The sequence below is a fragment of the Protopterus annectens genome, chromosome 3.part1 (genome assembly GCF_019279795.1).
Source record: "Protopterus annectens isolate FY-2018-M chromosome 3.part1, PAN1.0, whole genome shotgun sequence".
Classification (NCBI taxonomy): Eukaryota; Metazoa; Chordata; order Ceratodontiformes; family Protopteridae; genus Protopterus; species Protopterus annectens.
The window spans coordinates 429,667,804-429,739,892 of NC_056732.1; positions in this window are offsets into that span (position 1 = coordinate 429,667,804).

Consider the following 72,089-nt stretch of genomic DNA (forward strand, 5'->3'; position numbering starts at 1 on the left):
AAAGGTTAGATTACTATTTATGTGTAACCTTAAGTCCCTGACTACTGGGTCAGCTCTAAGGAGTGTGTTTTCAATATGATAGTTACCGGGGTTGATAACTTCCCAAAGCATACTATTATACATTTCTTGGCATTTAGTTTTAGTCCATGACTCTGACACCAGTCATTTGTCTGTGTCAGCCCCTCCTGGAGAACATTTGTGTCAGTGTGGGATTCAATGAAAACTCCCAATTTGCAATCATCTGCAAATTTAGTCAGTCAGAGACCACTGACATTAGCCCTGACTTCAGAGAAGTAAATGCCAAAAAAGAGCGGTCCAAGGACTGATCCCTGAGGGACTCCACTTGGGACCAGCATCTTTGTAAATGTGGGTTCCCCACTTCTAACTTCTTGGGCCCTATCTGTGAGCCAGTTGGCTATCCACCAGGTGACATATGAATTTGTACCTAACCTCTTGAGTTTGTCAATAATGCTCAAGTGGGGTATTGTGGCAAATGTTATGTCATGTACTTCATGTGACATTACTGAAAAGATTGAAAATTACTACACTACATTCACTACCAGAAATGTATATTCAGAACCTTCATTTTTAATTCCATTTTATATCACTTAACGTGTATCCTATTCATCTTATGATCCCTTACCAAAAAAGTGCTGAAAATGTTCAAATCCTGCTCAAAAGATAATTGTACAGGTGATTTTTTTAAAATAAATTTTCAGGACAAATTTGTGAACACTAGTCCCCCAGGTCAAGTTGCAGAAAACTATAAATAACATGTTAAAATATGAAGACAAAGGGCTAAAAAATATCAGTCACTATGGCCAGTCATTACCTCTCTTACAGACTGCAGTAATATATATCATCATCAAAATGGTTTTATTAGTGTTTCTGACATCACTTAACTACTTTCCATGTGAGATCAAATTACAGCATGGTCTGGGAATTTGTCCCTGTCTGTCTGTTCTGTGATCTCAGAGATGGTTTATATAAACAGCAGGAGGTGCAGGGGGGAGCTTGTCCCCATGGAAAACAATTCTAATCTTATAAATTTGTTCTAAAAAGGCTGCTCTTTTTAATTCACTCCTTGAAACATTGGATATTTGATGAAACAAAGTTTGTAAAACTGGATTTTCTACTTTTATGCTTGACCTGACTATACTGCATATAACTAACAAGAAGTCATACACCTTGACTCAGATTAAATTAAATTCTGATACTGCAAGCAGAGGAGTAAGACTTTACATTATTTTTAGTGTGTGTAGTATAAAAAATCATCCTCATAAGATCTTATATGATAAGTTCAAGAATAAGACAACCAACAGCAGCAGTTTTTAATTATTTGTTTATCGGGTTCTTTGTTTAAGCATCTAGTATTATTAGCCCTGCAGTATATTTGCAGAGGAGAAATGAGGCTGCAATTAAAAAGACTAGGGAAAATTTGGTCTTGACACATGGAAACTTTCATTTGATCATCGCGTGCATGTTTTTGAGCTGTCACTGAAGGATAATAGATGAGCTATATTTATCTCAGATTTTGTGATTACAATTAAAAAGAGAGCTTCGCAATGATGGAGAACTTGTAAGAAACACAATCAGACTGAGGCTTGCCTAATTAGATATTATGGTTGTTCCAAGCAGAGATATCAGATACCTTATGGTTTACTAGACAGGACTGAAAAAGAAAAAGCTGTGTCTGTCTCAAACAGCCACAACAGAGATGAAAAGATCTTTGAGGCACTGTTTGCCAGAGTCTGATAGTGTATACCTAGACTCACCTAAACCGGAGTTGCAGACATAATGAAGACAGAAGCAGACTTGAAAAACCCTTCAACAAGAGAGTCATTTGCTGGTACTGCTGCTTAAAGAAAAGGAAGCAGTTTGATTCTCGTAGAAGTATGCTAAGTTTTCATTACCTAAAAAATAAAGGTCACTATAACATAGCTACTAAAACCAAGTAATCACAACTTCATCCTTAATAAGTGCACAGGTGTGATCCACGATACATTTTGGTAATAAAAGTACCAATGATTTAGGTTTCAGAAAAGGCAAACACTTGATGACTTATGTGCACTGATTTCAGGAACAAAAACACTGACATGTTTGGAAAAATATATGCAATGTAACATTTAATAGATGGAGTTGTCTGTAAATCTTAATTAGGAGTAATATGGGTTCATCAGAAGCCATTGAAAATGTTATAATTCAAACTCTGACTTTACGGCTAATATCAATAAATAAAAATGACAAACAAGGATTGTGGTAAGTTGATGTGTACTATAATTGACCATAATTTTATTAAATGGTATCTAGCATATACACAATAAAACTACAAGGCCTCTCCAAATGTGTGTGTGTGGGAAACACTTGAATGCAAAGAATTAAAATGAAGATTTTGGGGACTATAGTAATAGGCAGTACTGTAGCTATGACAAACGGCAAATTCCTAGCTAGGCTGTACATTAAGAGTAAAGCTTAAGATATCTGGAAGAAATTAAATAGAGGAGGTAGACCCATTACTACTAATTAAAAATAATTAACACAACAAAAAAAAAAGAGAAACGGTAGGATGCAAGAAGCTCACAACAGCAAAGAAAAGAAAAGATAACATTAAAATCTAAGGCATTCTAATAAAAATGACTATCTGCCCTCAGGTATCTAATGTAACATATCCATACACCTGTTTTTGTTATGTTTGCCACTAATGTCTTCATACCTGATTAATACAGATGCCTAAATGACATCATGTATCATGAACATCTACATGCCATTCTTCCAAACACACTTTGTTACAGTTATGTTACTTTAGATCCCTATACAACATTAAAATAATATAACAAGTACCATCATTTAGATCCTTTGAAATTTTAATGTAATTTTATTTTCTGGTAAACACAAGGAAGAGTACACCAGCAGCAAAGATTAACAGGACCCACAGTAAAAAAAGTCAACAAAATAAAATATAAACTGTGTTGGGTCCGAAACATGGCCAGTTTAAAATTCCTTTATTAAAAATAACTGGTAAGCGCTTTCACTATTATACTCGCTTCATCAGACCATACTATACACTAAAAAATTCCGACAACATTTAAAACCTGCTCATCCAATCAAAATGTAGATTTCCTTAATACAGCAGCTTTTCTTTAAAGAAACATGCACAATCATAATACATAAAAACTCCATACAAGAAATATCTATGCAATCATCTTACACTCTAAGAATATATCATAAATGCATAGAATTTTTTTAAACTAATGTAATTGTGTAACACAAAAAATAAATAAAACAATATGTTTAAGAGTGATCCCTTTTTAAAAAAATAAAAACGTATATAAAAAACTGTTTACTGGCAAAATGTTTGGACATATAATTTGAACAAATACATATGAACAGTAGATGGCACATTTACATTTTTAATCTTGAAAAAAGTGATGAACACATATAACCTCACCAGAAAAAAGTGTACCTTCACTTAAAAAAAATGTCTAGCTTTTAATGTGGGCTTTAGTGGCACTTGTCCGTTCAAGTCCATCTCACCATCTGCCCTTAACCTTGCAATCTACTTAACGCCATTAACTTCAGTGTGATTACATAAATCTCCCTTTCTCTCATCTATTCTTATTTGTTCAATGGCCATAAAATTAAATTTATGCTCATTACTATTCCTAATGACATGTTTCGTCAAAGCATTGTTGTTATTCTGAATGTTAATACTGTGTATGTGTTCCCTAAAGTGATCCCTAAATCATCTGTCAGTCTTACCGACATAAAATACTTGGCATATGGTGCATTGAGCCAAATATACCACATTAATTCTATTACAGTCAGTATTAACATGACACTTTTATTCTCTAGATGTCACAGGATGAATAAATATGCTGCTGCTATTGATATATTGGCAAAAACTATATGTGGAGCTTGGTCTTGTATGTCCAAATTGTTTTAATGGATATTTGTCCCCATGGCAAATGTCTTTATAGCCACATAACAGTTTCTTAATAGACTTTTTATTTTTATATCTAAACCTGGGTTTGTCCCCGACTACATTTCTTATTTTAATATGTGTGGTCAATATACTCCAATGCTTATTAATTATGTCTCTAATATCTCGATTGTTGTTGCTATAAAACAACAAATACCTCATACTTTCTGATTCCTGTGTTCTCACTACATGTTGGTGTTCACTGCCTTTAGAAAAATAGGGGCATATAGACGTAGTTCTTTTTTGACATATGTTCTCAAAGGTGGGTGTAATGTGAGAAGGGCAATAGCTTCTCCTGACAAAGTTGGTGTTAAGATGTTTTAACTAATTCTGAAAATCACTATCAGATGCATTAGGTCTGGATGCTCTTATGGCTTGTCCTTTAACAATATTAGAAAATACATAAGGGGGCGCATGCTATTCCTATGAAGTAACTTATTATGGTAGCAAGGCTTTCTATATATCCTCATGGTAATATTCCCAATTCCTTCGTTCTTGACCCTTACATCTAAAAAATCAATAGTTTGTGCATCCTTTTTGATTTCAAACTTTAAAAAGTTATCAATATTCAGTAAATACTCACAGAAACGATCAAACTCTGTGTCTCCTTCAGTCCAGACAAAAAACACATTGTCTACAAAACGACATTAAAAAGGGATGTATCCCTGAAAAACTTCATTGCCTAGGATGTGTTTCCCCTCCCAAACAGCCATAAAAATATTGGTGTAGCTATTACCGCAGGCAGTGCCCATAGCTGCGCCATCAAGGTGCAGATAGCATTTACCATAAAATACAAAAACATTATTGGTCAAAACCAAAGTCATAAAGGTACACAATAAATCAACATCAATGCTTTTAAATTCACTAATCTGCATCAAATACTCTCCCAAGGCTTGAACTCCATTTTTATTAGGTATCTTAGTGAAAAGGGAACATATATCCATGGTTACAAAGTGAACATTCACAGTTTCATCCCAACCAGAAAAGAATGGATACAAATCCTGTAGGAAATCTTAATATTGTTGTGACTCACAACTGGACGTAGTTGCTTCTCTATGAAAATGGAAAGTGGTTCCGTCAACCATCCTTCCCCTGATACTATGGGTCGTAAAGGTGGAGTGTGTGGATGCTTGTGAATTTTAAGGATGTCTTGAATACAGGGTAACTTTGGATGTTCAGCAAGACAGCATCTATAAAGATCATCTGTAATATGCCTCTGATTTAAAAGTTCTAATAGCACAGTATCTACATGACTTTTCATCTTGTGTATTTCTAAATTGTCTATTAATCTATAAACATTCCTATTACTCAACAATTCAACCATACTATTCACATAAAAAGATGTGTTCATGACAACTGTCGGTCCACCCTTGTCAGTGGGTTTTATTGTAATATTATGCTCTCCCTGTAATTCTCTAAGAGCCTTTTGTTCATAACTATTCAAGTTATAAAACTTCCTTTTATTCTGGGATTGATTGAATAATAGATAAAAATCATATATGCATAGTTTACCAAATGCTTCTAGCAATGGATGGTTTATAGTTCTAAAACTACTAAGCCTTTTATATGTACATGCATTAACAGTACCGGGATCAGATGCTGAATATTGCATGTTTAACTTCACATTGCGGACAAACATCTTCAAATCTAATACTGTTTCAGTTAAATCTGCTGGTTGCAAAGGAATACAAGTTAGCACTTTTTCAAGGACAGATTCTTCATGAACAGTTAACACCTTCTTGGAAATATTGCACATTAATGATGAGTCACATTTTTCCACATCTTCTTGATCATTTGGAACCTTCTCCATCTTTTATGTATTTCCTTTTCTGTCTCCCTCTGCTTCTGGACCCTCTTTGACTTTTTCATTGTCAGGGTGAAAATGTGAATGTTCAGTTTGAAATCATGGATGTATGCTCCCTTTTCACTAAGATACCTAACGAAAATAGAGTTCAAGCCTTGAGAGTGCATTTGATGTAGAATAGTGAATTTAAAAGCATTGATGTTGACTTATTGTGTACCTTTATGACTTTGGTTTTGACCAATAATGTTTTTGTATTTTATGGTAAATACTGTCTGCAACTCAATGGTGTAGCTATGAGCGCTGCCTGCGCCAATAGCCATGACAATATTTTTATGGCTGTTTGGGAGGGGAAACATCCTAGGCAATGAAGATTTTCAGGGATACATCCCTTTTTATCGTCGTTTTGTAGACAATGTGTTTTTTGTCTGGACAGGAGGAGACACAGAGTTCGATCTTTTTTTTTTTTTTTTTTTTATTCTTCAACTTTTTGGGGATTTCTACAGGACAGTAAATGAGCAAGTTATAGTTTAGATAAATGAAATACTATTAAAAGGATTGGTAGGTATAGATCTACTTTAGCTCTTACAATATGACCACATTTGTTTTTTATATATACATAAAGATACGGAGAAAGATAGACCTGCATAATAGGAGTAATGCTGTATAAAATATAGCCTGTACATTAAAGAATGGAAGGAAAGAATTAAATATGCTCCTGTACTGGAAAATGTGATACATAGTCTTAAAAAATATGTAGTGAAATTAGATAAAAGATGTGTGTAGCTTCAGGAAAAAAAGTTATACCAATGGATTGCATGATCTTTGTGAGTAAGAGATAGATGCAGAGACTCTCCAGAAGAAACCCAGTAGGCAATGCCAAAAAGACAGAAGACTATCCCCAGGATTTAATAAAATCTGTGTAGGCTTCATGTAGAGCCTACATGAAATGTATCCATGTACACAGCCACAATTCCCCCTGCATGCATATTAATGATGGCGTGCTGCCAAGGGAGAGCATAGGAACAGGGTTATTGAATCCATGTAGGGAGAAGTGTAGAGGCTACCTGTGGTTGTGGATGGCCTGTACTGCTCCCAGCTACTGTTGAAACACTGTGAATTGGGTCAAATGTGTAATATTTTATTTTAAAGGTTTTTTTCCCCATTTATTCCATGTTTGTGTGTCGCGGCAGAGAGTACAGCAATGCCACCTAAAAAAAGAAAACAGATATCATTAATTATAATAATTACGTATTTTTGTACATTCATAGCCGACAATTGCTAGACATCTAAAAATAGAAACTGGATGTAATTAATTATTTTTGTGTGGGTCTATTTAAGCACATTTGTGTGGTGCACCATGGTGCTTAGCAATGCTAACAGGTCGCCCAGTAGTATATGTGAAGGTATACTACAGTTCATAATATCCAAGTAGCTAAATGGGTAGAGATGCAGCCTAATGTTTAGTAGGTTCTGAGTTTAAGTCTGTAGCAATGATAAGATGTCTATAATATAATTTATTATATATGTTTAATTTTAAAAACAAATTTGTGAAATATGGCACTGCTGCACTGGGCTGAGCACTGCTTAAACATACTAATGGCTACTTTTGTTCGAATGGTCCTAAGCTGAGAAAAAACCCTAGTTGTATGAGTTTTCGCAATGTTTAGCTGCACTTGGTTGGTTTGCATGCTGCTAAGCAACATGGCACTTTATTGAATGTTGCTCAATGATGTGTAAGGGCAGGAAAACAGCCTATATTAAGTGCAATAGGCAGGAATTCTGCATTATTCCTGGGAGTCTAATTGACTGTGGATATGGCAAGTGGTGCTGGTGAAGGTGCATGCTTTTGGGCACAGAGATGGGGTGTTCAGGAGTCCAGGGTCTTTGTTGGGCTCCTAGTAAAAAAAACATGAACCCAAGCTGCTGCAGGGTGGTTTCCAAGGTTTGGAGTGTAAGGCAGAGGCCTGGAACTTGTTGGCCAGGGAACTCACCAGTGTTACTGGCATCCCCCACAAAGATGAGAATTATGATGACCTGAAGAGGAGAAAGACGGGAACCTTGGACACCTGGATCCAAGAAGCTAGAGCTGGGAGTGCCCCACAAATATGTAAGTAAGTTTCCTCTGTTTTACCAATATGTAAGCTGAATGTCTGCAAACCTGGTATGCATAATGGTGTGCTTCTCTACCAACAGATGCAGCTGAGGGGTCTTGCAATAATGAGTCCCATGCCACGCACCTGGCCAGGTTGCACTGTGAGTGTGGTATGTATGGATTTATTATGTTAACTATAGTGCAATAAGCAAGAAAGAGTAAAGCATTTACTACAATAAAGTATACACCATAAAAAGTATAATGCAATAAATGGGCAAATAGAGCTGTAGTGCAATAAATGAACAATAACAACTGTATTGCAATAAACAATAAACAATACCAATAACAGTAAGCAAAAGGGTGTACAGCAAGATTGTGTTGTCATAACCATTGCAGTAAAGCTGTATGCATTATTTGTCTATGTTAAGGTTGATGCTGTCAAGTGTAACACTGTAATAACTGTAGAATGCAAAAGTAATGGTCTGCAAACTGTACTGTTTAATTCATAGTATGGTCCAAGGCTGTTTACAGGCCAACATTGGTGACATAATGCTCTCTGTTCCTCCTACTTCAGGTAATAAAGGTATATAGGTTCATAGGTTTATAGGTAGATACTAGGCTATCTACCCGAAGGCATTTTTAAGCCTAGCCAGAATGTGTTGGCATTGGCCGCCTCCTTAGATTAGTTCCCTGTGCCTCTGTCCAGCAGAGCCACAGAAGTGATCCCCGGGGTAAACTTTTGGTTTCCCATCCACTCATCAAGGTTTCTTTTGAAGAGTGTTAGCGAGAAGCTCTGCCTAATGTAGATTGGAATCTTGTTCCAAATCTTGGGACGTCTCTGGGACAGAAATCTATCCCTCCAGCATGTCCCATTTATTGTTGTGGTGAGGTTTAGATCCCTAGAGCATGTGGCTCAATGGGATAAGGTTTTCTTTTGGTGGAGCATGTCCATCAATTCTGATTTGGACATGGCCTTGCATGTCAGGCAGAGATCACCTCTGAGTAGGCAGTATGCAACCGAGTACAGCTGGAGTTTCTTCAGTCGAGCTGCATAGGGCATCTGTTTGAGACCATTGATCCTCTTGGTGAGGTACTTCTGTGGTCTTTCCAGCTGTTGCAGGTGTCTTGTAAGGTACATCCCAAATGGGGCGTTGTACTCTATGATGGGTCTGATGAGTGATGAGTAGAGGGGCACAATGACCTCTTCTGATCTGGATGCAAACCCTTTTGCGATTAGGTGGGCCACATAGAAGGATTTTCTAACCACTTTGCAATGTGATTATCAAAGGTGAGATTACTATCAACTTGGGTACCCAGATCCCTTATTACGTCTTCCATATTTAGGGGACTACCACCTATGTGGTAGTTTGTGGCTACTTTGTTTTTTCCAAAGGGGATGACTATGCACTTTTTGTTATTTAGCTTGAGGCCATGATTTTGACACCAGGTATCCGTCTCAGTGAGACCCTTTTGGAGGATGTCTGTGTCAGCCAGAGAGTCAATTATAGCCCCTAGTTTGTAGTCGTCTGCGAACTTGGTCAGACAAAGTCCTCCTGTGCTTGCTTGTACCTCTGAGAAGTATATGCCGAACAGGAGGGGTCCTAGGACTGAGCCCTGGGGAACGCCACTTATAACTGGTTTAAAGTCGGACCTAGCTCCCGCAACTCTCACCATGTGGGTTCTGTCCATGAGCCAGTTGGCAACCCATCTTGTGATGTAGGGGTTTAAGTTCAGGCTGGTGAGCTTGTGTATAATACCAGAATGGGGAATGGTGTCAAAGGCCTTAGTGAGGTCTAGGTAGACTGTGTGTGCCACCTTTCCCTCATCTATAGCCTTGGTAACTGTCTTAAAGAAGTCTAAAAGAAGTCTTCCAGGTTTAGGAGGCATGATCTGCCCTTAACAAAGCTGAACTGGGTAGGGTCCAATGTTTGGAGGTTCCCAATGTCTCAGTTAATGAGTTCCATGATGATGCACTCCATAGCCTTACAGACCAAGCTAGTCAGGCTTATAGGGTGATAGTTCTTAGGGTCTGTTGTGGCTCCATCTTTGGTGACCAGAATAACCGTTGCTGTATGCCACTCTATGGGTAGGTAGCCTGTGGAGAGGCTGAGTTTGAACAGTGTGTTTAGGTGAGGGGTTAGTTCTTCTTTGAGCTCATGTAGGATGCAGCCTGGCACACGGTCCGGTCCTACTGATGCTATGTTTTTGGCTTTGGAGAGAGCTTCTTAACCTGAGTGTCTGTGATTTCAGGGACTCTACATTCTTCTGGTATGGTTATGGGCCCTTTTCGGGGTGAGAGGGGGGTGAAGTTTGCACTGAACCTGTCTGCCAGGATGTTGGTGATATTGGTCAGTCCAGTGTATTTTGTGCCATTCTGCACTAACTCTGAGCAGATCTGAGCATTGCCACTTAGATTCTTGACATAGCTAAAGAATGCCTTGTGGTTATCTTTGGAGTCCTTGGCAATTTTTCTTTCAAAGCTCACCTTAGATGATTTTATAGGTTCATAGGTTCATAGGTTCATACTAGGCTATCTGCCCAAGGGCATTTATAAGCCTAGCCCATAGTTATGTGGCTTTCGCCACCCCTTTAGTTTGAATAAAAACTATGCCTATCATTTTTCTGTGCCTCTGTCAAGCAGTGACACTGAAGTAATCCCTGGGGTATGGGGATCGTAGTTTCTTGCTGATACTGATTATGGATGTCTTCCCTTCTTGGGATTTTACTCTTTTCTGTACTATTTTTCTCCTTCTATTGTATAGCTTGTTTATGGCAGGGGTCCACCAGACTGGTTTCCTTTTCTTGGAGGAGTGAATCTTGGTTTTGCTTGCGATAGCACGATCCATGCATTTTCGCAAGTGACCATAGAATGCATTAGTAAAGGATTTTGCAGCTTGGACAGCATTATCCTTCAGCATGGGGGCTTTGAAACTTTCCACCTCGGTCTTAAGTAACGTGAAGTTTGCTTTTGAAAAGTTTTTCATGGTGGTTTCCTTGTCCGGGGGTGGGGGCGGAATGTGGATATCCAAATTGATTTGTTTATGGTCAGATCTAACCAGCGAGGGGTTGACCTCCAGTGTGGAACACTGGTCACCCATGTTGGTGATGACCAGGTCCAATATGTTGTCACCTCTGGTGGGAGTGTTGACCAGTTGAACCAGTGCATTTGAGTTTATAAATTCTAGGAAATGTTGGGCAAGGGAGTTAGTACTTGAGTGGTTCTCCCAGTTAATGTTTGGGTAATTGAAATCACCCAATATTAGCGTGTTTGGTAGGACCTTTATTTTTCCCAGTGTTTCCAGAAATGCGGAATGGGGGTCCTGGGACATGATGGGTGATCTGTAGCAAGCTACAATTTGAATTGCAGTTTTGCCCATTGTTAGTTGCACATGGATGATCTCTGAAGCATCGTGCTGTGCCACTAACCTGGAGGTGTGGGTATCCTTGACGAATATGGATACACCTCCGCCTTTTGTATTTCGGTTTGGGTTCTGTGGCCAAAATGTATTGTATGAGTTGTAGCCTGGTAGTGCTGGGGTGCTCTCTGGATCCTTAAACCAGGTTTCTGTTACTGCACATATATTGACTTTCTCCACACTGAGGAGTGTCTCGAGTGCGTGCATTTTGAGGTTTAGACTTCTTGCATTGAGTAGCATTCCCCTCAGTTTTTTGTTACTTGTGCTATTTACGGCAGTGGGTTTGTCTTTTGAGCCTTGCCTACAAAAGGCACTATGGGGGTGGCAAGAGCCTTGGCCAGTATTCGAAAGCCTAAGGGTGACATGTGTAAGCCGACTATAGAGAAGCAGCATGGTTTGTTGAGCATGTCATCCCAGGTGGACAGACACTGGACCCCCTTTGAATGCCACCAGAAACTTAGCCAATTGTTGAAATCAAGAATTTTTTCTTTATACCGTGGAATCATTCTTGGTAAGGGTAGGATGTTACTTAGGGTCAGGGTCATACCGGCCTGGGCTACGTGATCAGAGAGCTCTTCCATGTCTCTTTTCATGTAGTCCAGGGAAGTATGGCTCAGGTCATTCACACAAACATGGACAAAGACAGAGTCATATTTGTACTTGTTCTGGTGTGACCTGAGTGCTTGTGTTATGTGGCAGATACTGGCACCTGACAGGCAGCTAACAGTAACCTTCTCCTTACTCAGCCTAGTGAGTGGGGCGTCAGTTTGCCTGACTATCGCATCACCTATTACTAGTATGTTGGGTATGTTATTTTGCCTTAAGGGCTGTGATTGCATGGCACACTGGTTTTGTGAAGTATGTGTTTCACGGTTTGTGTTGGAGGTGGAGGTTGCTTGGATGTTTGCTTTGGAGGTCTCTGTTGGTTTTGCAGATTTTTATTTAGAGTCTCCGAGTATGTTTTCATGTATTTATGTGTGTTTTTTGCCGGTGCTGGTTTAATTGGTCTACGTGAGACTCGTGGTGTGATGCAAGTATTTCCCTTCTCCTCTTGACTGTCTGATCCAGTCTTGGGTTGAGAGAGCTTAGCCTCCAGTTTGGCTGTATAATTGCATCGCTCGCATGTATTAGTGTTTGGTGGTAGGAGGAGAGGGTTGTCTGTGTACATGAGGCAGTTGTAACATTGCCTCAAAATGCCCAGATTCACCAGTTGGATTGGAGAGTACACTTGAAACTGCCCTTTGGACATGCCTGAATAGGTACAGTGAACTGTTTTACTGGATGGCTGGTAAGGTCGAATAGAGAGCCTTGTCCTTCTGTACAGTACAGGAGGGTCTATTGCTAGGGTTTATAAGTGCTTGCTATAAGTTTTGAGCAAGTGCCGGGCTGAGAAATGAATGGCTTGAATGTTTAAGTTGAAAGTTTGTCCAGTTCCAAAGGAAAAATTGAAGAGGAGACTTTGTGCAGCCGGGAATAGTTTTACCCTAGCTAACCGGCACTGCCCGGTGCACAAAACCGGGCAAATGTGGTATTTATAGCAGGGAAATGAAAGAGATAGAAATTAGCCCAAAATGGCCAATAAACTACTAATTTCTGGGCTGAAACCACTCCTCCAGGGACAGATAGGCTGCTTAAAGCTCCCCTCTCTCACAAGTGAACAGATAAACTTCCTTCTATCCAAGTAAGATATGGGCAAACACAGAGATTTGTAACACAGCTCTGAATTAAAGCACTAACCTGAAAATTGGACTATGCTAGCTTAGAAAGGTGAGGAAACAAGTATTTTTTTCAGAAAATAAAGCAGATACAATCAAAAAAATACTTAAAATGCACAGAAAAGGATACTTATTGTTATATATCGCAGGTCAGAGTTGTAGTCAATGCCCCTAGTATTAAAGCAGGTAGGAACACAAATACAGTAAAGGCAGATGAATAAAGTGCAATTTATATATATATACATAAAACAATAGAAAACGAACAAACTGATTTAAACAAGTTACCCAGTTAACCAGAAAAAAAGCTCAAAACTGAGCCCTGTTCCAGCAGTCTTCAATTAGACAAGTTCTTACTGCACACTCCTGCTACTAGGGTGCAGGGGAAACTTCTCCAAAAAAAGATGGCCTGGAACAGTGCTCCGGTTATGCGAACAAAGCTGGATTCAACAGGCCTGAATCTGGTCTATGCTACAGCAACAATTTCAGAAAGAAACAGTTCAAATAAGCAGGCACAATAAGCCTGTGACCAGAAATTCCCAGCTCAGAAGGTCAGAATACAGCCTCTCCTCCCACAAGAGGGCAGACCACAACCCACTTAATGTAGAATAACTGGCCTGAAGCCCAAGTGCTTAAGCCAGAACTAATGCACTTTTAGAATAGCAGACAGTGGGCCTTCAATCTGCAATTCCCAGCTTAGAAGGATGTAAGCTACCTGTCCTGTCACAACAGTGCAGACCACAAACCTTCTTAATGTAAAACAGCCTGTATGAAGCCCAAGTGCTTAAACCAAAAGACTTAGAATAACAGTTACAATTTAATCAGGCTGCTACAAAGCAGTAATAAATGCAGCAGAATAAATAAAAATGAGTATTTTTAAGAAAAGCAAAATAAAGTAGGAGGAAACACAAATACAGTAAAAGCAGATGAATGAAGTGCAATTTTTTTTAAGCACAAGGAGAGGAAGGAAGAACCTAAGTGGGTTGGCCTTCTCAAATCTTCTTTCTGTATTAAGTAGAGTGAACACTACACTCAGAATATGATCTCACTGTACTTGGCTAAGTGAGCAAATGAGATTGACCCAGGAGGAGTGTTCTAATACAGACTTACAGGAGGGGCGGGCAATTCCAGAGCCACCAACACTAATACCAACACAAGAACAGGGAGGGCGAGTGGGGAACTAACTGCAGAGAGACACACAGCACACTGTTCAATGAAGCACACAATTAGGAAACAGAAAAAAATGAAATACAGTACTTTTAAAACAGCAAGTTTGTACTTAACAGAAGACTAAAATAAACTACTGCAAGTTTCACTTAACTTCAGCTTCTAATGCAAATGTTTGTAGCCAAGCAAGTCTCTCAGAAGTTGAGCATAAAATGATTTCTCAAACTTTGTGGCTAGCCCTTAAAGTACAGAGGAATCCCTCTAGGCTATTAAATATCAGATAACAAAGAAGTGATAAGACCACCACCCCCTCCTATAGCAAAGACACACACAACACATTATTCAATTAAAACACAATTACGAAACAGAAAAAATGAAAATAAAGTACTTTTAAAACTGCAAGTTTGTACTTAACAGAAGACTAAAATACACTACTACAAGTTTCACTTAACTTCAGCTTCAAACCCAGATGTTTGCAGCCAAGCAAGTCTCTCAGAAGTTGAGCATAAAATGGCTGAGGTAGCTCAGTCTATGGGCAGATATTGTGTGGACTTCATAGACATTTAGCAGCAATGCCAATAAAGTGTTAAGCAGCATTGTTAATCCCTACAGACATCTGTTTTAATAAATGCATTATGGCCGTATTCCATGCATGTTTGTTCTACTGTCACTGCAGTCAAGTATACCACTGTAATAGTTCTGGAACACAAAACAAAATCAATCACATAATGCTGTCATTTTCTCCCACTCCAGGAGCAAAAGGTATATGGGTGAGGGAGCCCATGTTATGAACAGATATGATTGTGGCTACATTTCACAGACACTTATTAGCAATACCAATAAAGTGTGAAGCAGCGTAGTTGATGCTGAAATAAATTTGCTTCAGTAAATGCAATATGGCTGTATGCCATGTGCGTGTTATACTGTCACTGCAGTCAAGTATAGCACTGTAATAGGACTAGAATGCAAAATGAATTCAGTCACATTAGGAAAAAGTGGAATATGGTATATGGTTGAGTTAGCCCATGTTATGAGCAGATATGATTGTGCTAACATTTCACAGTCAGTTATCAGCAATGCCAATAAAGTTAAATTTATTGCAGATGTCCCCTGCAGTCACAGGTATTGGGTTCTAGTCCCATGAATGCCAACTAAGGCATGATGGGTGTCTAGATTATGTACTGTACACAAACATGCCTCTCAAGTGTCACAATTTCACATAATGTACTTAAAATTGCCTAATCCATCTGTCAATGGATACCAGAAAAATTATTACCTGGAATGCAATGTTTTACCAAATCTGCTTAAAGAACACCTTGGTAGTTATATGCCCACATTATTTGAAATTGTTCTGTGGAGTACTGTACCTGCATTTGTTATTGATTGGCCCATACTGACCCATGCTAACAGCTTAAGAGCTAAAACTGTAGTCACTGTTCTCAAAACTGATACTACAAGCCTGTAGAGTGTTTAGTATCAGTGTTTTCAGGGATATAGTCTGCATTGTCAGTAACAGATTGCTTCTCTCTTTCTCTCCTCCCACCTCTTATCTTAATTTATTTATTATTATTTATTATTATGATTTAATATTAACATATGTTGTTAAATTAACTATATATTTACCACATATGATGTAATATTGTTATGTGTTTGTTATATGTTATCCCTGTCTGCTGTCTGTCTTGTCTGTCTGCAAATGCATCCTCACCTACCCAACTTATCTCCCCCACATGTACCTATGTCCCTTTCCCAACATTCCACTTAAACCTTAACAAAAAAAAAAAAAAGGCGCCTGTCCCAAAAAGATATCATCCCATACATAGCTCTCCATTTTGCATACGTTTCCACTGGACATACATCATTTGGTCCAATTGCCTTGACAATGCAGTTGTGTTGTCCTCAACTCTCTTTATGGGGTTGAGAGTGCAAAGTCATGTACAAATTCTGTCAAAGTGCACAGATGCAGCTGTATAAGAGATGGATAGCTATCATTCTTTCCTACACCCTTCCTGCACATCCCTACCTACCTTTCACTATGTTTTCCCCATGCTTGCACCACTTTCCTATCTCCCCATTTTTCTTTTCTTTATATTTTTTAGTGAGTCACTCATCTCAGCTAAATAGAGCTATATTGACTATATGTCTTTTTAAACTTGTAATATACAATTATAAAATAAACACCTGTCCCATATATTGAACCCAGGACCATCACATCTGCAGACCACTGCATTAACCTGCAACAACACACATCTCTTACTTCAAGCAGGTGGTTTAAAGAAAACATAGTAATTGCCAGTTACAGTCATTAAGCATGTTTTAGTGGAGCTCTGTGCCACACCGTACTGTGCAAACTTGATTAAAATGTAATGGAAAAAATGGAAGTGTACCTTGGACTCTGAGCAGTAGTACAACACTTGAAAGCCAAAGACATAATCATGGATGAAAGTGAGGTAAATGTGCCCTTAAGCAGCAACATGTAGAAAGACACCTGCTAAGGCATTAATAGAAAAATACATGTTCAACTGGGACCCTGGTGCGCGCATACATCCATATAAAACCATGCACATACTGATGGATGTAGAAAATGTATGTCACAGCATGTATGTGTGCACATATATCTTGCAAATACACCTGCTGCAGAAGTGACTCTGTAGCTCAGTCTGTTAATTGCCTTGCAACCAGTACATTTTCCCCACACAGTCCTGGGTTTAAATCCACTGGTGTGTAGAAGTGAATTTACAATATTTGTGAAGGCAGCAATTAATGATTGAGTCATGCACTCTTTATCCACACAATGCATTTCAAATGACATGTCTGCTTTTCACTGATGGAAGTCACAGGCCTGCAGGTAGGAACACACTTCACATATCCCTATAGCAAAACTATATGTGCATGTCATGCATTAATATGCATTCACACAGAATATCAATCCAGGTACTGCAAATGATAGCCACTAATATCAGAGTGCACCACACAATCCTTCCAAAGTCACTGTGCAAATTAATACAGCTGCACAGCTAACATACACAGTGGAAGTCCCTGCTTGTAACAAAGCCTGCCCTTATACATGCTGCACATTACTACCAGACTGCAACATATGGCCTTGCAGTTACCTAAATGGTGAGAATATTCTTATATTTATATCCAATCTTAGCAAAGAACTCACCAAGCATGTTGCCTAGTACTCTGTTAGTGATACCATTGCCTAACATACTTCCCTTAAACACATGCCTCATTTGGAGTGGAGAGGGTTGCCTCATTCTGGTACTGCCTCTACAACAAGGCTGACACAGCTCCCACAGTTACTCCTACAGGTTGTTGTCCTCCAAAGAGTTCACCCTCTCTGCCTATGTCTATTACCAGCAGCAGCAGCTGCAGCCTGTAGCACACTCACATCTCTTTGGTAAGGTTTCAGACCTACCCTCTGGGGTAATCTGAGAAAAGATTTTCTATGCTTATTACTGGAGATGGTTCTTGAGTTCAACGTATTCACATTCGATGACCATTATTACCTTCAGACGTCTGGCGTGGACATGGGCACCTCGTGTGCCAATAGCTATGGCAATTTAGTCATGGTAGCTTGGGAAGAGGACATTATGTATACATTTGATTTACATCAGCAAAATGTATTATTTTATCGTTGATTTGTCGATGACCTCTTCACTTTTTTGAAGAGTTTCCCTACTAAATTAAAACAGTATGTTTCTATGTTGAACTCAAGCACCACATTCCTTAAATGTTCTCATGTATTCTCTAATACATCCATTACATTTTTAGACATCACACTGCATATGAATGCAGATGGTACTTTTTACACTCAGTTATACAGGAAAGAATGTTATAGGTCCACCTATGTACATTGAAAGAGTATGCATCCACGACATATTTTTAAAAACACATTCAAAGGCAAAGGCCTGTGTACTAGCCAATTGCACAATAAGAATGAGGACTTTGAGAGAGGGCTCTTGAAAATGAAGACTGATTTTATCTCTAGGAGCTATGATGTCAGAGAGATTGATAGAATATATGATGCTGTTAGGGCTGATAGGGTAAATACTGGGAGACCATACTTTTCGACACCACTTGGATGTGGTGACATCACATCCAGATATAATAGGAGGAAAGACCAAGGAAGTACGATCTTCTTTGGGTTAGCATACTCTAGTGATGACAAGAAAATTACAGACATTATTTACAAACCCTGGACACTATTACACACAGATCAGGACATACATAGGATTGTTGGTGATAAACCATCCTTTGGACATAAGAACAAGAAATCATTAAAACATAAGTTATGTTATCCCAAATCAACCAACCAACTAAACAGGACTACATCTGGTTATGGGGTGAGGAGATGTAACAACTGCTCCTATTGTATGTATATTGACGTGTCTGGGTCCTTCATACATCCCAGCAATAATAGGGAGTTTTCACATCTGCCCTCAGCTGACTGTAATTCCAAGGATCTAGTCTATCTTGCATTATCTAATGGTTGTTGTATGTTTTATGTAGGCAAAACGAATAGGAGCCTACAAGTGCGCATTTGTGACCACTTATACTGTGCAAGTAGGGGTATGAGCTATAGTGCATTGGCAAAACACATGATAAACACAGGCATGGAATATTCTTTTAGGTTTGTAGCGCTAGAATTAATTTATGATAACATCAACAAGGGAGACCTTGTGAACAGAACATATCAGGCAGAACTTAAGTGGATTTTTTTATTACAAGCACACTACTACCTTGGGTTAAATGACAGCATATCTATACAACCTACTTTAAGAGCAAGACCTTTGAAAAAGAAGAAAGCTGTATGTACATTTCCCTGCTACGTTAGTTTTATCAGATATATTTTATTTAGTATCTATGCATTTTTTTTTACATATATATGTTCTTTGAGATATTTATACACATCTCTATCTTGATTTTGCACACCATATATGGTTTTATGTGATATAGAGTGTTTGTAGCTTTAAACATATATTTGTGCAGTTACTTTGGCAGCTAATAATACTGGATGCACTTTGTTCTGATTTGTTGATTGTGACTGCTTTTGCACTTTTAAGATTGTATTTTTGAAATGCATTTTAGATCTGATGAAGCTTACTGTGAAAGTGCTTATCTGTATTTTATTCTGTCATTAAAATTTGTGTTTTACATCTGCTGTGGACTACTTGGAGAAGAATTTGTTTGTTTATTTTCACTTGTTGCACTCCAGTGGTTTACTTTCTTCAAGCATTGCCCTCCTGTTTTGCTGTTTTATTTTGCTGTTTTGCTGCCTGAGAAGGACATGGCTGATGGTGATATTAAAATAGAACTGGGCTTTACTCGACATGAATAACGGAGAGATATGCTGACACGTCTGTCTACTTTCCTGAGGGATGATGTTAATCCATTACTTATAGATGAAACCATCGGAAGGAATATGGGCAATGAAGAGAAAGTAAGTGAAACCAAACTGTTACGTGAACATTTGAGAACTGTAGAAAATGACCTGTATAGATTAAAATGGCTACAATGTCAATGGTTTCACTTAGAAGCCTGTTGTAAATATAAAATCATTCCTCGTGGGATAAGAGTTTTGTTGATGCCCAGATATGGAGAGCAATACCCCCAACTGGTTGCTCAGTGGCAAAAAGTTAATATTGACATGAGTTTTGCATACATGCGCCTTCTTATTGATTATTTCCTACCTCTTGAAAAGGAATTACTGACTAATATTCAGCATCAACAGGAAGAAGCTTATAACAAATACCCTGTTGATTCTGTTGATGTATTACCAAGTGAAATAATAGACCATGTATGCATTTATGAATGGAAGCTTCTTGCACAGGAGAAAAAGAAGGTTTCCAGAGATTTAAATGGCTTTGCCAACAATTTTGTGTTTACATGGCCAAAAACACTACAGAGAAGAAGTTCCACCAACAATTTAAATACTGTTCAAGTTAATATAGTCAGCAATAGTGAAGCAAGGCAACCAGTATCACGCCCCTTGCCGATGATGATGCAGACGTCCTCAACAGTGGACATGCCTGTTTTGGCAGCTGCTACCATTGCTGTGGAGCAGCACTCAGTGTGCAACACACCACAGGAGGGAATAAACATTGAACCTGAAGCTGTAGTGAGACCCAAAGTTCCACAGCAGCAAACAGCATCTGCAAATATTTCTTTCCAACCAGCAGTACAGGCGTTTTCCAATTTTCCGCTCCCTTTTCGACAGAACAGGAAGTGATACATTGAGAGAATGAATTACAGGCAAAGGGACAAATGGAGGGCACCAACCCAAGAAGGAAGCACAAATACTATAACCAGTATGTGGAAACAGATAACTTAAAGTCCAATTTAGGCTGGAACATTTCAGCAACAGCACTTTCTCCTATAAAAGAGGAAGTGCTGAATAAAGGTTTATCTTTTATTCCTGCACAGCCTGCTAATATAACAGACACATTAATTGAATTAAGAGCATTTACAAGAAATTAATCTTTAAAGTTGTTGCATGGTAACTCTGAAGTTAGAGGTAGTAGTTTTAAGTTTAGAAAACCAAGTAGATTTACACCTCCTCAGCATCCAGTTTTGGATATATTTGTTAAACAATGTGAGGATGACATTTATACACTGTTAAACAATTCTAATAGACAGAAACGTTATGTAAATGTATCTAAATGAGAACAACAAGTGCTTTATGATCTAGAACACAAGGATAGTATTGTTATTAGGCCAGCCGACAAGGGTGGCTTAATTGTGATAATGGATAGAGTCTATTATTTTAGAAGTATGCTAGCCATGTTGTCTAATGTTAATGTATATAAACAAATTGAATACACTGAGGTAGTAAGGATTCAAGATGAGATTATAAGGGATTGTTTTTTGAGGAATACACTTGACAAGGACTTGCTTAGTTATTTCATATTTGAATATCCCAGGGTAACAGCCCTCAATGGACTGCCTCAGGTTCACAAGGATCCCTTGAACCCCCCTTTTTGACCCACAGTGGCTGGAGCAGGGTGGGCAACTGAGCCTCTCTCTATTTATCTTGATAAATAATTGAAACCAGTTCTTGCCATGTGCACTTCAGTGATAATAGACAGTAAACACGGGTCTATATTAAAAAGTCGAACGTTTACTTACCTGAACACCTAAACACCAACACGTCTTCATAGAACCACAAAAACATTGATCGTCCTGAAGCGTGAAATCTGCAACGTTGATTCATCATGGTTGGCCCTTCTGCGGTATAGTGCCATAAGGTAAGTGTGCGATAGTTACGGACCTTAGGGTTAGGGTGCAGGTTAAGGTAAGTGCATAGATAGTAATGTATGTTAGCTTTAGTGTAGGGTTTTATTAAGTGTTTGTGTGTGGATTATGTAGTTTGTTTGGGTATAGCTTTTTAAGGTAAGTGTGCGACAGTTACGGACCTTAGGGTTAGGGTGCGGGTTAAGTTAAGTGCATACTTGGTGGTATATGAAAGATGTAGTGTAGGGTTAGAAGTAGGCTTTAGTTTAGGGTTAGAAGTAGGGTTTTGGTTAGTGTATGTATGTGGTTTATTTAGTTTGTGTAGGTAGTATGTAGTGGGCGGTGGGATGGGACAACTATGACATTTCGAGTTTTTGAATTTCGCGGTTTAGGGCGTTTGGTGTATTTGTGGTTCATGGAATATGTGTCAGCTTTTAGGTGTTCAGGTAAGTAAACATTCGAGATTTTGATATAGACCCAGTAAACACTTCTTATAAGAATTTTATAACTTTGTTGAAGAAAAAATGGATCATATACCAGGTTATTTGGTCACCTTAGATGTGAATTCTCTTTTCACATGCATACCAAATATGGAGGGAATACAGATGGTCAAGTGAGTACTTTTGAAGAGTGGTATATATGATGAAATACACATAGATTTTCTATGCTTATTATTGGAGATGGTTCTTGAGTTCAATGTATACACATTTGATGACCATTATTACCTTCAGACTTCTGGTGTGGCCATAGGTTCATAGGTTCATAGGTTGGTACTAGGCTATTGGCCCTAGGGCCTATACAAGGCTAGCCATAACAATTCCCTGGATATTTCTTCCCACAATATTTACTTCCCTGGACCCCTGTCTAGCAGGGTGACTGACTTGATCCCCGGGGTGAATTTCCTATCTCCCATTCAATCATCAAGGTTCCTTTTGAAGAGGGCCAAGGAGGTGCTCTGCTTGACATGTATGGGCAGTCTATTCCAGAGTATGGGGAGTCTCTGGGTCAGGAACCTGTCCCTCCAGCATGTTTTGTTCATTGTGATGAGAAGGTTTAGATCCCTGGAGCGTGTGGCTCTGAGGGATTGGTATTTCTTAAAGTGGAAGATGTCCAATAGCTCAGAGTTTGACATGGCCTTGTATGTTAAGCAGAGATCACCTCTGAGTAGACGATATGCCACAGAGTATAGCTGAAGTTTTTTTAGATGGTCAGCAAAGGGCATCTGCTTTAGGCCTGTGATTCTTTTAGTGAAGTATTTATGCGGCCTTTCCAGTTGTTGCAGATGTCTTTTGAGGTACATACCAAATGGAGCATTGTACTCTATAATGGGTCTAATGAGGGATAAGTACAGTGGGACAATGACCTCCTTTTTTCTGGATGAAAAGCCATTAGTGATAAGGTGTGCCACATAGAAGGATTTCCTGACTGTTGTGGCAATGTGGTTATCAAAGGTGAGACCACTGTCCACCTGTGTCCCTAAGTCTCTCATCACACTTTCAGTGTTTCGTGTACTGCCACCTATGTGGTAATTCATGGGTACATGTTTTTTTCCCAAAGGGGATAACTATACATTTCTTGGCATTAAGCTTGATCCCATGGCTCTGGCACCAAACATCTGTTTCTGTACCTCCTGTGCCAATGGCTACGCCAATTTAGTCATGGTAGCTTGGGAAGAGGACATTATGTATAAATTTGATTTACATCAGCAAAATGTATTATTTTATTGTCATTTTGATGATGAGCTCTTCCTTTTTTGGAAGGGTTCCCCTACTGAATTACAACAATATGTTTCTATGCTGAACTCAAGCACCACATTCCTTAAATTTTCTCATGTATTTTCTAATACATCCATTAATTTTTTAGACATTACACTGCATATGAATGCAGATCGTACTTTTTACACTCAGTTATACAGGAAAGATGGGCCCACCTATGTACATCAAAAGAGTATGTATCCACGACATATTTTAAAAAACACATTGAAAGGCCAAGGCCGGCATACTAGCCAATTGCACAATAAGAATGAGGACTTTGAGAGAGGACTGTTGAAAATGAAGACTGATTTTATCTCTAGGGGCTATGATGCCAAAGAGATTGATAGAATATATAATGCTGTTAGGGCTGATAGGGTAAATACTGGGAGACCATACTTTTCGACACCACTTGGATGTGATGACATCACATTCAAATATTATAGGAAAGACCAAGAAAGTACAATCTTCTTTGGGTTAACCTACTCTAGTGATGACAAGAAAATTAGAGACATTATTTACAAACATTGGACAGTATTACACACAGATCAGGACATACATAGGATTGTTGGTGATAAACCATCCTTTGGATATAACAACAAGAAATCATTAAAACATAAGTTATGTTATCCCAAATCAACCAACCAACTAAACAGGACTACATCTGGTTATGGGATGAGGAGATGTAACAACTGCTCCTTTTGTATGTATATTGACGTGTCTAAATCCTTCATACATCCCAACAATAACAGGGAGTTTTCACATCTGCCCTCAGCTGACTGTAATTCCAAGGATCTAGTCTATCTTGCATTATGCAATGGTTGTTGTTTGTTCTATGTAGGCAAAATGAATAGGTGCCTAGGAGACCGCATTCGTGACCACTTATACTGTGCAAGTAGGGATATGAGCTATAGTGCATTGGCAAAACACATGATAAACACAGGCATGGAGCATTCTCGTAGCACTAGAATTCATTTATGATATCATCAACAAGGGAGACCTTGTGAACAGAACTTATCAGGCAGAACTTGTGGATTTTTTTATTACAAGCACACTATTACCCTGGGTTGAATGACAGCATATCTATACAACCTACTTTAAGAGCAAGACCTTTAAAAAGGAAGTAAGCTGCATGTACATTTCCCTGTTACGTTAGTTTTATCAGATATATTTTATTTAGTATCTATGCAGTTTTTTACATAAATATGTTCTTTGAGATGTTTATACACATATTTATCTTGATTTTGCACACCATATATGGTTTTATGTGATATAGAGTGTTTGTAGCTTTAAACATATATTTGTGTAGTTTGGTAGCTAATAATACTGGATGCACTTTTTTCTGATATGTTGATTGTGACTGCGTTTGCACTTTTAAGATTGTAGTTTTGAAATGCATTTTAGATCTGATGAAGTTTACTGAGAAAGTACTTATCTGTATTTTATTCTGTAATTAAAATTTGTTTTACATCTGCTGTGGACTACTTGGAGAAGAATTTGTTTGTTTTCACTTGTTGCACTCCAGTGGTTTACATTCTACAGGCATCGCCCTCCTGTTTTGCTGTTTTATTTTGATTGTATACATGTGCACACACACCACTGTTAAATGCAATTCACCTACAGACACACATGGCACCTTTCCATGGTCCATCTTACCTGCTATACGTCCTGACTCGCACACATGTTGTCAACCTATTGCGCCAGCCTAGGCCTCCTGCACCCCCACACAACACCCTGTGCAAGTGATGATGCCTGTTCCACATCCCTGTCATCCTTGCCATCGATGTAAGGAAATGAAGCTATGTGTCTGAGGCACAAGGTGACTATATTACGTAACATGTGTTTGTGTAGTGCATCATTATTTTGCCATACCATTTGTAGTGGTTGCTGCCAGATACTGCATGCTGGCATCTATCATGAGTATGGCACATACTTTTGTGCACCTGATGCTGTAATGGCTATATAGTTACATGATGACGGGTGTGTTACTGACTTGTTTAGGTTTCTGTTTCAGGAGTCTGTTGAGGTAACCTATGGATACACAGTGGCAATAAAGCAGCACAGGATGGCAAATCAGCACAGCAGAAATATGTTTTCAGCAAGGTACAGCAGTATAAGTGCATGGCTCCATAGGTTCATATGTGTATAACAGGCTAACAAGGACAATGGCAGCATTCAGGGTATTCATACATCCCTAATCTGTGAACAGGTCTGCCACTCTTGGAAAGTGACACCAGGAATTTGGGAACTCCACATCTACAAGCTGTGATGATGGAGATGACACATCTACAAATACCATGTGTCTGGTACAGACAGTTGCCTGACACCCATTATGACTGTCATGTTCTGCATCCCATTTTTGTAACCTGCACATGCAGAGTCACTGCAGATGTGTGCTTCACATGCATGGGGTCCTGTTTCATGTACAACATACATACTGTCTGTGTTACATATCTGTCTCTCCAGCATGTACTATGTATAGCACAGTGATGTTGTAGGCATGTGGAACAGGTGAGACATGTGTCCTCTAAAGCTAGGTATGAAAACAGAATTGCAGCAGATAGTAAATACAACCACAAGGCCTTCTATAGTTATGTAAGGAATCTCCACGGCAATACCTAGATTTGCTCTGAGCTACTGCACAATGGTACCTCCTATACCGAGCCAACAGATATTGTCAGTATACTGGCTGACAGATTCAGTGCCAACTTTACTCCCCTCTCGCCCAAGGACCAATCACAATACCAGTAGATTGCCAGGCACCAAGTATTACTGCTGCATAGGTTAAAACAGCACTGTCCAAGGCCAAGAATACAGCTTCTATGGGACCTGACAATATCCCTGGTTGTGTTCAGCATGAACTACAGAGTGAACTGGCACCTAACCTGTGTGCCCTGTTCAATCACAGCCTCACCTCAGGCCTTGTCCCTGCCAAATGGTGCACTTGTACAGTCATACCTCTACAGAAAGGAGGAGCGACTGCAGACCCTGAGAACTATTGCCCCATTAGCCTGACGAATCTGATATGCAAAGCTATGGAACACATTATCATGGACCTAATAAACAAGGATATAGGGAATCTCCAAACTCTGGATCCCACACAGTTTGGTTTTCTGAAGGGTAGATCATGGCTACTCAACTTTGTTGACTTCTTTGAGTCAGTCATCAGAGCTGTGGATGAAGGAAAGGTGGTTCATACAGCCTATGTTGATCTAGCCAAGGGTTTTGATACCATTCCCCACTCAGGAATCATAGAAAAACTCACTAGGCTTGGCTTCAACCCCTATATCACTAGGTGGGTTACAAACTGGCTCACAGATAGAAACCACAGTGTGAAAGTAGCTGAATCCAAGTCAGACTGCTGATAAGTCATGAGTGGAGTCCCACAGGGTTCGATCCTGGGTCCTCTCCTGTTTGGTATCTACTTCTCTGAAGTCCAGGCCAACATGAAGGGACTCTGGCTGACAAAGTTCTCAGACAATTGCAAGTTGGGAGCTATTATTATCTCCCCAAGTTGACATCCTACAGAATGGCCTCACTGTGACCAATGACTGGCATCAGAACCATGGTCTTAAGCTCAAATCCAAAAATGTGTCGTCATCCCCCTTGGGAAAAACCCAGTTCCCATGAATTACCATGTTGATGGTAATCCACTGAACACAGGAGACGTTATAAGAGATCTGGGAAACACAGGTTGACAGCAACCTCTCTTTTGATCACCACATTGCCACTGCGGTCAGAAAGTCCTTCTATGTGGCAGATCTCATTACTAAGGGTTTTGCATCCAGAAAGAAAGAGGTCATTGTCTCCCTCTACTTTTCCCTCATTAGGCCAATCATCGAGTACAATGCCCCATTTGGCATGTACCTCACTAGACATCTGCAACAACTGGAGAGGCCACAAAAGTACCTCACAAAGAGGATCCCAGGCCTTAAACACTTGTCCTATATGAACAGACTCAAAAAACTCCAGCTATTCTCTGTCTCATATCGCCTACTTAGAGGCGATCTCTGCTTAACTTACAAAGCCATGTCTGACCCAGTTCTGTTAGAAATGCTACATCTAAAGAAATCCCAATCCCTCCATACCACATGCTCCAGAGACCTCAACCTCATTACCACAATTAACAGAACATGCCCGAGGGACAGGTTCATAACCCAGAGACTGCCCATACTATGGAACAGAGTTCCCATACATGTCAAGCAGATCACCTTGCTGAGCCTCTTCAAGAGAAATCTTGATGAGTGGATGCGAAACAGAAAATTCACCACCAGGATAACACAAGTGGCTCTATTCAACAGAGACACTGGAAGCTAAGGTTGGGTGGCACTATGCCAGGGTAATCTTATGGCTAGGCTTGTAAAGGCCCCAGGGCCATTAGTCTAGTACACACCTATGAAACTATGAATCCTGTTATGGATATGCAGGGGATACACAGTAGGATCTGACACCTCCCTGTATGAAGCCAGACACATACCCTTCAAAGCATTCAGGGGGACAAACTACACATGTACGATTGTGAGACGGACTCCATAGGACATGTTATCTATGCTGTGTATTGGTGTACCATGGCATCAGTCTGGCTGCTACAGTTGTATAATATGTCTATTTAGTGACATAGCAATGGTGGCATTGCTATGTCACTAAATAGACATATTATACAACTGTAGCAGCCAGACTGCTACAGTTGTATAATACGCCTATTTAGTGACATAGCAATGGTGGCATTGCACACAATGATAACTGTGATGACTGCTGCATTCAGTATAGCAGTAACAGTCTGGGATTTACATCGCAAACCTGGGATGTACAACAATAAATTCAACCCCATATCTTACTGACCAGTGAGAGCCAAGGCGACATTGATCTCTGTGTCCATAACTCTATTTGTAATGGCTCAACTGTGTGTGGTGTTTTGCAGGGGTGGATGATGTCTCACAGGATTGTATTGTGCAGCTGTTGGCAGTTAGTCTTCGTTAGTGGCTCAAAGTACAACTGACTATGTCTTAGGCCATCCTGGATAACTGTTGGTTCTGTGTGAGAGTCTGTGACAGCTCCCAACATGCAATCACCTACTAATGCACTCAGTAAGAGCTCACTGACAGTGGCTGTGACTGCAGAGAGGGAATAGGTAGACAGGGTATGCAAATAATGGAGGATGGTGAATCCCACTGGTGACTAGTGTCATTGCAGCACAGGTCACTCACTCTATTTTCCCAGATTATGACTGTCAGCCTCTTGCCTATCCACCAGTTGACATAACACTCTGTACATGATGTACACAATGTTCAGCATGGCCTGCTGGCCTAATATTGTCATATACCTTGTCAGGCCATAGTTGGTGTGGTGAGATATATGTCCACAATCCAATGATTAGTATATCAGTCAATGTGCTCTGCCGGTTACAGTCAGTAGGCATGATCTGGCCTTGAGCAAAAGTAAAAGTGTTTGGTCCAGTGTCACTAGATGTATGATGGTGTCAGTGTTCATATCCTTGATAACTCCTATCATGGCATTTCAGGTGATATGGCTCAGAGATCTGGGACACTGCTTTGCCCTCCATGCAAGAATGTGTTGCAGTTACTTCCAGTGTGTTGCAGGATGGGAGTGCAAGGTGTCTGTACAGAGCATAGACAAACATGCTAGGGAAGTATAATATGTACTTCACTGTGTTGCCCAAAGTATGGTCCAGTTCCTTACCTACAATGCCATGTAGCAGTGCCATGACATCCACACACAGGGAACCAATGTAATGCATCATGTGTTTACCAATATGGGTGACCAGTAAAGTCCCCTTAATGTGAGGCTCTCCTTGGAAGAATCTGACCACAGATCAGTCTCCTAAGAACTTCCAGCACATACCCCCCTTGAAGACAGTACAGACATACAGACATATATGTCAAGATAGCCATTTATTACCTCTTGTGGGATGGTTGATATAGCATGACTCCACCTCCCCCTTCAGATGGGACAGACAAGTATGCAAGGTTCTACACCCATGCATTATGTCAGCAGCATTACAATGGCATGAACTTGGCTGTACATGACAGGAGGGACAAAAGCTCATCATGGGTCAGCAAACCTGACTGGTGGACAACTGCCATTAGCAGGATGTACAATAACAGGAAGACAGTGCTGTGTGACAGTTGTGATGAGGATGCCCCACCTACCACAGATGCACTGCTTCCTTAGCTAAAAGAAGCCCATAGTGTTGATGTAATGTTGATTAGGAACAGTAAGTGACAAAAGTAGCCACCCACACAAAACAGAACCACAACGTACAATGTATTTACATGTGTGACCTCAAAGGGCATGCTCAGATTGTCGGTGACCTCATAAGTCATGATGCCACATATGATGGGTCTGGACTCATACCTAACTTCTACACCCACACTGTCTGCTTCAACTACACTCCCATGTCCCCACCACATGTGACACATGACACTCCTACAACCTGTGCCATAACTTTTATATTTACAGAGCAGTTTGTAACTGGCCTATCATTGGAAGATACACAACATCTATTGCACATGCTAACATTCCAGGCTGCATCCCACACGTGATCTGACAAGGATGACTAACACCACTGGGACACCCTTCCAATCATAAAAACACTATTGGCTGCACACCAGCTGAGTGGGCAAAGGCAACTGTTATACCCTTGCACAGAGGTGGTGCATCCACTGACTGACAGAACTGTACATCTCTTTGTCTGAGAATCCATATCTGTATGGCTGTAGGGGTGATCATCATGGAGCTTATCAGCACACATATATGTGTTCTACACACAGTTGACTGTACACAATTTGGATGTGTGACAGGGGGAGCATGACTGTTACACATGGTGGACATTTCCAAGGCTGTCACCATGGACCTGGGTGCGAGAATATCAGGGCATACAACCCCCTAAACTCAGCCAAGCCATCTGGCTATATCCCCTGCTCAGGCAACATTTACAAAGCACCCACTTAGGCATTCACAATACTATTATTGTAGGGGTCACTAAGTGGCCCAATGCTGACACACATATGCACCACAGAGGCATCCACCTCCAATAGCTGATCAGTCAGCAGCAGTGCTCACAGGGTGCAGTCCTGGGTCCTCTACTGCTTGGAATCCATTCAACCGCAATACACGTGACTACTCACTGACTGTGACTAACAATGTTGGCTGATGCCTGAAAATTGTGAGCACTCATACAGTCTCTGTGGTATGTCACTATCCTGCATGACGGTATTGTGAATACATGCCTGTTCATACAGTAATGGCCATAAACTCCATGCAAATATATTTGTAGTATCAGTTCCATCAGTTAGACCTATGTACCTGGTAATTAGCACATCAGTAGTAACATGTGATGTACATACTCAGGGGTGAACAAAATGGGCAGACAGACCTGGCCACACAGATTTACACCTAATGTGACTCAGATCACCCTGTCTCTACAGTGGTATGGCAGGAATCATATGGCATAGCTGAGGCCACAGTCACCTGTGACATACTCATAACCTCCAAGAACTCTTCCCTCAGCATGCCAATATCTGAGTGCAATGGCCATTTTGTGATGTACCTTTGTAAGCAGTACTGGCAATTGCACACAACAGTATGGTCTCTCACAAGGTTACGTCACGTTACTAGTATGTGTTCAATCAGGATAATCTGCAATGAGTATAACTGTCACCTGTGGCATACAGACTACGCAGAGGTGATCTGTGCCTTGCATATGGGGCAATGTGTGACCCTGCTTTATTGCATATGCTGCCTTTCTGTAGTAAGCATAGTAGATGCACAATCCACTGTAAGGACATTAACCTTGTATGTGACATTGGTACTACATGCTTGTGGAAGAGATTTGTCTAGCAGACTTAAACACACCCTTGAAACAGAACCCTGCCTCATGGCACGCAGAGCACATTAGTGCACCTCACCACATGCCATCTGTATGATTGGCTGGCGACCATTATCTCAACACAAGGCATCTGCCTCTGCCCCTCTTGGACTGGGGCAATATGTGCTGATCCTGTAACTATGGGTATAATGATATCTATGACTGTGAGGGCTGTATGGCCATTATGTTAGTGAAGTTCAAATGTCCTATGGTTTCATAACTTGATGTAAAATGCTCTAAGAAGCTCACATACAACCATGGCTACATAGAGGCTAGCACCACTTCAATCACTGCGTACAAGACATACTAGGGCACATACATAGTGCAAGTTGTCTGTATGTAGCTGAGAACACTTACCTATGTAATGATACACACTACAGATCTCAGTACGTGATGCATGCAACATACCTCATGTCTGCTAGTACTATAAGTTCAGGACATATTATGCTTAATGACATCAGCAGGCCTTCTCATGGTCAGTCTTTTGGGGGGCCACATCACACACTACAAATAAAATACTGAAAAACCCTACTTATTTCTATGTTACCAAGGTGATCATATTTATGCCATTAGGACACACATTCGCACCCAACAACCTGGAGTGAGATTAGAACCTCTACCTATCTAGTCTTACACACTATAGATCACAGTATTTACCTACAACTGCCACAGCTTAAGTCTTGATGCTGCACTGTCAGCTGGTAGTCATAAGGTCGATGACATCATTGGGCCCTGTAAAAGAGGGCAGTGTGGAAGCCAGCAGCAAGTTGCAGGGCCAAAAAGTGCATAACCATTGCAGGTGGATAGCCCATGAAGGCATGGCAGTTGTTCTGTAGGGGTATACACACACACATGTGCATGCGAAGTACCGTGGAGTGAGATTAGAAACCCTACCTTTCTAGTCTTACACACTATAGGTCACAGTACTTATTGCATGTGTCACAGGTTGAGTCTGCTGTATATATGATTGTAGGCACAGTACTTGTGCATTACACAAACTAGGCTTATGTTAAACAGCATGTGTGGTCTGCAGAGTCATATTGCTTTGTACTGTTATCTGCATCTAGTATCTTAGCAGTGGGATAACTGTTATTATTTTAGGTATGTGTGTAGTACATTTACCAATATGGTCATATGCAGCTGCTTGCAGTTAGATAGGCAAATCTGTGGGCAGGAACAATGTGCCCTGCCCATGCATGGGTTGACAACATTATACATTACACCACCTGTGCATATGCGTATCTCTACATACTGACATCCAGCAGGCACAGGGGTCTGTAGGTAATTGGATTATGTACTGTTGCACTCTTAGTTTGAATCCTTTGAGCAACAGTATGGATGTGTGATAGTGTAGGTTTACTCACCATTATTAGGGTATGTAGGACAATACAGACATCCACACACATATTTATGTAATTAACAGGGATGTATATATAAATGTAGCTGTGTGTGTGTGTGTGTGTGTGTGTGTGTGTGTGTGTGTGTGTGTGTGTGTGTGTGTGTGTGTATGATATGTATATGTGTTATGTAGATATATGGGGAGAGTCTATGCATCAATCTGGAAAATCACTTGGATGAACTTAGGACTGAAGTCACTAAATAGTGACATACATTTGAGTGTCAGACTTAAAATCCTTCAGAAAAATGTCTGTGGAAACAAACCCTGCTATTTTAGCAACTGTTTACATTTATGAGAGCAGTAATTAACATATGCCCCTATTTGTGGGGCTTTGCCCCACCATTATGTTGGGGTTTGAACAGATTTCTTGCACTAGGAGGTTGACAGGTATGTTGCAGACATTGACATCTGTCCCTGTTTCTGCAGTACTGCATGTCACTCAAAATGCCCATGGCATTCCCTACCTGTCTGCTGTACTTAATACGTGACTGAGGTTCATAATGTTACACCACACACAGACTGACAGTCTGTAAAAACACCAACATAAGAATACCACATGCAAAAGATGTACCTACTTCCAGATTAGAAGCATCACCATGATCACCCACGCTAACTTTTCTAGTCCACTGAGCCACAAAGGCTGCCAGATACAGTGGAGTCATTCATCACACAAGAAACACCATAAATATGTATGTTGTTATTTCTGCATTATGTGTGACATACAATGTTTGGTCAAGTTCTATGTTATAGCCCTGAGATTGCCTCGTGTGCTGATATACCATTGCTGACTTACTGTTAAAGCAGTTATATGGGAACACTACTGTGTTGGGAGTGGGGGAACAACAGCACATGATCTGCTCGGATAGGCAGTAGTCCAAATATCATGTGACCCCACTTTTTAACACTCCCTAAACTGATGTAGTACATACTCCAACCATGAGGCCTAGTGATTATTAGGGAACACATCCTGTTGGACTGGGTACCTGCAGTCCCATGTGGATGCTACTTCTGTCCACATAGCCCACTATATTTCCTTGCATAAATGCAGAAGATTCATACATATGATACCATATTATAGTAATCCTTACAAGTAGTTTGTAGGTTAGAGACTTACCTTGCGAATGCAGCAGTTGACAGAACTGTAGTTCAGGGATGACTCTGTGTGATGCAAGCAGCACACAGCCAATACATGGATAGGTACAGGTTGTGTGGGTTGTCTGGCATCAATCATTTTACTATAGGTATGTGAGTAGGAGTAAGGTGTCAGTCCCTAAGGCCCTAGGTTGTCAGTGAATGTGCTATGCATTGTCTCTTAGCCAAAGCCAGGGTGTATTGGGCAGACCTATGTCTGCCTACAGGGACATCATCAGGGGATTCCTCCTCTGAGTCCTCCTGTGACTGTGGTGACATAAGCATTGGTGGGGGGCAGGCTGTGTATCCCTTCCCTTTGCTGATCCTGCTGCAGCTGTTTCCACAGGATCATATTGTGTAGAATGGCACATACTGTGAGCAAATGGGAACATGTGGCTGGAGAGTACTGCAGGGCTCCACTAGATATATCGAAGCACTGAAACCATGATTTCATAATCCGAAACACATGCTCTACAATGTTCCCAGTTTGTGTGTGCGCCTCATTATGACATTCTTCAGTGGATGTATGTCACAGCTCCAGTGTGTAGCCAGCATCCCCAGTAAATGGCCGTGTGGGATGTCCCACCCCAGCAAACATCTGGTTCAGCTGTGATGTGTGCCAGATATGGGAGTTGTGATAACTGCCAGGGCTGCCAGCACACACACTCATGATAATCCTCTGGGCATTGCACATGACCTGACAGTTGATGGAGTGGTACATCTTGCAATTGATGTAGATTCTACTCTCCTCACTGGATGGTAACTTGATGTGCACATGAGTGTAATGTAAAGTACCCAGTACCTCAGGGTAGTGTGCTACATGGCAGAAGTGTTGTATATTGCTGGCCTCAGGGGTGAGGGGAAAATAAATGTGCTCATTGGCATGTGGTAACATGGTATCCAGGAACTGGTGGAGTACACTGGATGCTGATGCCTGCGAGAACCCCATCATGTCCCCAGTTGGTGTTTGGAAAGTACCTGTAGCTAGTATCCTAAAGGTTCTACATACCTTTGCTTCCACTGGTATGGGTTCCCCTCTGTTGAGCCTGGGCTTGAGTTGAGGGCGGCAGAGCTCAGTGAGTTCTTGTAGTATGTCCCTGTCCACCCTCTAGCTCTCTACAATATCTAGATCATGTAGCACCTGGGCCTGAACACTCTTCTTCTTCACTGTCTAGGTCTATTATCAGCAGCAGCAGCAGCAGCACTGACTTTGGCATCTAGCACACACAGGTGTAGCAGACCTGCAGCAGCCCCTAGCATTCTCTCAGTTAAAATTCCCAAGTCTGTACTCCAGTGGTGCAGAGTATGGGGGAAACATCAAATTGTAGGGTACATGTATACTTTATAGTGCTCCACTGTAGGTACGGACTGTGTGATTGGCTACCTATGATGCATTCCACCTGCCTAGTATATCATTAACATCATTTAATGGCTGTAGTTTAAGTTAAACAGAGGTCAGAACTAATTAATATGTCACTGGGTTTTAAATATAATCCGCACTACAGCGCACTGTGCAAATGCACAGCCTGTAGGTAAACAAAGCTTAGCAATCAGTGTGCACACCCCCAGACTTCCATGCTCAGCATGGCGGCGTGCCACCCAAGCCCACTGACACTCGCTCCCCTTAGCTAAAAAAACTTTGAAGTGACTGCACACACACACACACCTGCAAGGATATGTTCAGCACTGTGGTGCACCATGTAAACAGGCTGAAATAAGCTTAGAGGTCATTGGACACAACCTCCCCTGATGTCCGCTACCTCCTCTGTAAACAACTGCATGGTTGTCTGCCTACACGAAGGAGATATGTAGACACGATTACCCCTTCATGCTTTTCAGTAACTCCACCTCATTTGCATAGGTATCTGTGCTCACAGCCTGGAAACCACAGGCTTCAAATCCCTACCACAATAGCAACAGCACCAATGCACTATTGCAGATCCTCCATGCAGGGTCCTGTAATACATTTCTGTCACACAATATTAATTTTCTTTTAGTATAAAACATATATGTTTGTGCACTATGGTGCACAGCGCAAACATGCTCAGATTATTAAAAAATGTATTTAATTTATTTCCTTTAATTTGTCAGACAAGCAGAGGATAGTTTCACTCATATCTGTATGTGGTATGCCATTTCTGTCCCTCTACCTTCAGTTTTACATCCCCTTTTGTCTGTCTATATTCTTGTACACAGAATTATTCTGTGTATACTACAGGCACTGACATGGGGTCTGCAGAGCGTTCTGTCTGCTTGCTAGATCAATCTATGCCTTATTTGCATGAGATTCACCTGCTTATGAGGTGATTTGCATGCCACAGAAGTTTCAGTGTTGGCGCGCTCATGCGTACCACTCAGCAGTGCTTACTGAATCTAAAACCTTACTTTCATGTAAGCAGCATGGCACAATGTTTGCACAGTAAAAAAGGTCATTTAGGCTTTATTAAATTCCCCCCTATGTCCATAACTTTAGAGTTTGGGATTTTATGTGGTTCATTGTATATTGGAAAATACAGGTTAAAGATTTCATAAAACATAAGCTAAAAAATATGAGAGTTCATAAACAAGAAGAGATACTATAGCACGTGTTGTTAGAATGCAAAGGAATGATAAGATTTTTGTCTCTAGCTTAATATTTTTTTGAGAAAAAAATGATTAAGGAGAATGTGATAAAGACTTAACAACTGAAGTAGGAAAACAGAATTACAAAATGTGCATAGAGACTACCGTTACATAGATGTGGTGCAGTCCTGGCTAACAAGGAATGTGATACACTACAAATCTGCAAAGAAATACAAGGCTGTGTGTGGGGATTCAAATGGGGAGGGAAATAAAGGCAACACAGAAAGGGTTAAAAAAGAAAGGTTCATAGGTTCATAGGTTCATAGGTTAGTACTAGACTATCAGCCCTAGGGCCTATACAAGCCTAGCCATAACAATTCCCCGAATATTTCTTCCCACATTATTTACTTTCCTGGACCCCTGTCTAGCAGGGCGACTGACGTGATCCCTGGGGTGAATTTCCTTTCTCCCATCCAATCGTCAAGGTTCCTCTTGAAGAGGTCCAAAGAGGCACTCTGCTTGACATGTATGGGCAATCTATTCCAGAGTCTGGGGAGTCTCTGGGTCAGGAACCTATCCCTCCAACATGTTTTGTTTATTGTGATGACAAGGTTTAGATCCCTGGAGCGTGTAGCTCTGAGGGATTGGGATTTCTTTAAGTGTAGCATGTCCAACAGCTCTGGGTTTGACATGGCCTTGTATGTTAAGCAGAGATCGCCTCTGAGTAGACGATATGCGACAGAGTATAGCTGGAGTTTTTAAGGCGGTCAGCATAGGGCATCTGCTTTAGGCCTGTGATTCTTTTAGTGAGGTATTTCTGAGGCCTTTCCAGTTGTTGCAGATGTCTTGAGAGGTACATACCAAATGGGGCATTGTATTCTATAATGGGTCTAATGAGGGATGAGTACAGTGGGACAATGACCTCCTTTTTCTGGATGAAAAGCCCTTCGTGATGAGGTGTGCCACATAGAAGGATTTCCTGACTGTTGTGGCGATGTGGTTATCGAAGGTGAGACCACTGTCCACCTGTGTCCCTAAGTCTCTTATCACACTTTCTGTGTTTAGTGTACTGCCACCTATATGGTAATTCATGGACATATGTTTTTTCCCAAAGGGATAACAATACATTTCTTGGCATTGAGCTTGAGCTCATGGCTCTGGCACCAAGCATCTGTTTCTGTAAGGCCCTTCTGTAGAGTATCCACATCATTTGGGATTCAATAATGGCTCCCAGTTTGCAGTCATCTGCAAACTTTGTTAGCCAGAGTCCCTTAGTGTTGACCTGTACTTCAGAGAAGTAGATGCCAAACAAGAGCGGCCCCAGGACTGAACCCTGAGGTACTCCACTTGTCACTTGTCTGGAGCTGGATTTGGAGTCGGCTACTTTTACAGTCTGGGTTCTATCAGTAAGCCATTTAGCAACCCATTGGGTGACATAGGGATTAATGCCCAACTTAGTAAGTTTATCTATGATTCCAGAGTGGGGGAAGGTGTCAAAGGCCTTGGCAAGGTCTAGATAGGCTGTGTGGACCACCTTACCCTTGTCCATGGCTCTGGAGACTGATTCAAAGAAGTCAATCAGGTTCAGGAGACAAGATCGGCCCTTCACAAACCCAAACTGGGTGGGGTCCAGTGTTTGAAGGTTGCCAATGTCTTTGTTTATAAGTTCCATGATAATACGCTCCATGGCCTTGCAGATAAGGCTTGTCAGACTGATGGGACGGTAGTTTCCGGGATCCAAGGTGGATCCCCCTTTGTGGATTGGGATAACTATAGCTCTGCGCCACTCAGTGGGCACGAAACCTGAGGTGAGGCTATGATTAAACATGACACTTAGGTGAGGTGCCAGTTCATATTGTAGTTCATGTAGTACACAGCCGGGATGTCATCTGGTGCCATGGATGCTGTATTCTTGGCTTTAGAGAGTGCGTTTTGTACCTGTGTGGCCGTTATTACTGGAATTTGGCAATCTTCTGGTATTGAGATGGGCCATTTAGGGGTGAGAGTGGGGTGAAGTTGGCACTGAATCGATCTGCCAGGATATTGGCAATATCCTTCGGATCAGTATATTTAATGCCATTCTGTTTTAGCTCAGAGCAGATCTGAGCATTGCCATTTAGATTCTTGACATAATTATAGAATGCTTTGTGGTTGTCTTTGGAATCTTTGGCAATTTTATTTTCGTAACTAGCTTTGGAGGATTTTATGAGGCATCTCAGTTTCTTACTGAGGCTAGTAAGGGAGTTTTTTGCATCCTGGGATTTTCCTCTTTTCTGCAAAAGTTTCTTCCTTTTGTTGTAAAGTTTGTTTATGGCAGGGGACCACCAGATTGGCTTCCTTTTTTTGGATGAGAGCATTTTGGTTCTATTTGGGATGGCATGATTCATGCATGAGTGAATGTGCTCGTACAGTGCCGTAGTGTAGGATTCAGCAGTTGAACTTTCAGTTCCCGTCTGCATGGGTGTCATGAAGTTTGTCACTTCTGACTTGAGTAGCATGAAGTTGGCTTTAGAGAAGTTTTTTATGGTGGTTTCTTTACTGGGGGGTGGGGGTGGGATGTGGATGTTAAGGGTGATTAGCTTATGGTCAGACCTGACTAACGAGGGGGTGACCATAGGTATGGAGCATTGATATTATTTGCAAGAGTGTATTCCAGTTTTATGTGCTGTTTTTGTTTCCTGATTAATATAACTAGATGAACTTGTTTGTTTTTAGTTTTGAATGATATATGAATGTTTATTTTTATTTATTTACGTCTGTGTAACTGATAACAATAAAACATCTACAGTCTTTTTACTGTGTGCTGTAGGATCTTTATCACCCCCCCTCCCCCGAGCTAAAAACTATTCAGATAGACAGGACACTGACGTAACATCTCACCCGAAATACAGTAGAATAAAAGTGCAGCACCCCATCATACTACAGTGCAGTGTTAGCATTTTAATAGGCATCTAACTATGGTTATGAAGACAGAACCTACAGCCTTATGATTTTGTTGCCACCTTGCTCCCTAGCACTACAAATTCTGTTCTCATGACAAGCTGGCAAATCAGAGAATGCACAGTTTTAGGACAGCTGCACTTAATGGTTTAGTAGTCCCTGTCTAACCTTCTATGTACACACTGAAAACTCTTTTGTGGAACTCTATTGAAAAGAATATGGGTTAAGAAAAATTAAGCTTATAAGGCATTTTGTCACTGTCATCTTTTATTATCACCATATACAAATGTTGGCTGTATCCCTTATCTGCAGAAAGTTGATTCTGCACAAGTAAAAAAGTATTTTGTTAACAGCAGCTAAAAGGTACAGACAGACTATTAATTAACTGTATCAACCTACATATGTAAGCTGTAAGACTGAAGGATCAAAAACGCAATATTTTCAAAATAACAAAGTTTTACAAGCATAGGACTTTTAAGTCTACAGTCTTTGAAACAGTGAATCCTAATTATGATATGGAAGCAGAAGGTGATATGTTAGTCTGTAGAGAATATGTACTTTAGACTAAATTAAATGCCTGCTCCAAACCTGGTCTCAACGATATGAGAATTTTTTTTTTTTTTTTCATTTTAAACATGAGATATAAGCATTAAGTAGAGCACATGATTTTGGATGTGTTAAATTGAATGCATTTAATTGTATGAATCGTTTTGTCTTGGCACAGTCTGAAGACATCAGTGAAGGGATGAATGTGCTTACTGTGATTTTTGTTTAATAAATGTTATTTACAGCTTATATTATATAGTTTTCTTTAGTTGTATCCCACAACAGCCTTAATTAAGCTTGCTGCTGTTCTAAACAAAAGACACCTTCTACGTTTTGTTGTCTTGGAAATGAGATGTGATACATGCCTGAACATCAGAAAATAAATGGCTCTGTCATGAATGAATAGATGCTACTGAAATGTCAGGCTATGCAAGCAAGCCAATAGTTTTACTAAGATAGTTGCATCGTAGTATTAACTTCTGAAACTGGCAATTTTAACTTTTGAATGAAAAACGTCTCTACTTGACACACCCTGGGATTCATGAAGCTTGTGCCAGGCACAGGCATAGCGTAGGTGGAATAACGCCAAACATGGCCATCGAGCGATTCAGGTACGATCCAATTCCACGTGCACTACCGGCGTATGCCAGAACTGCCCAGCCCTCGGCATAGGTATGCTAATCACCCCATGCGCAGTGTCGCACCAAGCAAATGAAGGCAGATAGCGATTCATGAAGTGGTGCAGGCGTAGCGTAAGCCCACGGAAATGTAAACCAAAAAACACGGTTTACATTTTCCCAAACAGAACATCGGAACTATGGAAGCGGACCAGACTCATGTATTACAAAGTTAACATATGCCAATGGCTAAATACACAGCCAATGGCATAAGAAAAGATACACAACACCTAAAAAACAACATTTAATGTCATGTCCACAGTAACGCACAGTACAACCGCAGGGCATGTGTGCGCAAACAGGAACATAAAGAAAATATATAAAAATGTCATAAAATCGCAATGTAATCCAAATCAGGTTTTCACCATAATACGCAATGGTAGGCATGAAACACCACAACCAAGGTGCAAGGGTTGCTAAGGGCCTGCGACAGACTTCGGCACGGTAACTATGAATTAGTAGTCAATGCCATGCAAATGAGGCAGGTAATACTGAATCGCAAACGTCCCGCCGGATGAAGGATGTACCATACGGCACAGTGCTATAACACCGAGAAGTGGCTCAGAGGAGATACATGACATCAGCAGAGGGGTGTGCCACCGTAGCAGTAAGCACATTGGAGCAATGCAAATCTGGCCTGGCCGTTGCTAAGCAAAGCTGCAGGACAGGGGTAGGGAGGAAGGTTAAGAATTGTTTAGCTGAGAGCACACATGGTGCCCGAAAGCGCATGTGTATGGGGATGAAAACGTGCCCGAAACCCGGTAAGCAGATGCATGCACAGCGAACAATAGCACAAACAGGAAGGTCAGGGGAAGAAAAGAAGGAAATGCCGAAGTAGGGTAATTGGAGTACTACTGAGCAATTAACACCAATCAACTCACGGCGGCCAATCAACGGCAGCTGACAAGTCTGCTTGCAGAAACCTGCAAAACAGGATAGAGGAGGCATTGGATTGCAAAGAAAGGAGGGGAGGCATTGGATTGCAAAGATAGGAGATCTGTCATAGCAGAGCAAAGCAAACTGACAGTAGACTGGCAATAGCACACATTACGCAAGATAAGCCAGGTCTAGGAAAGTACAAATGAAAGCAGGCTCCTGGATGCATGCCAGAAAATGGTAGGTGGAACATGCAGAAATGTAAAGGGAAGGTCAAGAGGTAATCCACGGCAGCCAAATGTAATTCAACACCAAAGGCACCACAATAATAGTTCCGGTAGTAAAACACATAAGATACCCTGTAGCTACAATCGTACATACACACCCTATGACATCATCGGTGTTCACAGCACAATAGTATAAAGTGTGAAAGCACCCTACACACACCTGTGTATTCCCAAACACTGCACCATAGGTGTATTTTAAAATGTACATGTTGGGAGCTGCCATAGCTGTGATTCATCAGCATGTATTAGAGACTGATGGTGTTGTGGAGGATGATGCCGACAACCACCGCAGGCCCCGGAGGAGGAGAAGAGTGTTCAGACCAAGGGTAACCTACCAGGGGCTACATGATCTAGAGATAGTAGAGCGTTACAGGGCAGACAGGGACATCTTACAGCAAATAGCGGAGCTGTGCCGGCCACGCCTGAGAACCAGAAACAACAGAGGGGAACCCATCCCAGTGGACACGAGGGTATGTGTAAGCTTGCGAATACTAGCCACAGGTACATTTCAAAGGCCAACTGGAGATATAATGGGGATCTCACAGGCATCGGCATCCAGGGTACTACACCAGTTTCTGGATGCCATGTTACCACATGCCAATGAGCATATATACTTCCCCCGAACTCAGGAGGAGTTGGCCAGCAATATGCACCATCCACCGTGTGGCACACTACCCGGAGGTACTGGGTGCGATAGACTGCACGTACATACAAATCAAGTCACCACCCAGTGAGCATGGTAGGTGCTACATAAACTGCAAGGGATTCCACTCCATCAACTGCCAGGTCGTGTGCAATGCCCAGGGCATTATCATGGATGTGTGTGTTGGCAGCCCTGGAAGCTACAATGACTCCCATATCTGGCATGCCTCACAGCTGTATCAGGTATTTGTCAGGGGGGACATCCCACATGGCCACCTTGTGGGGGATGCTGGCTATGCACTGTAGCCATGGATGATGACTCCCATCAGAAATGCACACACACCCATGCAAGAACGCCATAATGAGGCACACGCACAAACCAGAATCATCATAGAGCATGTGTTCGGGATGCTGAAATCATGGTTCCGGTGCTTGGACACATCTGGTGGAGCCTTGCAGTACTCTCCAGGCACGTGTGCCCACATCGTCATAGTATGTGCCATGCTACATAATATGATCCTGCGGAAACAGCTGCAGCAAGGACAAAATGGTGAAGGCCCTCATAGCCCACCGCAATTGCCAAGGCCATCACAGGCACAGCGGGATTCAGACCACAAACACACTGTGCCAGCCCCAGTAGGCAGACGGAGGCATGCCCAATATGCCTATGCCTTGGCAAAGAGGGAACGTATAGCACATACTCTGACAGTGTAGGCCCCTACGGACTGACACACCTCTCCACCTGCACACACAGTAAAATGGATGGCACACAAACACGACCACCTGTAAATTGTAATGTATAGGTGGCCCACTGTGTGAATCCTACATAGGCAGCCCTCAAACATTGCACACACAACAGCTATTGGAACACGGAATGTCAACACTTGAACAGTACATGCGCCTATCAGCATATGTTGGTGCTGTGAATATAGGTTCCCAGGTACATCGGTAGGTACACGGCCGATTGTCAGAGGCCATACACCAAATGGGGCAAACATTGTCTGCTGTCACCACAATATCGAGTATCCAACTGTCGCTTATTGGAGCAGAGGCAATCGCGGGAGCACATGTGTGTAAGCACTGTTCTGCACACACTCAGCACGGAGTCCCTGCTGCGTTAATGAGGGGCTCCACATAATGTAATCATGGATGTTGTGTCAAGGCATGGGGTGTATCCATGACAGGTATTCGTCACCCCAGCATGCTCCATCTACGGTCGTTTGAAGGTGTAGCACAGTATCGTGTGTGGCTCACTGCGATATACATATCCAATGCCGGAGCACATCCAGTAAACATCACATGGACATACCATTAAATGGACTCATCAATATGTAAACTAACTGAGTTACCCATGTGAGTGCAGTATGGAGTAACAGCCATAGTATACTCCACATACCAAATGACATAACACGTGTACAAATCCCAGATGTCCAAGTGTTAAATGCAGTGACCGTCGTGCATGTTCCTGGTCCCACGTCCTGCAAGGGATGTAACGTAATCCCGAGGGCACGAGTAATGCATGTCGGATGCAGGTCATCAGATTATGTTTAGCACACGTTAGTGGGAATATGCGTTGCCCACTGCTGGTAAGCGACGTTTAAATATGACTATACGGATATGCGCAAAACAGGGCTAAGCTTCTCCGAATATCGCACAGATCATGGTCAATGATGCCCAGAACAGGTGAAACCAGCATTATAACAAGCACACTAGCCTGGATTGGATACTAGTCAGTAAGAGCCCCCAGTCATATTTAACAGGCTGCTTATCAGATAGCCTCAGTGATCACTCCCCAACATTCCTACTCAAAAAATACCGATACCAAACTAAACCTGTCATCTACCGTCAAATACGTAAAAAACTAAACTTTAACCCACTCACATTCATCTCATCCCTCAAAGAATGTAACTGGCATCCTCTAAAGTACCTCAGTCTAGATGATGCAGTTGAATTTTTTAATACTACCTTCCTGAACATCCTTAATTACCATGCCCCCATAAGATTCTCCAGAACCAAAGCACAACCCTCCCCATGGCTACAGAAAACCACTAAGTCAGAAATGAAAAACAGGGATAAAGCCTGGGAGCACTGGCGCAAAACCAAAACCCCCTCAGCTAGACAGAAATTCCTAGAACTACGCAATAGAGTCAAAAAGCTGATAAAACGGGACAAATCCCAATACTACCAGTCTGCCCTAGACTCCTCACAACACAGCCCCAAACAATTCTGGTCCTCCATAAACTCCATCCTCCACCCAGGTAAAGTCAGTACCCCCATCCTCCTCCTAACATCCCTCACTCCTCAGAAAATATTGCTTCCTCATTCAACACACACTTCACCCAAACCATACTATCACTAGCTAAACAACACAACCCCTCTCCCCTGCAACCCACACCTTCAACTAGTAATCTGCCCACTGCCTTCTCTTTTTCTCCTGTACCTACCTCCAACATAAAAAACTCTTAACTAAACTTAAACCCACCAAATTAGCAGCAGACAGCCTCCCAAGTGAATACCTACAAATCGCAACTGATGCTCTGGCCTACCCAGTATCCATCTTGATTAACTGATCTCTGTCAGAAAGTTACGTTCCCACACTGTGGAAAGTATCACATATAATTCCCCTCCACAAAGGCGGACCCTCCACAGAACTAACCAATTATCCATCCTTGGACCCCTACTCTTCTCTGTTTATACCAATAATCTAGCATCTGCCACCAAACATGACACACTCATACAATACTCAGATGACTCGACCATCATCTGCTCAGCCCAGTCCCTACCAAAACTGCAAAAAGTCACACAGGAAGCCTTTTCCTCTGTTGAAACATGGTTATCCGATGCCCGATTAATACTCAACCCAACCAAAACTAAACTACTCATCTTCCAACCCACCAAACATACTCAAAACAACTCTCACTTTAACATCACGGCAAAAGACAACACCACTATATACCCAACTGAACACACCAAATTGCTAGGAGTGGAAATAGACAATAAACTAAAACTTGACATTCACATATCCATGACTATAAAAAAAAGTCCACAAAAAACTAGGAGCATTATACAGAAATAAGTAATTTCTCACCAAAGCAGCAAAGATTTCAATAGCAAATTCCCACCTTATCTCCACCCTACTTTATGCCTCTCCAATATATACAAACCTAAGGCAATGTGATCTAAACAAGATAGAGACCTGCTACAACAAAATCGCCAATTTCGCCACAGGGGCATCCTACCGTAGTCACCACTGTCTCTCACTTGCTGAACTGGGCTGGCTTGAACTCCCTCACCTCCTTCAGTGGTATCAACTCTCACTCGCCCACAAACTAGTAAACCATCCACTAAATGTCCCATCCCTCCAGAATCTACTCCAACCCTATTGCACCACCAGACCACTAAGATCCAGCAGCAAAAATCACTTGCAGATCACTAAGGCCAATAACTCTGCTGGTGAAGCACTATTCTCTTGCGCCTTAGCCAAATTATGGAACTCACTCCCACCTACAATTACCTCCATACCATCATGCACCCACTTCAAAACTTTACTAAAAGCGCAACTAAAAACATGCTGGCTATGCCCTTGCAACTCCCACTCTAATATCATCTACCCCATCCAACCACTACCTTTTTTTCCACTCCACTAACTACCTTGATTATAGCAAGCTCAGATGCTCATAAGCCAGTACTTATTATACAGCACAAACTGCTTCTTCTTGTAACATTTGTTAATGTCTGGTATGCACTTCACAGATAAAGATTCTAGTTGTCTACTGATGTACTATGTTCTTCATCTGGAAATATGTTGTAAGTAATTGCTATGTAAATTGTTATTCACTATGTAATCCAATGTATATACTGTGTGTTTATTTTAACTGTGGAGCTTTTCTCCCCAGGCCTCCGCTGAAAATGGACCTACATCCAGTCGGACACTCCCGGTCAACAAATTTAAATAAATAAATAAATAAATAAATAATAAATTATTCACCCCTGTACTAATAGCGCCTGCTCTGAAGGGTAAAATGACCACTGCCAGGAGTAGAACTCGCAATCATGTATACAATCACCTAACCCTATTGCTAGCCAAGATGTACCTATGGTAGGGTTGCCACCTCTTCAAATGACCAATGTGTGACATACGTCAGATGTCTGCAGGCCGACACATACACCCGGCCAGTACAAAAATCAGAACTTCACTGTTTTGCCTAGATAAAAGTTTATTCTTGTAATGTTTACTTACTTATTCTGTTTCTATAACATATAGGTGGTTCAGATACAGAATAACTGTTTTATGCAACTATTACATTAACTATAGAAAATAAGTATGTCCTAAAATCACAGGACATTTGCCATGTTTACCAATATTTTGCAGGACACAACTGCCCAAAGAAGGACTGTCTGTCGCAAAGTGGGACAGCTGGTGACCCTAACCTACGGCAGGTGTGCAATGTGACAGGTACAGACACAAATGTGCGGAGTCCAGGAAACAGTATACACCGACAAGTAAACAATGAAAGGTGTAGTTTGCCTGTCACTTTCCCTGTCAGATATATATATATTTATATATATATATATATATATATATATATATATATATATATATATATATATTTACACACATATATACATATATATAATACAGATAGAAAGGGCGATAGAAGTGATATATGTTGATATATACGGATTCAACGATATCTGCAAATATATATAGATAGGTCAACGACATTCATAACACCTTGGAGGTACAAATAAATAGGATACTGCCAACTATGGAATGTGTAACATACCGACACGCGTAACTACGAAGCTGAAAGACCGAAAGAACACAGTACTGGAACAGTACAACAGTGAGTAATAGTATGACAATATGAAGGGACATTTAGTTACCACTGCCGGTGTTGCGGTCCACGTAGGTACTGTGTTCAACTGTGTTTGTGAGTGCCGTAGTCTGTGTATGTGTGTGTTGAGGGTGCCATGTGCATCTCTGTGTGACTGTAATGTGTGTGTGTGTGTGTGTCCGCATCGTGTGTCTGTTAGTGCCAACTCGGAGGTAGATCATTACGGTAGGTGTGGGTATAGCTAGCCATAGGCATACGGTTACCACCTGTCCCACATTAAGAGGGACAGCCCCTCCGTGGGCAGGTGTGTCCTGACATAAAACATTACAAAGGGCAAATGTCCAAGATTGTAGGACATTATTATGTCCCATATATTATGTAATAGTTGCATTAAATAGTTATGCCTGTATGTAAGAAATGTAAATGTTACATGCAATATGATAAGTAGCCAATGTCCCACAACAATAGGTATGTATTGAGGATAAAAGTATGTGCTATCCTGTGTACTGACCGTGGCTATGTGTCGGCCTGTAAACACCGCTGTGTGCCCCGCAAGTGTCCAACAATGGCCATATGAAAAGGTGGCAACCCATGGCAAAGAGGTTCTGTTACCAACACAACTGCAATGACTGCAAATATCTGGGACAGAAATACACGGGATAGCAGTCATTTAGACATATCCCTTTACATATCGCTGCAATTCCGGAGGTATGGAAGTATCAACCTCAACTGCATACTATATAGAAACCAATTAACAACGGACCAATGTAAAATCCCGTAACATAAGTCTACTAACTGATAGCTCTTTAATTAGGGATGGAGCCCACACACATATACATGGAATATGTAGAAATGCAAGCCCCACAAACCTGCATATGCTGCGTACACCCACCGACAACCCCCACACTAGAAACTATAGCAATACAGACTGTAATTACAGCACAAACATCCAGTCAGTCAATTACATCTGCAGAACCGTCAACATACCTTGTGAGAGACACAATTAAAGGCGCCATGCAAAATTGTAGCCATTGTATAATGGAACAAACGGCGATGTTACAGGTTTTGTTTGCAATAGTCCATTATCAGACGGTTGGGATGACGGGTACACCCACATGTTGAACCACATACTCTAGCTGTCACACACAATCCATGGGGGACATGAATCCAAAGTATACTTGTCTCTACACATAGCAGTTGCAATTACACACAACAAAACACAATACAGGCCATTTCCCCAAAGGTAGGGCAAATGGGCAACGCCCAAGTGGAGAATTCAATTATACCCCACTGTTGCCATGTAATTGGTGAATGGAGTAGCTGCACAGCTGATGTGCAAGTAATTAGTTACTCAAGTAATTAGTTACTCAGGAACACCAGTTGGCAGCAGGAAACCACATGTTACAGGTATCGACGTATATAAGGATGACTTGCCAGACATTCAAACCGTATGCTCATACCATATACATGTTTAAAAAGTGTAAGAGAGATAGAGACGAAAGTCTGGAACGATAACAAAGTATGTAGAACACTCGGTATGTAAGTATATGTATAACATGTTTTGTATTAATTATTTAGTGTATGTATAGCCTGGTTTGCATTAATTAAAAGTGTCCGCAATGCATAAAATGGGAAAAGGTATTTATGTAGTGATGTCTTGCTGAGCATACTAACGCTTGTAGAAACTGTGCATCTAGCAGTGGACCACAAGGTACACATCACAGACACCACAAGGGATGCTACATGAGGGCTTTAAACAGAGCAATTCCATACAACCCGCCATCAGTGGTAGGGTATGTCCAACAAGTATGTGCCATAGCAGGGGATAGTATTTGTTGATATACTGTTACAGTAGGCATGTGTATGGGCATATAACGACAATGACATGTCTAAGGTGGTCCCGCTGTGCAAGTATGCTTTACATTATGGGATACTATGTAAAATATGTGTAATGTATAGTATTGTAGGTAGATATGTCAGATATTCTACGCAGCATAACAGGCATATCATGCATACCAAAGTTATTGTCTATTGGCATGTACAATAACAGGATACATATGGCTTGTAGGCATGGGACATTGTAATAGCATGATAGCTAATCTAAATGGAAGGGCTACCAAGTAACCATGCACAAAGGACATGTAATAGCTTCACAGGTGCATAGTGGGGTACTATGCAGTCTGGCAAGTCTATGTGTAAGCACAACTACAGTGTTCACACTAGTGGCACCTCTCTAGGGTAGTGTCCTGTGAACAGCAGAGCCATGTGTTACCTGCACCTCTGCACAGTACAACCACTGCAGTGATCCCTGGCATACATGTGTCTCCCAACCACCATGTGAGGTATCACATGAACAGTGCTACTAAGTGTCCCTGCATGATGTACGTAGGACTCATGTTCAAAAACATGGTGAGTGTCCAGTTTGGGAATGTAACCCTCAAGCACATCCCACTCATCGTTGCGTGTGTGCACATATCCATGAGCATGTTGCTCACAGTGGCTTTTGCTTATGTCGTGTATGTGGAGTATATCCATTAATATTGTTGTGGAAATGAGCCCTGTCTGTTCAGCAGAGGTCACCCCTGAGTATGTAGTATGCAAATGTGTACAGACCTGGTGTCCGTAGTTCAGCCGCATACTTTAACTGTCGGAGTTCAATAAACTACATGGCGTGTTAATGTTGTGGTATGTAAAGCTATAGCTGTTGTGTAAGGTACAGCCTAAATGGGGTGTTGTACCCTTGAATGTGTGTAGAAGTCTGGGGTTAAGAGGTACAATGGGTGCCTATGTACCAGCTACACACCCAGTACAGATAAGTGTGGCCACGTAGAAGGATATCCACGCCACAGTGGCAATATGGTAACCACAGGAGTGGGTGCGACATACATGTGTACTACAAACATGTACAATGTGACATGTGTGTAGGGGACTACCACCTATGTGATAGTCAGTGGGTGAATGGTGTAATGCTAAGGTGATGTTCATGCACCTTGTGTCATGCAGCTTGAGGCCATGATATTCATATCACGTATCTGTCACAGTAACACCCATATGGATGGAGTCAGTATCAGCTGGTTGATCAATCATGGTGCTTTGTATGCAGGGGTTTGTAAAGCTAGGCAGGGTAAGTCCCTCTGTGCTAGCCTGTACTTCAGGGTAGCATATACTGAACATGAGGGGCCCTATGACTGAGGACTGTGGCATGCCAAGTGTAACTGAAATGCAGTAAGTTCTATGGTATGCTACCCTCATTGTGTGTGTCCTGTCCATGAGCCACGTTGCATAACATCCTGAGACATAGGTTACGATGTGCAGGTGGATGTGTATGTTGTCAATACCAGAATGGAGAATGGTGCTGAAAGGCAATGAGAGGACAATGTAGGATGTGTGGACCCTTGTACCGTCATCAACTACCCTGGTAACTGTATGAAAGGAGTCCACCAGGTGTAGGGGCCATGCTCCGGCCCTAACAAGTCCAACCCAGGTGGCATCAAAGGACCGGAGCCCAACAATGTCTCTGTGAATGACGTCCATGATGATGTGCCCCATAGCTGTGCAGAACAGTCCAGTCAGGTGTGTAGGACTATAGTCCCACTCGTGCATTGTGGCGCCACCTGTGTGGAGTGTGATAACTGTTGCTGTGTGCCATTCAGGGGCCACAATGTCTGATACAAGGCTATTACTGAATATGGTGGCCTAGTGGGGAGACATGTCTTTCAGAGGTTTGTGGACAGCACAGACTGGGACTTTGGAAGGTGACATGGGGCCAATGTCCCAGGACATATAGAGTGCTGGTTAGTACTGTGTAGGTGTGACCGCAGGGACACCGCAATGTTCCTGCATGGATTGTGGCCCTGTAGTGAGTGAGAGGGTGTAATGTTAGCACTGAATCCATCCGCCAGCATGTTGCCAACATCACCTGGTACTGTAATGTTCCTAAGTGACTGTTGTATGTGAGAGCAGATGTGGGTATTGCCATTGACTACTGACATACCACCATAATGCCTTGTGGTACACCCCGGAATGTGTCGCAGTAATGTTTACGTAGCTAGGATTGGAGTATCTGATGAGGGATCCCGTGGCCCTACCGAGGCTGACCAGTGAGCTACCCCACCCATGGGATTGTACACCACTGTGCAACAGCCTCCACCTGTTGTTGTAAAGTATGTCCATGGAACTTGACCACCAGAGTGGCGTCTGTTATCTGGAGTGTACCATCATGGCTCTGTGTGGAATAGCATGATCCATGCAGTCGTGTATGTGCTAATGAAGTGCACTGGGGTATGTTTCAGCATTTGTATGTGCATTGTCCATCTGCACGGATGTCATGACGTTAACTACTGCTGTCATAAGACATCTGTAGTAGGTGTTGTAGTACTCATGTACTGTGTATGCTGTGAAGGGTGTGGTGCCGGGATGTGGCTAACAAGAGTGATTAGCATATGTTCGGAATCCACCAATGAGGGGATAACCCCAGGTGTGGAACACCAGTCACATGGTGGTAGTGTTCATGTCAAGGATAATGTTGGTCTTGGAGGTGGTGTGTATGGGTTGATCCAGCCGAGTGGAGGTCATGACTCATGGATGTGTTGGCACATGAGTGGCTATCCCAGTTAAGTGTGGGGTAGTGTCAGTCACACATCAGTAGTAGCTGTCTGAGCCCTACTGTCCAGTACACCAACAAATGAGGTCCGGTAACCGTGGGGTATGTTGTTGAATCTGTAGCTTGTTACAATGTGTATAGCAGTTCCGGACACAGTTAGTTGCACTTGGAGCACCTCTGATGCATTGTGCTAAGTAACTAGCCAGGATGCGTGTACAACATAGTGGGATATGGGAACACCACAGCCGTGGGTGTGCCGGTCCAGGTATGTGCCTGAAAGGTATGGTCTGTCTATAACCTGTCATTGCAGGTGTGCTCTGCAGAGTCTAGAGGCAGGTCCCATTCACTGCAGAGATATTGAAGTGGTGCATTATAAGTTGTGCCTTGACTGCGTGTGTCACAGAGGAAGATGCAAGCATTGTGTCACATGACCCCATGTCTTGCTTGCCAGTTCCCGTTCTGCCAGTGACTGTTATTGGAAACTGTGCAAGACAGGCAGTATAGAAGCAGCAAGAGCCTTGCATGTGATCTATACACCCAGGACTGACAGGTGCAGGTCATCTGTGCCAAAGCATTGTGTTTGACCAGGTCAGTCAAAGCGGACAGATACCAGATGCCTGTGGAATGACAGCAGAAGTATAGGCAACTGTTGAAGTGACACAGTCATTGTACAGTGGTATCGGGTCCGGATGAATGCATAATGCTCCCCAGGGCTTGGCCCACACCTTCAGGGCTACAAGACTGGTGAGCTATTGCATGTCCCTGCACACGTAGTCTGTGAAGTGGCATCTCAGGGCAGTCACACTAACATGGAGAATGACAGTCACATCGTACCTGGTGAGGTGTGGCATGGGTGCATAGGTTATGTTGCAGAACCAGTTACCCGACAGCAAGATGTAAGCGGCTATCGCCTTGTGTAGCCTGCTGTGTAGAACTGCAGTGTGACCGTCTACAGAGTCACCTATGACTGGTGTGTTGTGTATGTTATACCACCCTATTGGCTGTATGTGATGGTCACACATGAGTCTGTGGGCTATAAGTTGGTGATGTTGTGTTCCATGATGGGGGCTGCCTCTGGTGCCTACACAGAGTATGCAGAGGTACTGCACAAGTTGTCCTCGTATGTGTGGCCTGTGGTGGAGATCATGTGAGACTATGTGATGAGTGGGGTGTGTTGCGAATGTTACACATCCCCACATGACTGTCAGGTGCAGTCAGGGTTGGTGACAGCATTAGCCCCATCAGGGCTGCATAAGTGCATCCCCCACAGGCTGTATTGTCGTATGTTGGGAGGTGAGCATTGAATGTGTACATGAGACAATTGCTCTATTGCCGCATGTACGACATATCCACCATATAGAGAGGCAATAGCACTGGTGTGTGACAGTTGGACATGCCTGTATATACAACCATGTCTCACAGGATATGTGAGTTATGTGTGTACAACAGCTGTTGTACCGTAAGCAAGCTGGAAATTTTAGGACAGCTAGTGTACCTGTGGGAAATGGTATGGAATGGGTGCTATATTAATCAGTAACTCATGATATGCTCACAAGTTCTGAACAAGTGCTTAGCATGAACATACAACACAGATAGGGTGTTGGATAATATCAACCCACAAGTGGTGATGACAGTCATAATGGGTGGCATCGCACTATAACCCTGCTGAGTATGGTCTGCATGTCCATGAACCATTATCAATGTAGATGTTAGCAGTACAGATGTACAAGACAGTACGGATGTTTGATTACAAATACCTTTGTATGTCACAGGAGTGTTCTACCAGTGGCCTGTTGACAGACTCACAACTACAAAAGGTGCCAGAGTGACATGTGCATATCACACCAGTGCCAGCTACAGTAAAACAGGGTTAATGTGTTGTACTCCACCCTCATTGTAGCCCATACCACACAGACAAATGTTAGGCATCTGTGTATGTAAGGATGTGAATGGCCATGACCTATGAGCAATAGCTGTGTCAGTGTTGTGAGCAACATACAGAATGGGCTGTGTGGGTGAGGTGTGTGACATATGTGCACATTCTGATTGATGATATCAGCATTGTCACCGCTAGGTGAACATCCTTGCACCCATTAACTACCACCTAGGCTGTGGTCAACATTATGGACACTGTGTAAGGGATGGGGCTGTGCAGTACACCTCCCTGACTTTGTGACATCTCCAGGCCTCTTAGGTAGTCATACAAAGTACCCATGTCATGACAGGGTGCCATCCACGAGCATGGAGATCATTGGACAGGCATACACAGCACTGGGGTGACCAATATTGGATCACATATCACCTTTAAGGGGTAATGGCCATGCGTGGATGGGTGATACCAGCCTTCACAATCCTCACCTCCACTATGCAGCATGCTGTCTACCATGCATAAAGACATTTGCTACACCATGATGATGGACATGCTACATGTCCATATCCTGATCTGAAAGACATACGTCATGGACAGCCACCATCCTAATACTAGGATCGCCACATGCTGGACAGATCCCTGTGCCATACATGTGACATACTCCCGCCATACCATGCAACCCTGTCCATCAAAGCTGCACATGTCATCCCAGTCATACATGGTGTGATGGCCGCATGGTAGATGTAGTATCAACTGTCTGGATCAGTAATGTGGCACTGATGCACCTCGCGGTGGCATGATGGCTGTCGGTTACAGCTAGGAAACCTTGCCCGTACATGCTATGGTTGATAACCATCCCTGCAAATGATGTCCGGCTAGCCATTGTCCCATATCTATCACATGTGCAACACAGGCGATCCGTGACAGGATGTTGAACAGCTGTACAGTGCTGTGTAGATGTATATGGCAAAACAAATACATCTACAGGTTTCCATGCGTATGTGTGCATTGTCACTGCTCAAGTCCATTAAGGCTGTGTCTGTGTTGATATGTGACATATATACGGCATCAATATCGTGGACACATCCAGGCATGTGCAGATAGGTAAGGAAACCAGTGCAGGCAAACAGACATGCTCACATCAAGACAGCATTCACATGGAGTATGAACACTGTAATGAGGTGACACACATATATGGTGATGATATCCAATGCATAACGAGTGTTACATGTGTGTGACACAAACATGTCAGTCGTGTCAGTGTCATGATTTGCAAAGATAACTGTGCAGATGTACTAGATGTCATAGAAATGAATGTGCAGCAGTATCTCTGTACATCTCTGAAACTGTGACCTGTCACCATCATTATGTCTTACAGATAATGCCTCGTACATGCCTTCTAGCGTACAGCCGCCAGGAGGATGATGTCCCCATCCCGTACCTCCAAGAGAACTATGAGTTGTTGTTCAGCCATGTGTCACAGCATGCCCAGCAGTAGGAAGACCTGTAGCAGGATCTTCGAAGGAGGGTGAACGATGTGGGTGGCCATAACCGCACCTACAAGCAGGAGCGCAGACACTGTATGGACCTGATACGACATGCAAAACAGCGTGCCACTGCAATCGCCAGGGAACAAGGTGGAACAGGTGGTGAGTCACCAAACCAGCCCCCACTCACACACACTGAGGAGTTACTGGCCAGTCTGGGGACACCCTCAGAACAGCATCCACAAACATTAGTTGCCATCGTGGAGGTGGGTGCCTCCCAACCAATGAGCCTGGAGTTTCCTGGTAAGTCAGTACTGCACATATGGCTACTATATCCCATTTACGTGCATGTGTCACTGTACATTATGTAATGTAACAACATATGAATGGTACGTGGACACACATGCTGCATACTACAGTATGCTACCCTGTGTATGAACACATGTGCATACTATATGCTATTGTACAGGCAAATGTGTTAACATGCACAGTGCACCCTGTGGCTGTCATACAGTCATGGATAATGTTCATACTGCTGTGTCACCCCTATACAGGTACCTCTGGCATGCCGCACAGACATGAGTCCATTGCAGGTGAGACTGTCATCAGTATCAGGCATGTAAAAGCATAGACCTATTCGCCATGTGGCCAGTTAACACTTGTAAACTCGATGTTCATTCCATTCACGATATACAGGTTATGTCACCTATCATTCACACAAGCCACCCATGTGCAATATATACAAAGGAAATGATACACCGACATGAAACCAGAGTAATTGTCATCATTACATGTGTGGTCAGCTGTGCATACAATGTTGGAGGTGTTCTACAATGGAGGCATATGTACTATACAATAGAACAACACGTGTAGTACGCAAACAGTACCACACAGTGAGCTGTGATATGGGCAGCCCACAGGAGTCACCATTGTGTTATATGCACTGCAATGGGTGCCCACATTGTGATGTGCCATCTGACATGTCCCAGACACGTAGTGTATTGGATGCAATAATGTCACACTATCCCATAATCCATACCCCACATACAACCTGTTGTCTGCATAGCCCTGTGGATGGTGACATATCTGACATCTATGGGCGTATGTCATATGGGACAACACAGACATGTGTGATAGATGGCCATCACACACATTTGTCCAACACATGTGCACACATGGCCATGGGGGATGGCCAGAGATACGTAGCCAAACAGTAGATGTGATGTGTATACACCCTGTTTCACATTGTCCATACATGGTCCAATTATAGCCTTAGTTGACTGATTATATAGTTGATGAGGTACACTGGACATCCTAAAAGCCTGTGCACAGCCAGTGGAGGTGTCACTGACGTCTACCATATAAGATGTGTTGAAAATCACGCCTGTGTCATAGCATGACAGTAGTCACCTCTACAGCTTTCACAGACATTGACACCACATCAGGCCACAGATACTGTACATTTCACTTGCTGCTGTAGGACATCATCGTTAGCTGTGCACCTTGTGTGTGTGGTACAGCAATGTCATGTTGGACATGGTGAATTGACAAGTCTGCTATGTGTGGACATGGTTGCCAGGCAGCTAAGACTCTGTAGTTGTTGTGCAGGGGTGTCATCTATAGGTCCTCCAGTGACCTGTCACATGACACAGCATGGTTTGGTGTTTATACACCTCAGCATCGTGGGTCACGATCCACAGTTATGCCATGGGTATGCATGCAGTTATGGCTATGCAATGTGTACATATTTTGCACTGTATAGCAATATAGATGCCTCATGATGCCATGCAATGGCACAGTGTCTGTACTTCACACTGTAGAGCAATGTAGACGGCTCACACTACCCTTCCATGCACATGCACATTTGCTAAACATGCATTCTATCTGTAGGGCATACAGACAACACTGCAATGGGATGGTCATTACGATGCTGTACATGTCACGACACCATTGTGTCAGACATGTATGCATGTTAATGTACACGTCAGCAGATTACATGTCAAGGTCACGTCAGCCATGTGTTCTGTTATCCTGTTCTGGTCCACATGGTGTATCACGGGGATGCATGCATACTACCATGATTGTGTGAACTGCATGGCTACTGATATGACACCTGCTTGCTGTATTGTGCACCCCAGGGGGTATGCTTACTAACACTATTAATGTCTGAGCTGCATGCCGTCTGCTGTATCACAGGCATGCTGCATGCCATCTGTCAAATCACATGCATGGTGTGTGTGTGTGTGTGTGTGTGTGTGTGTGTGTGTGTGTGTGTGTGTGTGTGTGTGTGTGTGTGTGTGTGTGTGTGTGTGTGTGTCTGTGTGTGTGTGTGTGTGTGTGTGTGTGTGTGTGTGTCTGTGTGTGTGTGTGTGTGTGTGTGTGTGTGTGTGTGTGTGTGTGTGTGTGTGTGTGTGTGTGTGTGTGTGTGTGTCTGGGTGTGTTTGTGTGTCTGGGTGTGTGTGTGTATCTGTGTCTGTCTATTGTAAGTTAGAGTCTTTCTTTGCATTCACAGGTGATGTAGGTACATTACCCTCCTGTGGTTCATCTGATGTTAGTGTCCCCACAGATACTAGCAGTGATGAACATATGCATGAGGTTCAGGCAGGGTTATCAGGGGCTGAATCTGTGCCAATGGTTGCCATCCCAGCTATGTCCCCCTCTTCCCCGCACACAGTTCTGCTGCCAACACATACCGCATCACCAGTGGCCATAGAGGAAAGACAGTCAGCATCTGTTAGCGTGGAACAGGAACATGTGGTGGCTACAGAAGGTGTGTCTCCACACCATGGTGTCAGTGTAATGTCTGCAGATGTGCCACACAGGCATGTGGCCGGTGCTTTTCGTAGGAGGACCTCTGGCAGACATGCACCTGCAGGACAGAGCGCAGCAGCTGGTATCACCAGATGCATGTTCCAGACTGTAATGGCAGCACAGGCACGTGCTGAACGGCAGAACAGAGAAGGGCAGAGGCTGCAAAGGGCTGCTATCCGTACCCTAAATGCCAGCATCCAAGCATTGGCAAATGCTCAACAGCAGATTGCTGATGTTCTGGACAGGTGATTGGGTGACATGGTCGGAATCCTTGACCGTGGCATGGCAATCCACGAGACTGAGCTGTCTGTGCTGGAACATCTGGTAGGAGTGAGGCATAGGCCACGTGAATGTAGGCCAGCTACACCACCTAGTGCAGGTCGACGTGAGCGTGCCACCTCACATGCCCGCTCCCATAGTGCCGGTAGCAGTAGCAGTGCAGCTGGTGCTGCGCTGTCCACACCAGGACACAGCAGGCCATGTGGACGTGGCCCTGGACATTCCCAGCGGGGACACAGTTCCAGTGGACATGTGTCATCAGACAGTAGCCAATCTGTACCTCCGCCTGGTAGTGCCCGTGCAACCCCTGGCAGGCACAGGTCACGTGGCCGTGGCTGGACACAGTGAGCTGTACAACCTGGTCTGTACTATCTGGAGCTGTCAATAATACCCCTGTGTACGCCTCACAAAAGGCAGAACTGTGTGCACACATACACGCACACAGCAAACACATCTGTAGGGCACCACAACACCCACATGCATACTGAACAGATATGTCCAATCATATCACCGGCCCTTACCCACACACATGATGTCGCCCATTGGTGCAGCCTATGCCCCTGGCACACATTATCACCCTGTGCATATGATGAAGCCTGTGCCACATCCCTCTCATCCACACCATCGGTGCAGGGACATGCTCAAATGGTCTGATGCACAGGGTGAACAGAATAGTGAGATGTGTATATTACATTAGGTGTGTACGACTAGTGAGGGAAGTGTATATTACATTAGTTGCGTAAGAATTGTGAGAGATGTGTATATTACATTAGTTGTGTACTGTTGACACGCACCAGACATACCATGTAGTACAGGTGTAGCATGCATTGTTATATGTGCGCAACCATGTAGTACTGGTGTAGCATGCATTGTTATATGTTCACAGTATGTGTTTCGGTAACAACAGTAACAGCATGTTGGTACTGATGCCCTGGTTCCCTCCTTATGGTCTACTTGCATGTGCCTACAGGTAGCAGTGTTTGCAGTCTCCCATGTGTAACTGTGGAGTACTCACAGGCATGTATGGCAATCTCAGCATGCTATACGTAGCCTCAATGGGACAGCTGGAAAGTCTAACATACCACAGATGTCCACACATATACTGATCCAGCAGCCTGTGTGCAGTTTAATAGGCTACAGTGGCTAGAGACGTGACATCCATACCAGGTCACATCACAGGTATGTTGACATGGTGCAGGGGTTGTACACAGCGGTCTAGACAATGATAACGTTAGAGGCCACTTGATAGCATGAAGCCTCACTGTGTAGCAGTAATACCCTGTCACAGTACAGGGACATGCCCACACTCATGGGATCGACAACACTATAACGCACACCCCATAGTGTTGAGGTGAGGACACTTGCCTATGTGGTCATCACCCTCACAGTACTGTGCACCCACACGACGCGACACAGGGAAGGGACATGTACAGCTAGCCAGTACGGCTGAGACCAATGGCATCAACAGGGTAGTAGACTGCATCACCATGAGGGGTTGGGATCCTCTGTGTTCTGTATGGTAGGATACATCCTTATTCCATGCACCAGACAGCCATACATAAATACACACACACACACACACACACACACACACACACACACACACACACACACACACACACACTGTGGAGACCACAAGTGTCATACTCATACGGATAGCTGATGTGTGTGATACACACACCACACCTGCCTATGTCATGCTTTCCACACTGCAGTATGTACAGAAGTCTACAACAGTGTACAGGGGTGTGTCACAATTGGGATGTATTCCCCACCATATGTGGCATATATGGTCACACATGCAAACACACATGGCAGTACTGTGAATAATACACCTGCCATATGATGATACGTCTGACAGGCATGCAGCAGTATTGGCCGCATTATGTGTACCAACGCAATGTCTGGCAATTGTGCTGCTATATGCACACGGGAGGATGTAAGTGTTACAGGTGTCGAGTAACGTACAGTCGGTAACACCTGACCGCTGTGTAGGTTTTATGTCTTCACCGTCAGGTAACAGTAACATAGCGTACTGTTTGCACATGTAATGGTATGATGGCATGTGACACACCTGTGAGCCATACCCGGCGAACATCCATCTACACAGGTGGATCACCACTTTATGTACACACATCCATCCATACCTGATGTACATCCTACCGTACTGTCAGTATGTCACCATATACAGGTGTCAGTGATGGGGCTGCATTGCAACTGCATGTTGTAGTTAGGCACAGATGAGCTACTTACATCAGCTACTGCACATGCATGGCAGCTGCATGCACACTGCAGTTTGTACATGTGTGTTGGTCCTACATGCCTGTCATGTAGCCATGTTTGTATGCATTGCAATCGGTGGACATGTATGTTGATATACATACATGGACTGTTGTACGATATGATGGGTGTCATGGATAACTAGTACAGAAGGAATGTGTCCTCGGTCAGCGTTGCTACCTCATGTACTGTTGGCATTCAACAGCCATGGACCCACCTTCCATTTGTGTGCGTATGATTGCTGTAGCCACTTGTCTGCATGGAGGACAGCAAAAGCTATGCTATGTACATATGTGTTGTGTGTGTGGTCCATGCACATATCCACTGCAATTACATGTATGACATATCCAAACATGTGTGTTCATTGGTGTACAGCGACAGTCATCTGTCACAGATGTGTAAGACCCAGGGCCCCTGTTATGTGTAGAGCTGACCTGGTTATGTACAGTGGTGTCATTGCAATGCATAACACATGATGGAACCCTGTCGGTACATGTGTAGTCTGCACAGTTGCTGTACACCTATGTACAGTCCACTGGTCATGAGTCACACGGTGTTGTGTTGATGTATTGCTGGTCGAATGACATGGTGATGTCTGAGGGCTACATTGTAGACTGCGGTGTGTATCTCTGTGATCTGCACCTGAGACATCTGTGATGGCTCCTGCGTGTGTACTGGTCAATACATGTGAGTGGCCTTCATGTACTGCGCCCTTACGTGTTTAGAATCCGTGTGCATGCAGGACAGCCCTTTGCAACTGCTAAGTGTGTGAGCATGCCCAGTACGCCGTTGTGTAGTTGGACACACAGTACATTCCAAACTGCGCCCTTACGTGTTTAGAATCTGTGTGCATGCAAGATGGCCCTTTGCAACTGCTAAGTGTGTGAGCATGCCCAGTACGCCGTTGTGTAGTTGGACACAATGTATATTCCAAATGGACGTGTGATAATAAGCATGTGGGAATGGCCAGTGACACCTTGTGTTGGTGATGTGCCTCTGTGTATGGGCATGGCCATTGACATCCTGTATAGCGATGGTGGACATCCAGGCAACAGATGTCCATTTTCAACGTCACGATGGATGCCTACATGGAACACACTGGCTGACTGTCTTGCAGAGTATACTGTCTGTGGTGTGTCCCATATCTATGTAGTGTTGTTGTAGTGCTCCGTAGATATTTGGTTGCCCCGATCACACCACTGCCGTGTGTTTGTCTACATCTACCTTGGGACAGTAATATGCTTTTAGACTGCTCACTCTCTATACATTCCCTATCAGCATCCTTGCCTTTGTGGAAGATGTCACCCACCTAGAAGTATGCCTCTGGGAGTGCTGTGTTCAGTAATCTTGGTAGTGCATTCTGTAAATGCATAATGCTGTAGTGTGATAAGGTAGTTAGGTGTATGTTTGACTCCCAGCCCTGCCAAGTGTGTGTGTGTGTGTGTGTGTGTGTGTGTGTGTGTGTGTGTGTATGTGTGTGTGTGTTTCCAGCTGACTGGGGACACAGTAATGCTTTTAGATGCCTCACACCACATACATTCCCTATCGGCATCTTTGCCTTTGCGGATGATGTCACCCACCTAGAAGTATGCCTCTGGGAGTGCTGTGTTCAGTAATCTCGGTAGCGCGTTCTGTAAATGCGTAATGCTGTAGTGTGATAAGGTAGTTAGGTGTATGTTCGACTCCCAGCCCTGCCAAGTGTGTGTGTGTGTGTGTGTGTGTGTGTGTGTGTGTGTGTTTCCAGCTGCCTGGGGACACAGTAATGCTTTTAGATGCCTCACACCACATACATTCCCTATCGGCATCTTTGCCTTTGCGGATGATGTCACCCACCTAGAAGTATGCCTCTGGGAGTGCTGTGTTCAGTAATCTCAGTAGCGCATTCTGTAAATGTGTAATGCTGTAGTGTGATAAGGTAGTAAGGTGTATGTTCGACTCCCAGCCCTGCCAAGTGTGTGCCTGTGTGTGTGTTTCCAGCTGCCTGGGGACACGGTAATGCTTTTAGACACCTCACCCCACATACATTCCCTATCGGCGTCTTTGCCTTTGCGGATGATGTCACCCACCTAGAATATACTTCTGAGAGCGCTGTGTTCAGTAATCTCGCTAGCGCGTTCTGTAAATGCATACTGCTATAGTGTAATAAGGTAGTTAGGTCTGTGTTCTAATCCCAATCCTGCCACGTGTGTGTGTGCGAGTTTCCCGCTGCATGACAGCAGTAAATTGCTTTTACACTATTCACTCTCCGTAACATCCGTACGGAGTCTTTGCCTTTGATGTTGGTTGGGAGGGTGGCCTAATGGTTAAGGTGTTTGCCTTACAAACACAAGGTGCGGGGTTTGAGTCTCACAAGGGATAATTGGCTAGGCTTAAAATGGCTCGCAAGGGCAGTTAGCTTAGTACTAATCTATGAACCTATGAACCTATGCTGATGCCAGCAAGCTAGACGTATGCCTGTGTGAATCCTGTGATCTAGTAATCATGGTAGCGCATTCTGTACATGCGTAATGCTGTAGTGTGATAAGGTAGTTAGGTCTGTGTTCTGATCCCAACCCTGCCAAGTGTGTGTGTGTGTGTGTGTGTGTATCTATTTATATATATGTAATGTAGATAGATATTGATATGTATGTGGATATTAGCACTATTGAATGTGCTGCATTATCTGTACGGGAACACCTTTGATGTATGTAAATCTGCTATGGCTCTGTGATAGTGCACATACTGTGTGCTGTAGTGATCCTGGGTTATAGTTGTGTTGTGACCAGTTATTTTGTTGCGGGGTATTACAAGGGACATTGACAACAATGATAGTACAGCACCTTTAAATGGTCGTGTGCACATCTCAGCAACAGTCAGCAGTGGTTATTACTTTAGAGGATGAGCATGGCTCATATGACTATGTATTAACTGACACTACTATGCAAATCAGGTTAACATTACTGACTCCAATTTATCCACAGGTTGTGATACAGATCCCAAGAACATATGTGTATACATTGACAGGTGCAGGACTGGAATATTGTTGAATGCATGGAGGGGTGTCCATGGCCAGTAATGGCGATCTGTACAGCCTGGCAGGTATGGTCTGTGACTGTCCCACAACCTCCTGTATATGGCTGACACATGTTGAAACTGTGTACATGCAGACACACACACATGAAAGAAACAGCTAGGGCTAACACATACACACACACACATTGCATCAACATTGGGCCATGCAAACACTGTTGTCCCTCACACACACACATACTTACATGTTGATTGGATGGCTCAATGACAGGCTCTGGAAAAGAAACACCATACCCTGTGCATATGATGACACCTGTGCCACCACCTGTAATGTGTAACATTGATGCAGGAACAGACTAACATGGTGCTGATGCACAGGGTGCTTTATAGCACTGTATTAATGTTAAAATGTTGTTAACACAAAGTGTGATATCCTTCTAGGTGTATGTAAGCAGGCATGATGCATTGCAGCTATGACCATCAATGCAGTCTAGTTTACAGCACTGTTGATTCTGATGATTTATTATCCATCCATGTGCCATTTGACTGACATGTGTAGTATTGACAGCATGTGTTTCAGAGTGTGCAGTATGTGTGTGATGTGTGTAGTACAGATTTATACATGCTTACAAACGAGTACACTGGCTTACACGGCACTACACAGGCTTCAACATTCTTACACTAGCTTACTCGTTATTCAACGTGCGCACACAGGCTAACACGCACGAACACATGCTTACTCAGGCTTATAGGTGTGCACGGGCGCGAACACACTGTCAGCAGGTTTGCAAGAAACTTCAGTGATATCCATGGCGTACACCGTCAGTTTCCTGACTGTACCTAGAATAAATCATAAGACGCCTCTTCCACTGATGAGTAACTGACAGCAAACATGTGACACATTGCTCTGATAGGATTACAGTGTTTTATACATACACACTCATGATATCACTTATTTTCTACTCTGATAGTCCCCTTAACCTACTCTTCCACTCTAGTGGCTTGGCCCATATGGCATGACAAATTGTGATTCACTATCCTCAGTCTCAATTGCATCGGATTGCCTACTAATGCTTGGTTACATCTCTGACAGAGCACTTCCACACATAGCAACCAGTACTCAGTAGCCATCTTGTCTTCAGTTTGCCATTCACCTGCATGGCGAACTTACTGTTAACTAAAATTACAATTTCTATGTGTATTTTAAATATTTTTCTTGTTTTAAAAGCGCAGAGCGTTTTCGCCCTGCTGAGCTACACTTACTCACTGGAGATTGGGGAGGACAAATAGAGTTTTACTAATTTCCAATGGAAAATATGCCACTGGCCATATATTTGGCCATTGGCATGCTTCTTCAACTGAATTCATCCTTTATTTGCAGCTGACACTGCTCCGTTTAGCTACTTGCAGAACGTAACTCGGTTAACATCCGAGTACATTTCTGCACATAACTCTACTCTTGCACGGACAGCTTACTGTTTCATGTATCGCAGATTTACATCATTTGCATAGCTTTCACCTACAAATGGGGTACTTTGCATATCCTAACATTGTCCGTGCAATGTTCGTTTTAGGGGCTGTCTTACACGCCCCTACAGGATATTGCTGAATAGCTCGGCAGACATCTTGCCTTGCTCTACTGTTCCTCTACTCGTACATGCCAGCCAAGGCTCCATGACTCCTGGCCTAAGCTTTGCTGTGTGCTACTATGTCTATTTGTGGAGTATGCATGGCTGTATGTATGTTTTGACCTGCTACATTTGACATTTCTACAAAGCAGCTCCCACTTTCATCATTTGTAACGGTGACAGCCCTATAGGTACTATATATATATATATATATATATATATATATATATATATATATATATATATATACAGATGTGACATTTGACATGTCAACACATACCTGTGGTCAATACTAAACTGACTACTTCAGCACTTTTCATACCTTCAGGTTTTTCTTGTAGTAGTATAGTCGATAATACTGTTTCCTATAACATGTATCTGTTTCTGATACAAGATATATCATTTTATTACACCACTACACACACGAAGAAATCACAGGCCAGATGCCATTACATTCCTTTTGCAGGACACACCCACCAAGAATGTTGTGTTCCTCACAAAAGCCAACAGGTGCTAATCAAAACATATTATGCTGTCATCTACCTTATGTGTTCGCCGGTATTTGCGCTTTCCATCAGTGGCAGAACTCACATGCGAGTGTGGGAGAATGAATAGTGTATTGGGGACACTGCATAACACCCTGAGGGACACATTTATTTTGTTTCTATTCACCTTCCACATTGACTATCACAGGGCATAAGTATTCATTCACATTTATCAAGGTACATGCTTTTGACTTACACATGTTTTGTCATTTGTCATCAAGTCTTTCTTCACACCTGTCCACCTGATATCACTAGTTCTGTACATTTATTTAAGACAGGGTTACCTTCATACCTCTCAACTGTACACATTGTGGGTAAATGTCCCGAACTTAGACTTATAATGTTGTTCCTTTTTTTTATAATATTGTGCCTTTCTGGTAAATTAGTGGCAGGTCATTAAGGACTGTGAGGTTAGATAATAATGACAGACATTAGTAGTTTATAACTAATAACCCTCAAAACATTCATACTAATGAGTTATCCATTATTCTATCAACGCTCTAACTTTGTCAGAGGAATATTTAACATAGCCCCTATTTGTACTTATTTAAATATGCCTTTGTCCAGCTGTCTTATTCTGAAAGGTTGAGAGGTATGGTTACCATCTTATTTGTATGCATGTACGTCCATGATAATCGCTTACATAACACTGATATAAGTCCCTACGTCTCCCCCAATGGTTTACACAATATCCAGTAGATGGGTTCTTCATTTTTGGAAGGTATAGGCATGTGCTATACCCACATAGGAATATTAATCACTCCCATGGGGCGGACCTAATAAATCTGTGCCAACCAACACCTGTGAACCTAGGCCCATTATTGCATACCCATGATTCCCATACCTCACACCCTTCACAGTAGTCATAAGACATATTTAATGTGAGTGATAATAAAGTATGAAGACACTTCTAAGCACTATCCACTCTCCACGTATCGAGACATATGTCATACATTCTGTCAACCCATGTGTTATTACCCTTGACAAGCTACTGTTGCATGTACAGCTATATTGTAGCTGCTGATGTGATTTCCTTTGCTTCAATCATTATAGGACGGTGCCTGTAGTGGGCCAATTTCTGGAGTCCTGCAAAGGACACCTATATCCATGTTTAAAGAGTAGAACTTGCAGATTTGGCACACTGGTACTTTCCGGGCAATGGTTTGGAAAGCAGCAGTGTATTTACCTTTCTTGCATGTCTGTATGTCTATCCATAATAGCTATGACGTAACCTATTTATGTACATGTGTTATATCTACAAGGACAAATGTTTATATGTTTGTTATGTATATATCGATTAATGTAATTGTGTGTATGTATATATGTCCATACTTTTGGGCCTTTGTCCCACTTTTATTCACGGCTTTGTCCAGATATGTATATATATATATATATATATATATATATATATATATATATATATATATATGTGTGTGTGTCTGTACATTCTTTATTTCATATATTTATTTAGTGTAAGTCTGTGGAAATATATCTATACACAAATATATATATCCATATACAGATATATAAAAAACGTGTAGAAAACAGCATTCATTTGCTATGCTGTGAGCGGATTACACATGTGCAGGCGCACTTGCATATCCTTATTGTTGGTTACATATGTTTACTAAGTCTTTGTGCTTACGTGGGCTTTCTTAATTGTGACGGTACCAGTACAATATCTGTAATCCGGTTAACGGACATATGCGAAACACATGTTCACCTTTACGTATTTAAATGCCTTTACAGCACACATGCATTCATTAACTCATATGTGCTATAGCCGTAGTTGACCCGGGGCTGCATTCACGTTGGCCAGATGTTGTGACCACTACACTATTGGTGTTCTGACTCATTTATATGCATACCCATAGTACATAGCTACATTAACATATGCCTCACCGCTTCACTTACAACACAGGCATCCATTCTCCTGCTGGGAAAAACACGGTACTACATATTACACATTCCCTATTCCCTACTGCTCTGGACCCAAGCTGCATATTTAATCACTCCAAGGATATGCAGAACTCCAAGGCTTATAGTCCTGGCACATACAACTCTTTGATTGTCAGGGTGTTCATGTGGTGATCTGGGTTTAGGCTTGTCCGCCTGGTGAATGGAACTGCCCTGACCCAGTTAAAATATCAGACGAAGCACATGGACAGAACTTGTCCATTTTTTAGAGGTTTACCTGTGTTTACAGACACAGGTCTTTCTGCACCTGTCAGCAGCTTTTTATGTTGGCAATACATAATATGGGTGGGGGTGGTTGCAATACATAATCCACGGTGAGGGGTGTTCCCATTCACATTTGACTATTTCCTGTATGCATTCATACGAGGATTGTTATTTTGGACATGAATTATCTACAGGTATGCAGTAGTACAGTAAACAAATGTGAAGATTTGTTACTGTAAATATGTATGGACCTCTGTAATACACTGTTGTTTTCTGGCAAATCAGTAGCTAGTCATTAAAGACTGAAGTCAGAACGTAATGACAGACAGTTGAGTTTCAGACTTCATACTCTTCAGGAAATTAATGCCAATGTACAAACTGTTATTCTATCAACTTTCTAAGTTTCTAAGAGCAATCTTTACAAATTGTCCATACTTTTGGGCCTTTGTCCCACTTTTATTCACGGCTTTGTCCAGATAACTTGCTCTCAGAGGTTGACAGGTATACTTTTATTCACGGCTTTGTCCAGATATCTTGCTCTCAGAGGTTGACAGGTATGGTCAGTCACACCTACACACACATTAAGTGTCCCTCACACAGTAGGTCAGGGTTATCCTGTTTATGTCAGTGCCTTCATCACCCTTATACCATTTGCCACTATGCGAATGTGTGCAATATATTTCCGCTTATTCGTATCGGGACACATGCATCATGGGCAAGTGTTTGATCCTGGGTAGTAGGTTATGCATGACCCGTGTGCAATCCTGCAACCACCTAGGGTGACACTACCTACTACATATGCGTAGTGGTCACTATGTGTAGCTGTGGCTGCACCAAACCAGTAGGCCACGTACGGCTGGATTTGGTGGACTTTCAGGTACGGGAGCGGGTTGTGTGATGTGGAGGGGATGCTGGGCAGTCCATTATGCATCCAGGTGTGTTGCATTTGTTATGGCCAGTTCCATCCAGGTGTGTTGCACTTGTTATGGCCAGTTCCATCAGGACCAATCTGTGGGTATGTGCTGGTGACATATCTATACATTTGTATTGCACATTTTAATATTCATCTGTTTGTGGGATTGTGTTCTACAGTATGGCCTGTCTGCTTGTATTTCAGCTGTTTATACATGTGTTTGTGTTTGTTTCAGCTTCACCCGCTGCTCCCTCATACACCTCCGTTTCACCTATTCTGCATATCACACAATATTGCCTTGGAGGATTGTACCATTACACATCCACCCCACACACACAGATTCCTCGCACCCCATACATCACTGCTTTGGTTGTTGGCCCATGACACAGCCAGAGTAACACATTGAATACCCTACATGTGTCTGGTACCTGTATGGTTGTGTGGACTACCCTGCCATGTTTGCTTTCCACATGCTATACCTCACACACATAGGTACACGCCCATACTTCACTTTCATTACATGTTTGGTATACCCAGGTACTACCCGTTCGACTGTGACACATCCTGCCAACTTCGGCTTGTACCACTGACTTCCGGATTTTGGCGGCCTGTTGTACTCATTGGTAGGATGCCACCTTTTCCTATGTCCAGGATGGGATATATTCCGTACACATATCCGACTGTAGTGGAAATGCCTCCTCACAGTTGACGGTAGGGTTGCCACCTTTTCAATTGGCCAAAGTGGGACATTTTTGGTACACACATCACATTTTACAGGCCGACACATACCCATGGTCAGTACACAGGACAGAACTTAGACTTCTTGCCCATATAAAAGCTTATTCTTGTAGCAGTTCAGTTGCTTATACTGTTTCTTATAACATTTATATAATTTAGATACAGAAAACCTGTTTAATGCAACTATTACATAACGTATAGGGAATAATTTTGTCCTATAATCTCAGGACATTTGCCATTGTTACAGATGTTTGTCAGGACACAACTGCCCAAAGAGGAACTGTCGCTCGCAAAGTGGGACAGGTGGTAATCCTAGTCGACGGTACGGATAATACTTTTCCTTTCAGCCTACATGTGTCCTTATTGTTGTGGCTGTTTGTATGCTCCTTCTGTTTCGTTTACATGCTTATTCTATTTCCTATCACATTTGGTATGTGAAATACGGACATACCTTTTGTATGTGACTATTACATGCCTTGTGGGATATAATTCGGACATACGGTCGCTAGATATCTACATTTCTCGTGTATTTTGTTATGGACACATCTGCCCAGCTGTGTAACCTCACTCACATTATGGGTCAGCTGGTGACCCTCACCAATGGGCTGGACGTGCCTACTGGCGGATCGCTAACATATGATGCATTTCACTTCCACTTGGTATGGCTATCTACACTGCATTGGACTATGGCCACACGGTCTTCCATGTCATTTGTTCGCAGGATAGGGACCCGTTAATTCCTACCGTGCATTTGTGTTTGCTTTGTCACTTTGTGTTCGCAGGTACTTTCTTGCATGCTTTTTATACGTTTCAGTATCCAGGGACACTGACGTGGTTACTATCTTGCAACTTGTTATATGCAAGCATTTTAAGTTGCACATCGACAGCTGCCATTTCCATGCCTCTGTGCGGCACTTCGACATGCCCTGTGCACTCGCGCTCCGTTCCTGTGCACATGGCTGTGTCGGCAGCGCCCCTTCATTACTATGCATTTGGCGCTACTGCGCCATCTTCACACTGCATGGTCAGCGCAAGCCTAACGCCAGCCTTGTGCCAAGCTTCATGAATCCCGGGGAGAGTGTATTTTATAAACCAGGGTCCTCATTCATGGCTAAATAATTCCAAAATATGAGAAATCCTTCACTTGTAAAATCCATTGATCTTATTTTGAGAGCAACTCTCTCCCTTTAAACATACTCACTTCTGGTTTTGTGTTCCATTTGGAAGTTTGGGAAAAAAATACACTTCTGTCTGTGTTCAACAGACTATGATGCCCAGTGTATCTAGCATCTTAAACAAACAGGATTGTCAAAAACTAAATTCAGTACTAGTCCCTGAATCACTCTGACTTATTAAATTATTCCATAATCAGTTTTAGCCAAAATGGCTTGATATGAGCAAGCAAGGTGATGTGACTTTGTTTTTCCATTAAAGATGTTGTGTCCCTATATCATGTTGCTCTGAAACTCCTCTCAAGCTGTGTCATCTGTGAGCCACACTTCAATTTAAATATCTTTGGTGACTACTTATGCAGTATTTAGTCAATGACTCACGCTGATTTATGCTCTTTGCCATTTTCCATCAGACATAACATGAGACATTTCTGTATCAGCAGCATGCAGTGATTGAATGTTTTGCTTCAAAGAAAAGGCAGCAATTTTATTTATTTATATAAGTTTGTTAACTGACACCAAGAACTGTCTAGGAGGACCCTTTTCAGGCTCTGCTAAGAAGGGAATATAACGTAATCAAATGAAATAATTTACAATAAATGATGATAGAGTAGAACAGTGCAAATAAAAACAGAAAATGCTAGGATATGCAAACATAAATTTAATACAAAGTACCAAATAAAGTAACAGACAGTATGAACTATACCATAAAAGACATATTGCAGCCATAATAAGTATATATTTGAAAATGCGGTAGAGGAGAGCATAGATGAAGGTTGAGTGGGTAAGTCATTTTGTGTTACATATGTCATTAACTGCATTATCCTGCTCTACTCTCTCTCACTTTGTCAGATAGATATGCCACGTTTTGTGACCTAGTCATTCATCTAAGACAACAAAGATGGCTTGTCTTTGCAGAGCAAGGCTGCAGCCTCAGAAACTCGAGAGGTTTATCATCTTTCTGAAAAAGTAAGAAAGCAGGGATACAAGCAATGCATTGCACAGAATTTACGGTACTTTTCCGTTAACAGGGCAACAGCTTTTTTGGCCTCGTTAATGGTTTTGTCCTATGGAAAGTACACATACACACACACACACACACACACACACACACACACACACACACACACACATTTCTTTCAATATGTGTTTGTATAAATATATAACATGTGTGTAAGTGTTCACACACACACACACACACACACACACACACACACACACACACACACACACACACACACACACACACACACAGCAGCTCTCATTCTCTTAACTCCAGAATCATGAACAAAACCAGAAGTAATCTGGAGCATTCTCTCTTTAAAATAACAAGTTGACTTTGCCTTGTAAATTTAAGGTCAGAATTTCTAAGTGATGACTTGGTAAGGGAATTTATCCAGCTCCATTTACAGTTATATTAATATGGACACATTTTCAGTTAAAATGACAATAGTAGCGTGTATTATTTTTCAGTGGATTACTATTGAGGCATAGCAAACACCATAATTTTGTTTTTGAAAATCGACTGTTATAATCCTGTTAAATAACCAGCTAGAAACACTTGTGAATTCAATCTGCAACTTGCGCTCAAGTCACCCGAGAGCATAATGATCTCTAATATCAATGCAAG